Here is a 65,898-nt window from a genome sequence, read left to right on the forward strand (position 1 = left end):
GAACATGCTATTTAAGGGAATCAGAGAAAAAAAATGAAGAGAAAGAGAGATATAGAGAATGAGTTTTAAATAATAAAAATGATAATAACAACAATAACAACCACAATAATATAGGGTATTTGTATAGTGACATATTCCCCTTGTTGGTGCTCAAGGCGCTCCTATTTTTACCCCGGCAAGCCATTAACAATCATTAATTTATTCTTGTCTCCCTTCCATTCAGTCTGCAGGGCTGCCTTCTTTTGCAGCGGAGAGCAATGGAATGGACGCTAACGGTCAGCTAGCATTGGTGGAGGCACCTCAACAGAAACCATGGGAGAAACCGCTGACCATTCCAGAGATCAGGAAGAGTAGCCAGAACTGGTCACTTGCATCAGATGCAGGAGTAAGTAGCTCGCAAGGTTTATTTGTAAACATACATCAGTGTTCTTTTAAGGTTGGTTGCATTGGTCTCTTCTGAAGTTACCAGAAGGTCTTGGGACACATGGAGACCATTTCATAAAAGACTCCAAATTATAGTAAATTTGTTACTTTAAACTACCATGATATGAGGGTTCAGCAGCAAGTCACAATCAACCTAACACGTGATCACATAATGGTCTTGCCCTGCTAAAAAGATCATGATTTCATGCCTTGATAATATTGACAATTACGTTGGATTGCCAGGAACGTAAAATCAGACTTGCAGGCATTTTTCAGGCCAAGATGGACCCTGAATTGGTCCTAGCAGCTCGGCACCCTTGGAAGCCCATTTACATGTAAGGGTAGGATGCAGGATCTTGCCTTGACAATAAACCCTCCCAGGGGAGCATTTCATGAAAGGATTTGTCAGATGTTTTATCTGACAGTTGCCATAGTAACAGTGCCTCGCGACCAATCAGAATCAAAGAAAGTTGCCAGATCTGCCAACTTTTCGAACAAAATGTTGATGAAATGCTCCCCAGGTCTTTGAAAGTACAGGGTCTGAGACAGCTTAAAGTGTTTACAATTACATTTCACCATCGTTAAGCTCAATTACAGTAACCTCTTCCATCGATATACATCATCAAAGTTTAAAACACATGAACAGACAGAAAAAAAGGGCGTTGGTGCTTTTGTTTGAAATTGAATTGCCTGTGATGTGAAGTACATTGTCGCTGACCTAGTTTTCAATACCATGTGTGAAAAAAAAACAATTGTGAAATGGCTTGGCTAATATGTAAAGAAATGATAATCCCAGGCATTAAAGATTACAGGCGTGAGAAGTTTACTCGTAAGGAGGCGGACGTTGTCCTGTCAGCTACAAAGGAAAAATCAAGGATAGTATACCTTCCCCAAATTCACCATCAACATTTGCAAAGTCTGAGCCAATTCTGTTGTCACACTTTCATGACAATGCAGGCTGTCAACAATTCTTGATTTCATTAACCTTGGGAGAATTAATTTCATGAAGCAAATGATCAGTGATTTTCACTGAGTGTTGGTGAAAGCTGTCCTTGCATCTGATTGGCTGATAAGACATTGATAGCAAAAATCAACGAGAAAACTTTTAATGAACGCCCGCCCCCCCCCCTTGGTGAAGACTGACTGATTAACAGGCATTTTCCATCGACCCCATTTGGCATCTTTTCGGACTCCTCTCCTCCTTCGTAATAAATACAGGCCAGCGTCTGGTGTATTCTCGTACTGTTTTATTGTTTATATTCCATGTCACAGTCAAAACAAATGACTTGAAACCCTGACTATGGAAGCCTCTTGAAAGCTGATTTTAGAAGGACCAGTGCAGGATGCTTCCAAACCATAACTTGGCATCCCATGCTCAAGTTCTGCTTTGACATCATGAGTCATTATTGGAAGCAGATGCTGCGAAGTCAAAGACATTGGTTAGGTTCTGAAAGTGTCCTGCTTTGCTTTTCTCCCAAGATGGACCATATTTCTTATATTCTGTGCCAATGTACAATCTTTCTGGTCCTGTATGTGTGCTTTCCTGCGGAAGCAGTTAAATCATGTAGCATTGTACAATAGCAGGAATAGGCACATGATTTGGTACTTGTATGTTATCCTGCATCCTCAGAGATATGATTGAGTATTAATCATAAGTCAGATATAAACTATACATGTACTTCAAAACAAGCAGAAGTTATGCCTGAAATCTGTAGAAGGTATAACAGGCGATGCATGAAATGAAGAACTCCTAACTGCCAGGGTATTCAGAAAAAATGTTAATCCATATTTGTTGATTTCAAGTGCTCAGTCGGAGAGTCTGTTTTGGTGCTTACATGTAGAGTATCAGGGGGTGTGTTGCAAAGAATCGTTTCCGAGAATGACTAAAGAATATTTAACTCAACCCTTAAAGAGATTCGGGTGTAGAATAAACAAAGGTATAGCAATGTTGAAAACCAAATGATGTTTGTCCTTGCAAATTTGGTGTTGTTGCCAGTGTTTCTTTATTTAGACCAAACACCACAACTCAGCATCAAACTTGAAATCACCGAATGGCCAAAAGAAGCGATTGATCCCTGTATTGAATTATAGAATATTTAACACTATTCAAGAATGCAGAAAATAGTCAAAAACATAAAGTTTGTGTTTGGAATATTCATTTTTTGCCTTCAACCACTGAATATTATGAAAAGGTAGGCCTTTCTTAAAAGGTACATTAACATTCCAGCTACGCATTTCTGCACACGTCCAGTAGACAATACAACATCAGAGCTTTTCTTGTCAGGTAAAACCGAAGGAAATGGCTGGCTAGATTGCGCTAAACGAACACATTTTATTGGCATTCCAGAGCCCATCCTGAAAAGTTGAGATAAATTGGCAAATTAATGGCTGCTGCCTGCTTGAAGGTGAATCATTGCCACTTTCTCCTGACATCATGGCATATGACATTACCCATGTGGTCCTATCATCACATGCACATTGTCAAGGCGTGTATCACATGAGGGGTGTGTTTGGGGGTGAATACACCGCACAAGGGGAATTATGCCAGTTCTCAATGGGAGACGTGCTACTATGTTTTCTCGCCAGTATGCTAGTAATAACTATCTAATTAATATCAACTTTACTAGACCTAAACAAAGCAGAGAGTGATGTATCAGACCTCGTGCGATCTCAGCAATGCCTCAGTCCTTCCCTCGCGTCACATGTTTATTTTTTAATCTCAAGTGCATTTATGGTTTTTAACATGAAAAAGTTTTGATGATGTTGACTACAGTAGACAAATGGAACAATTACTTTAATATGTGGAATGTTTGAATAAATCATGTTTAGAAACAGTACAATATTAATTCACATTTTCCTGTAAACCATGTTGAGCTTCTGTAATTGTGGTCTAGCCCTAACCCCTTACTCCCTCTACCATTATATCACATAAAAGAACATTGACGTCTATTGACGGTATTTCCTCCCATTTTGTGTGTTTTCCCTCCCATATTTGTGTGTCATCGAGTTCAGAATCCATGATTCATGAGATTTGACAAAGACCTGAGCTTTGCCAGAATCCCTTTGATACATTGTAGGATCGGCTTGAGGTCCAACTGATTTGAGATTGGGGTTTACATAGATGTAAAAGATCATATCATTGACCTCAGTTATGTAGACTTTTCAAGTGCATGAAGCCTTTTTGCTCTGAACACCCAAGGATTTAACCACATTTTGTGACATCAAATAATTATGTCGTAAACAAACATCCCTGGCGTATAATCTAGATTTTGAAGAAAACGTTACTCTTCAGATTATTTTTTTAATATTATTTGAAGAGATTTTTTTTTAATGCTTGTCATCTCTATAGAACTCTGAATATAAGGAATTCATATAAATATTTCACATTTCTTAATTGATATTTACAATCTCTTCCAATGACAAGTGTGTGGAAATCTTTTTTTAGTTTCAGTGTAATCAGTTTAATTCGTACATGTTGATCAAAACAAACTGAGTCAAAGAGCATTTAGTTCATTGATTTGGATACTTTCTACTACACTGCAGACAATTTTTAGCACTGGTGATTAAGGGAAATTCACAAGATGTCTGACAGAAACTTAAATTTCTACATGTATAACACATCACAGTATCAGTCACATAACACACAAAAGTTACACATCACATATTTATTAATGAGATTATGCATTATTATTATTTATTATATGTGCTGCAATTTTATCAGAATGGACAATGTTATACCTGCATTGGCCCTTAAAGGACAAGTCCACACCAACAAAAAGTTGATTGGAATAAAAGGAGAAAATCCAACGAGGATAACACTGAAAATATCATCAAAATCGGATACAAAATAAGAAAGTTACGACATTTTAAAGTTTCACTTAATTTTACATTATAACAGTTATCTGCCCATCCTACTCTGTATGCAAATGAGGCGACTGATGACGTCATCCACTCACTATTTCTTAAATTGTATTTTATTATATGAAATATGAAATATTCTAATTTTTTCCTCATTGCCAAGTGAAACAACAATTAATTCCACCCTGAACATTTTGAATCAGCATTGTTTAATACTATATGGTTCAGTCAACTTGGTCCTTATTATCAAATCTGTAAAAGATGAAATATTTCAAACAATAAAAAACAAAAGAAATAGAGAGTGAGGAACATCATCGACTCTCTCATTTGCACGTCACTGAGTTGTGCATATCACTGTTTTGTGAAAAATAAGCAAAACTTTAAAATGTCATAACTTTAATACTTATTTTACATTCGATTTTGATGAAATTTTCAGCGTTATGCTAGTTTGATTTTTCTCTATTTATTCAAATTAACATTTTTCTGTGGTAAACTTGACCTTTGAACATGATTTTATTAAAGTCAGCCTTAACTCTCCTATGATTTGTATATCCATAATGACAGAAACACTTTCAAACCTTCTTTCATTCATCCTCTCTCCTATCCAGCTTCTCCTGTACCTGCAGGAGTTCTCCAAGAACATGATGGGAAAGACAAGCGACCTTGAGAAGAGGATGGAAAGCCTGGTCCACGACGCCAAGAGCGCCGATTCCAGGGTGCACAACACCTTCAACGACTTCCTCATGCTTGCCAATACACAGTTCATTGAAAACGTACGTATGCTCTGGATGTTGTTTCGTAAAGCTGTTCTTAAGTTAAGAAAGACTGTACACACGACTGGTGACTCTTTCTTGGGCTAAAATGTATCCAAGTGTGGTTGACTTTTGCACGTAAGAACATGTTTCAGTCGTGCATAAAGGTGTGTATTACTTTAAAGGGGAATGAAACCTTTGGAACAAGTGGGCTTGTGTGGAAATAGAAAAATCAAAGAATAAGATAAAAAATAGTTTGAGAAAAATCGGACAAATAATGAGAAAGTTATAAGCATTAATGTTGCGATCACTAATGCTATAGAGATCCTCCCGTGGGCAATGCAACAAAGATTTGTGATGTCACATGTGAACAACTTTTTTCCTTTGATGGACTATAAAATACCCCGCCCCCCAATTTCTATTTTTGCTCTTATGGTTATACAAACTCTTCATCCATAGAGTATTATTTGAAAATCTACATTACACGCCCTCTTATAGAAAGAATACATACATGTAATCTACTGATAGATGTGATAAAATAGGCAGATTAAGTGAAATATACAGAAGTAATGGGAAAGTTGTTTACATGTGACATCACACATCTTTGTCGCATTGCCAATAGGAGGATCTACATTACTGTAATGATCTAAATTTCAAATGCTCATAACTTTCAACATTTTCTATTTGTTTGTTCTCAAACTTTCGTTAATCTGTTTCTTTGATTTTTCTGTTGTTGTACAAGCTATCTTGTTCCAAAGGTTTATGAAACATCCATCTCAATGGTGTTTGATGAAGCTGTTCATGGGTTAAAGCTGACTTAATGCATGTCTGGTGACCCTTTCTTGAGCTAGATGATATTGTCAGTAATTTTATATTCATATCAGCGTAAATTTATCAAATTTCTTTGGATTGAAATTCTTGTTGACAAGCGTTTAAATGTAAATTTTGTGATTTTTTTCAAGAGCTTATGAGAATCTTGGAACGTTCACTCCCGTTATGTTAAAATGGGATAAATTTGTAGTATCTCGTATAGCACAAGAAAGGGGCACCAGTCGCACGTAGAGCCAGGCATAACTTGTAATAACAGCTTTGTGAAACCGCCCTCAGGACACCCTGTAGTAGGTAAACATTTATAGGGTTGCAACATGAACCTTGGTTGAAGAGATGAATAATAAGACATGCAGTTCTTAAAGCAAGCTCTTGTATAGCGTATATAACATTGTGATGTAATGTCCCTATGTGCTTCCAAGAGACTTGGATATTATTATTACCCCGGCATTAGCCCTGCAGCCTTTTACAGCACACAAGAATTTCGGGGAATCAATCCTGCTAGGTACCCATTTACCTCACCTACATGTAGGATGAGTGCAGCACAATGTGGATCAGTATATTGCTCAAGGAAATTGTGCTACGGCAAAGGCAGTGTCCTGCTAAGACTTCTAATAGATGAACTGCAAAATGATCCACATTCAGGTTGTCACATACTTTCAGAAACATATCACATTACATTGATGAATCACATTCTATTTCCCATCAATTCATGTTTGTGAAGCCTCGTTTATTGTGGGATTAGAATGCTTGATGAGCTAATTGAACTTTCACTTTCGAGGACGGTCAATCAGTTTTATTGAGACAGGTCATGTACAGTATGTTAAAGCCTTACATGTCACTATGGGAGTGGTCGGGGGGAGGCCTCTTCTACCGCCCCCTCCTATTTCTTGGTCACCATCGAAAAAATTGTCAGACATCTTGAACAGGCTGATCCGTGGATTAATCATACATGTACAACTTCGGTAACATTCTGTATACACTGTTTCTGTAATATGGACACTCTGTATTAGCCAGCATGTGCTGCTGTAGCTGGATACCATACATTGTACATACTGATGTACAGTGCATAGGAAGTATGGATTATAATGGAATAGTCAATTAAGTTATCATGGAATAGTCACTGGTATTATCGAGAAATACATGTAGACAGTGGTATTTTTGTGTTGCTGTATATCAGAAACCTCTTATATTATCTGAACTGGGAAGCTGCTATCATGTCACTATTTTTTGTGTGTAAACATTACTGTCTTAAAAAAACAACTCGACAATAGTGAATACTAGAACTTATTCATTAATGTGAAACAAATCGGGGAATACCTGTATGCCCATTGCCCAATATCAATTGAAATGATTACTGTGTAAGTGCAAGAGGTGTCCGGTCTGCATTGAGGATGATAAGCACAGTGGATTTAATGGTGTTTATTATTACCATGTGGATTACCAAAGGAATTGTGTTTCTTTTCCGTTCAAAACTTTGGGTAAATGTAAGTACTTTGACAAGTTTATTTTTGGGGCGTAGACAAAAACAATCTAAATCTAAACTGTAGACCCAAGTGGTGTTAGACATATAGACTAAATGGGTAACTGGAAATTGTGCAAAATGTTTCATGGTCTAAATGGTGATTAGGCATGTTTACGTGACCTCATAAAGCTAGACTCACATAAATGTGAATCATGATTCAAAACACAAACATCACAGTAACTGCAGAATCGGGGTTTAGTCGATTTATGTTTACTTTTGACTAAACGCAACTGCGATTTTGCAGGAATGTCTTTCTAAATGTCTTCCAAATCAGGATTCTAGGGTAAAAAAGTGCCGCATCAACACACCCTTAGACCACGTGAGATAAGACCAAATGGAAGTAGAAGAACCGTGTACCGACCAATCTGCAATTTTGCAGACACAATTGTTCTGATACAAACTTTCCGTGTGATGTGCCGATATCACCAAATCATGTTTCTTCTCCGATGACAGTCACCACACCAATCTTGATTTCGTCTTTCCATTGTTCTGCCTGTTATTGGTGACGATGGTGTTGACAGATGAAAGGTTTCAAGATATGAACCTAGACCCTGTTCTCATTACAATCCAAAAAATAGTTTAGTGGAAACCACGGTTCAGGAAACCAGTTTCGAAGATCACTTTGCTAGCATTCCCATTTGATTGCCAGAAAGCGGTTGTCAAAACCACTTCATGTATTAAAAGCAGTCTTGCTGCTACGGAAACACTCAGTGGAAGTCACATGTTCTTGCACAAACTCTGAAACCGCAGCATAGACATTCTGGACACAGTGTGTGGGGATAGTGCGCTCAACATACTGTGCAAAGATTGCTTCCAGAAGGACAGTTGTGTCCTCACCTATGCTTAAACTAGTTTAACGTGGCGATCTTGAAAACCACATCGCAAGGTGGTTTTCCAAATTTGAGCGTTCCTATTCAAACGTTAAATTAGTTTCCACTAAAATAGTTTTAGAGCTGTAATGAGAACGGGGTCCTAGACTACTGTCACCAATGATACACCTGTCTATCCAGGGTCTTCACCTGTGCGTCATTCATGATGTTTAGTCTGAGACATTAAAGCCTCATTCAGACAAGGTGTGACAAAGGTCTGCTGAAAAGCTCAGTAAGAATGTTTATATAAAGCAATAGTTCTCGGCAACAAAGCTCATTTATTGACATTTGCCTCTTTCCACCCAGGTGTAGTAAATGGGAAGCCGGTAGAAGGAATTCCTTGAATGCTCAAGGGCCTGATCAGGGTAGCCATGTTGAGGCTGGAGTAATAATGTGCAGTGCTTAGTACAATGTTGCATATTGTCTCTTTCTCTCTGTTGAAATGTCGTACATTTTGGCCCGAATTCACAAAGTTGGTTTTAAAAATCCACGGTTGAATCCATGGTTTATGCAGATTTCCTGTATAAATTACGCTTAGTTGAGCGCGTATTGGGCGTGTGTATAAACAATGTCCAATGCTGATGCGCGCTTTTGCCACAGTGCGCCAAATTGATGCCTGTTGCCATGGTTAGATACGCTATTTTATTCATGAGTCCACTGTTTGAAGAGTGGACTCATTATTAATAACAGTGGACTCATGAATAAAATAGCGTGGATAACCATGGCAACAGGCGTCAATTTGGCGCACTGTGACCAAAGCGCACATCAGCATTGGACATTGTTTATACACGCGCTCGATACACGCTCAATTAAGCGTAATTTATACAGGAAATCTGCATAAACCATGGATTCAACTGTGGGTTTTATAAACCACCTTTGTGAATTCGGGCCTTTATGTCTGACCCTCCCTATACATCATGATATAAATGCATTGCATGTTGGTGATTAATACTCTTTCATGCAATGTAGTTTTTTTCCTCTTTCTGACGGTCTTTCAACAATTTGATTTGTAATTCTCATTCTCCTCTGTTCAACAAATCCCCTCTTTTTTTTCTTTTATCTGCTCTTTCTCTTCATGTCTGTCTGCCACATGTATGTGTATGCTGTCCTTTTCTACCCCCCCCCCATAATCTTGTCAAGATACCTTTCACTTTTAGATATTTCCTCATTCTCCCTTTTCTCTGTTATATTTATACTTTACAATTTTTAATAACCTAGATTTATTGATTTTTACATCACATGTTACATTATCTCAAAAATTAAACAATAGTTTTTACTTTTTTTCAGAGAGTGTACGATGATTCAGAAGATGTAGACGGAGGCTCACAATCAGAAAAAGATAAGAAAGAACAGGTTGGTATCTTTATATTGAACTTTTACCATGTATTATGCATAGCATGTGTTTGTTTATCTGGTGTGTCTCATTAGGTCCCATTTTTCAAGGAGTTGCATAAAGTTCAAATCAATTATTTCAATTTCTGATACACAATTTAGCAGGACAGAAGTTATGAATTTTATTAATAAAGATGCAACATCAACAACCAAGAGAGAATTCTTGCTTCACAAATTAATTTCATATCATTATCAAACAGTACTTACATAATTTGTGTAATTTAGCTGTAAAATATTAAGTATTTGTATAAAGATGAATAACAAAAAATGTGCATGGACACTCAATCATCCCTTTAAATTGAATAGATTTTTGAAAAAATTCTTTCTTTCAGTTACACATCTTCCGGCTCATGAAATGATGATTTCTTTCAGTTTACAAAGACTTTGTATCAACCCACTCTCTATTGCGAGAAAATAAATCAATAAGATTATCATGACATATTTCTCCATTTCCCCTCGTCTTTAGAGGAAATGTCATAAGGTCTAGTGTTGAAAGTTTCAATTTGACGCAAATTCCGACTGTTACTTTTCCGTTCGTCATCTGAAGTGCAGGAGTAATTGAGTCAAATATCAGTCTCAGAAGTTCACCCCCAATTTCCCCCAACTTCAGTCATTGTCATTTTAACTTTTCTCTTTGTCTTCTGCTAATTGTTTTCATTTCCATCTAATTTGATGGGTATTTCATAAAGCTGTGTGTAAGTTACTGTACAAATGACTGGTGATCCTTTCTTGTGGTAAATGATAAATACCAAATTGTCATTGATGTCGACTTCATGCCTAAGAAAGGATCACCAGTCGTTCGTAAAGTCGCTTGTAACTTACAGACAGCTTTATGAAACACCCCTCTGGGGTGTACACATAAAGAGATATGATTACCAGTAATACTTACAATTGATGATACAGCTACTTGAAATTGAATGCTGCAGTATGTAGATTGTATCTCTTATGTTGCTAGGTTCTGTCATTCAGTCTGCTATCAGTGGTCTTTTTGTTGATTATTTCTCTCTCTCTTTCTCATTCTGCCTCCCCCTCGCTCTCTATATCTTTCTCTTTCTTTATCTCTTTTGCAATAAATAAATCGATGGATTAATTAAAACAGAATTAATTGTTCATTCATAAGAACACATCTTGGTTTGGTTAAGTATTACAATCAGGTTTATGGAAATGAATGGGGGAAAGGTGGACACTGTTACTGAGTCGCATCATTTGACCTGCAAACAAAAAGATGATTTCAGGTGCAAGGCTAAGATGACATCACCTCCAATGCATTGGATGAAACAGGTGCTCACCACAAAGAGAGAGAACAAAATTAAACTTGGTTAGATTTGACATTAGTTTTGACCTTACCGCCCCAGTCAATCATAACAGTACAACAGGTGTATTATAGAGAGTACAATATACCTTTGAACTTCATTCATCATCATTTGCTTGTTTTGGTTCTTTGCCAACAGCAACTTGAGCAATGCAATAGAACCTAATATAATACTGTATAACAGGTACCTTAAGATTTTCTAGGACTTTGACTGACATTATGCATGAAAATTTAATTTTTGACGTATTACGACTACTACTACTATCCTCATTCGTGCCCTGTGGCACATAAGGCCTCCACGCTTTCTTTCCATTTTTGATGGTCTCTAGCACAACCCCTGGCCTCATTCCAACTCTTCCATCCGTAGGTATTTCTCTCCTTCTCTATAGTTCTCCTCCATGTTGTTTTTGGTCTACCCCTTTTACGTTTTCCTCCTGGATTCCATGTTAGAGCAGTGGAACAATGATGGTCATCTTGGTTTCTGAGGACATGACCTATCCAATTCCAACGTCTTCTTTTGACTTCCTGTTGACGTATTGCTTGCAGAAAATTTTTATTTCCTTGTGATTTTGGAGTAGTTAATTAATGTCCATTTATTTTCATATTTATTCAAAAGTAACAAAAAAAATAATCAATGAAAATAGTGGTATGAAACTGTAGATGTAGATAATGTTTTATCAACCCTAAAGTCCATACTAGATTTGTTGTATGTTCCATGGCGTACTACGATGAAAGAACTATTAACGCACCCATTGGAAATAAATATCACAATTCTTTTCTCATCAAAATTTCCAGCTGTTGTGGAAGGAAATAAACAGGGAAATATATGTGAAGATGAGAAAAGGTGGTTTTTGTCCTGAGGTCATTGATTGTTCCTCTCAACACCAATGCATTCAATGTTTCGTAACTTCATTTTATTCTTTTAATCTCAATGTCATCGTCAGTCCACCAAGTCGAGAGAACAGAGGGAAGCAGAGGTCATTCCGCGTGTCATCAAGGCATTGACGCTAGGTATCAATGTCCTGGACACCGGCTTTGAGCACTTGGACGCTAACGCCGGAAACTCGGATTCCGAAGATGAAGACCCAACCTACAAGGCTGTCGATCCTATACTTGAGGCCAAGGTATTTATCTTTCAATATTTACCGTTAACCCTTTGGAGACTGCAGTCTATGGAAGAAATGTGTTATAGCAAAGGTATTTAGTCTCAAATGGATTAAAATTACAGCTGACAAAATACTAATTTTGCATCATAATCAATTTTAAATCTTTGTACTTTTTAGTGCTTTCATGTTGTGGCCTGAAATCACCCAACACCTTGTCACAGGTTCTAGGTAGCGTTTCGTGAACGGATTTGTCAGTGTGGGACGTTTTATCCCACATGTCCTGTTTGATCCGACAGTCACCGTAGGACCTGTGTTTCTCAGCCATTCAAAATCAAGGAAAGTTGTCAGATCTGGTGCCCATTGCAGAAAGAGTTGCAATCAAACGCAACTCAAAAAATCTTGCGCAACTTGATTTTCAGCCAATGAAGCACCCGTATTCGGGACTTGCGCTTGATATTTTGACTTATGTTAAATGCAACTCTTTCTGCAACGGGCCCCTGACAACTTGTCAGACTAAAAGTGTTGATGAAATGCTCCCCAGGGGGATGAAGGCTACAGTCAATTTTATCATTTTTTTTGTCATTGGGGAAATTAGTGCTGGCTGTTAGGGTGTAATATTGCTGGTCAGAAATCTTAAGAGGCGGTCAGCGATGATCAGCATCGACCACTGTTGTGACAGCACTGGTACTCCTTGTTAATGCCTTTGAATGCTAATGCCAAAAGTGATATCTTGCAGGCTAAAGATGTCATAGATGGCTTGAAGACAACTTCGAGAGAAGATTTAAGAGAATAGGGTTGAGTACGTTGGCTAGATATTTTTGGCACCAACTGGTTCATGATGTACATGTAGCTCTTGGTTGGCGCCAAATGCTACTTGACTCCCGTATTCCCCTGGTTTCCTGTATTCACCAAGTCTGCCTATTGTCTTGGTCAAGATTCTACTTTTGGCCTCATATCAGTTGTTTTTCAAGATTTTCTACTTTGTTTGTGTTGGTCGATCCTTGTTCAAATTGGCATCTCAGATTCAGAAGATGAATGCCCAACTTAAAAGGTCGATGATCCTCTCCTTGACTTGTCCTGTTTAAACAGCTTTCCAATTACCAAAATATATAATGTTGGAGTTTGGAGTGCTAGCGCACTATTAGAACAGGAGAGACAAGTACACTAACTATTTCTAGCAAGAACAAAGCAAAGAGCAAGATTATGAAAACCACTGTATTGTGAGGGCAACCTGAGTATGATGCTGAGCTAAATAAGAAATACACATTGTTTTTGTGCATAAAAGTATTACTGGTTAATAGTGCTATGGAGTGGTTTGATTAAGATGTGAAAGCATTGGCAAATGGAAAATACAGTTGAGAATAGTATTTTTCACATTCATGAGATACAATATAAGAAACACATATGTGCCATGGAAGATTTTCAAAATGATATAATATGCTTTATATGATCCCCTTTGCCTCAAATACTCAGCTGAATGCTATTTCCTGCTATACATTCATACAAGGCCTCCCTTAACACCCACTTCACAACGCTCTATTCATAATTTTCTGTTTGGACAAGAATTGATAGAGATCATAAAAATGTCCAAGTCAGCATAGTGTCTCACGAAGTAGCTTGTCATTGATTTTCGCTGGCAAATCTGCTCTGAGCCAATCAGATGCGAGGATTTCAGTAGCTTATAACAAATGAAAAATTGTTTGAGGAAGTGTTCCCCAGATGCAAATGTCATGCACTGGAGCCTGTTTGTTCCTTTTGATAAAATCTGTGATTTATCAATATGCCCGTACTGAAACCAGCTGGTTCATGAATGTGCTTTGAATAATAGACTAATCATTCAATACAGTTATTTTTGAAATTCAAGCAATTTTCTGTCCCAGATTGCAAAATGGGAAGGGGAGGGGGTACATTTATCCAGTAAGGTTCAGAAAATTATACCAATTCAGGATGTAAGATCTACATTCCAGCACAAACTTGAAAACTGTTCATGTATGGATTTATAATCTATTAGTGTCAACACAACTTCCGTTGGATCTTTGATGATTACATATTTATTGACAATAACTGAATTCTAAGGACATTGCTAATATTGTTAAACACATGATCAAATACCAAAAGTAGGTAATAAAACTCCCAGTAAAATTTTATTCGTAGATAGTTTTTGAAATCATATAGGGGAGGGGGTTAAATATTAGAATCATTTGGTATTTCTCTTGCTGTATTTGGATTTTTTGGAGTAAAATTCTAAAAGATACATTTGAAAAGAGCTTTTTTTACATACTAAAAGTGATGTTTAATAAAAGACTGCATGAAAATTTGTGTCTTGCACTTTAATATCGAAAGCAAATGTTTATAGCTTCATTTTTCCTTATTTTTACTTTGTCTTTTCATTCTCAAGATTGCTTTTGATATAAAAGATAGCAAGTCCCAAAAATTCTGATTATTGCTGTACTCAGCCGTATTTTGAAGAAACATTTGTATGGGCATCTTCTCTTGTTATTGTTCAGTATCTGACTGGAAAGCAGAATAAGTATCTCATTTCCTCATCTCAGCCGAGGAAAAATCTCTACTCCAATATTAATTTCCTCCTAGATTGTTTAGGATAAGATCAGCAGCAGTCACAGCTTTCACTCTTTCTCTCCTTGACCTTAACCCTTTGAACAAAAGTCGATATCACTCTAGTACATATTTCCCATAGACCATTGCCCAGTTATTGTGGGCGTAGGGCTTAATGGGTTAATAAATCTATGTTCAGTTTTGCTTATAAATCTACTAAAAATGGGGAAATGTGTGTCGGGGTGCAGCTGTATACAAAATTCATATTCCTCCACAGTGTCTGGAGTTTCAAGACATGAGGATAGTTATATTTAAGGGAAAAATAGAGAATATTCAATTTCTTCCTCTTCTACCGATGTTCAATCTTCTTTTTGTTCTTTTGATGTCATGAAAGATGAATTACAATCTCAAGTTAGTGCCTGAATTTTCTGTAAATGATATTGTCATGTTACACATATATGTAGCCTATTTGAGCAATCTAAGACTTTATTTTAATAATGATAATGAAGTTATGTGTATATAGTACATTTCAGACCTGCAAGGACTGTCAATGCACTTTACAGAAATTGAAGATCAACTCCACCCCAGTGAGAAGCTAAATGTGAATGAATAAAGAAAAAGAAAAATCCGGCATAATGCTGGAAATTTTAATAATGATCCGACGTAAAATAGGAAATTTAGGACATTTTGAAGTTTCACTTTACGATACCACATAACAGTTACATGTACAGCATGGGTGGTATACAGATTATTGAGCTTCTGATGTCACACACTCAATATTTCCTTTGTATTTTTATTGTTTCAATTTTTACAGACTTAATGATAAGGAAGCTATTTATTGAATTGCAATAGGGCACAACAATGGCACATGTATGCGCACTCCCAGAACTTGTATTAAAAGGACAGTATATAATAATATGCAGTTATTGCATAGGCTCTATCACAATTCACATTTATTTCTATGACTTTCAAGAGCACCTGACAATCAAATGTACGTTGAGATTTTTAAGGAACGTCCGGAGATGATATTTGTTATCAAAACATTTTTTTTATATTAGTATCATTTGTGAATTAATTACCATTTGACTATCATGTTTATTATCATTACATACATGTAGTCATATCCTGATATGCCATTACAGAGCCATGTTCTATTGACACCAGCATTCCCAGACCAATGTTTTTCAAGTCCTTAAAATATGTAGAGTGATATTGATTTTAGATCTTTTCTTTCTCTGGTTGTGATATACTTGTCTTCTTCCTCCTCCAGGGGAGAGTTTTATGAAAAGTTTCATCACTTATTTCCAACAACAAATTTGCTCTCAGCCAATCAGGTGCGAGGATTTCCAGTAGCTTATAACATTTGTCAGTGAAAATCACTGACTCTTTGTTTCATGAAACACTCCCCCGATCCCACCCATTCCTAAATCCACAAGTAGGGTGTCGGGCATAGAGGATGTGTTTGAAAATAAACAGGTTGATAGGAAAGCGATTGCAGCGTTGCCTTCCTCATTCTGATGATCTCAAAGACTAATTCTTGATATACAAGAAGGCAATCTAATTTCCAGTTTCACTGAGATGAATATCATCAACTAACTTCAGAAACCTCTATGATCTTGATCCCTGAGGATAGATGTAATTGGCAGTTATCAAGTACTTGTTGCTTGTATATATATGCGTGGGGCATGGTTAGTGATATTATCATAAACTGTTGTAAGTATGTGAATCAATGTTTATATGATAGCTATTACTGATTTAATAAAGCCTGAATAAATTGTTCTCAATAAATTGAAGCAAACTTTCAGAAGAATTGGATCAGTGGTTGACGGGTCTGAATGTGTGTACAGACTTCCATGTATAGTAGTATAATTTATGTTTTTTCCTTGAATTTGACAGGCTGAAAAGTGCAATTTCTATGGTACATGTAATGTAAACTGTCGGATAAAATTGGACTTGTTGGATCAAACGTCCGACAACTCCTTTCATGAACCGCTCCCCAGTTTTCAGCCTTTGGAAGTATCCGAGTCTGTTATATTCTTTGGAAGAAACCATCTGCTTCAGGAAGGATTTCAGGATCCTGAAGCCAAGGTTTCTTCAGTCTATGTCTGCCAAAGGTCTTTTGTTCATAAGTTGATATTTAGCTTCTGACGATGTGGAAAGCAAATCAACACAAGATGTGAAATTCCTAGGAGAAAGAGATGGAATCTCCTACAGAAAGAAGGCAAGAACAGTGGGTGTCTATAGTCTACATGTATCTTCAGTCTCTATTGTACATGTATTTGAGCTTCCATTGTTACGTATTCTTCTTTGAGAATTGGAGCTCAGACTGAAGACACAGTACAGACACCCATCTGTTCCACTATCAAATGAAGAGAGATACGATATCCAGGGGGCTAGAAACCCCCCAAAAGGTCAGATATTCTTGACGTCACCCCAATTTCCTGTTTGTATCACCTAACTTGAAACTGTAGCTATCCAGCCACGGGAATCGAAGCACTCTCCCCCAGCCGTGTCATGCAACTTGTCATGGTTTTCATTAGGTTTCATTCACTACCCCTTGTCCTTGTAAGAATTCCCGTCCATTGATAGGGACAAATTAGAGACTTTTCCATGCAGGAAATTTGATGCTTCTGATCAGACTGACCAACGGCTGGAAGCTGATGACATTCTGCAAATCTGGGGAGAGATTTACAAAACAGAGTCATAGTCATCACAACTGTTATAAGCTACTGAAATCTTTGCATTTGATTGGCTCAGAACAAAACAATAGTGTAAATCACTGACCTATTGCTTCATGAAACACTGGGACCCAGTTGTTGGGACTCAGACATGATCTGCAGCCTGTCCTTTCCCCTCTGGTCTGGGCCCCGTTATATGAAGCGTAGCGATTGATAATTGGGCTGATTTCTACGATAAGTTGCATTCATTATCATGTATGATCAATCTTATAAATAATTTTCACAATCAATTTCTAAGCTCCAATCATGGGTCCTGGTCATTTTCTTGAGTACAGCACCAAGGTGTGATATCTCAGTCGTTAGAGTAGGGGTTTTGGATTACGGTGACCCGGGTTCAATTCTCACTTGGTGCGCAAGTGCCCTTGGTCGAGCATTTACCCTCATTACCAAGTCCCTTGGAAATGACTTTCAGCCTTAAGTCCTCAAGTTGCTTCCTTTACAAAATTCATTCTTTCTAGCAATCAAAAAATAGATGATCATCTTGAGAATGATTTGTTGTCATACTGATTGGTTAGAAGAAAAAGTGTTGGTAGATTCACATCAGTGATTCCTCCTCTTCATTTTTTCATTTCCAATCACCATGACTTGTTTGAAGAGTTCAAGTTCTCTTGACTGAAATCCTCTGAGGCTCTCGATGATAATTAAACTCAACTTGAGGAATACACCTACACTTCCTCGGAACGAATCTCTTACCACTCCTGATATCCGCCTTGATCCTCAATCTCATCCTTCTTGCTAGATAAGATCAAGGGAGTGTTTCATGACGAGTCTTGTTGGTGATTTTCTCTGACTTATGTACCCTCAGCCAATCACGTGCGAGGATTTGCAGTAGCTTATAACAATAGTTGATGAAAATCACTGACTGTTTGTTTTGTGAAATGCTTGACTACATATATTACACCCTTCACCTTCAGTTAAGAATCTCCTTTTTCATCTTGATCGTTATCTTCTTTAATTCATGATAGGAGTCTAAGGAATGCAGATATGATGAGGACGCTGTTCAGAGCAAGGTTATTTAACCCAGATTCTTACTAGATCTTACACTAAGAATGTTATGTTACTAAGTCAGTAGAATTCTATATGCATACTGCGTACACCCACAAGGTTGTGCCATGCTGCAAGGATGCATTCACATAACACACTAAAGGTATCCAAGAACAGTATCCATCATCAATTCATTAAGCGCATCAATTAGCGGATGATCATACAAAACTTGACTCTTTTCATTTCTGTGCCATTAATGTCTCCATTGAGAGCGATACGAGCGGGTGATGAGAGGGAGCCTTGGCAACTCTACAGATGCCCCCCTTCCTGCTTCGGTTTCCTCTCGCGTCACGTGATGACATTTCTGGACTATTTAGGGATGTTATTTCACTGGAAAAACCTCAAATGTTGTTAACTGGGTGTACATCATCACTCTCTTGCAGTGCTAGTTTTGTTATTTTCCAATTATAGAGTGTTAAAGAGGTTAAAAGGATCCATGCCTTTTAAAAATTTTCATTTTTACCATTAAATGCCTGTTAACACAATGGATTTTAAGGAGTTGAAAAGGACTTGTTCCTTGTCAATTTTTGTGGAATATACCACAAATCTATTTTCATGTTGGATTACAGGATGTATTTGCGGGCTTTCAACCTGTAATCCATATTACACCTCAAAATCTCCTTCTTGATAAGTTGGGTTTCTTGGCATTAGATTCCCCTATCTCTCTTTCCCTTTGACACTTATTAGCTTTGGTTGCTCCTTGTCGTCATATCCTTGTGTAACTTTTTGGATTCCCAGTTCCTTGAGCCAGGAATCACTAGTAAATCTCAAGATTTTAGTCATGTATTATGCTTAACAATCACTCTCATGGTATCTTTATTTCTTCTTCTCCTCCTCCTTCTCCTTCTACCCCTCATTCTCTTCCTTTTACTTCTCTACCATCTCTTTCTCCTCCTTCAACCCTCCCCCTCCTCCATCTTCTTGCTTTTGTTTGAATGTATCTTTGGACAATGATTAAAATGTATTTATTTATGAATTTATTACTTTTTGATATTGATATACTTATTTGTTTGTTTATTTTTGTTGTTGTAGTTGTCATCATCATTATATTTGTTTTGGGGTGGAGGGGTCGCACCTGCAATTGTCATATCGCCATGGGGTTAAAAAAAAAATTTGGCAGAGAAGCAAAACTGCCCATTCACCTGTACTTCCTGTCCTCTGACTTGGCATGATCATCATAACATTGTAGTCCTTTTTTAGAAGGTGAAGATGGATGTTTGTGATCGGAATCTTATCTTCGTTGCTTGACCTTGAAATCTTCCTCCGGGTTTCCAACTTTGTCGAACCTGCACAAAGGAATTCTTGCTTGTAATGCTGAGTAAGGATACAGTGTCAGAAGCACTGGACTACTGCATGAACACCTTGAGAAAGAAACCCTGGGAATTAGTAAGCTTGTGTGAAGACAGAAAATTCAAAGAAACAAATCAATGAAAGAAAGAATAAGAAATTTATGAGCATTGACATCACTGAATGTTGACATCACTATTGATATGGACATCCTCCCACTGGCAATGCTGCCAATATTTGTGATGTCACAACTCCTCAATAAAAAAAAATACTTAAATTGCCACTTTTTTCGAGTATATCCACAGATCAGCTGTTTTTTTTCTTCATAAAATGTGTCATGGACAAAGTTTGTACTGTCATAAGAATTAGCAAAAATAGATGTTTTAATATCATCTTTGATATTTCTGTCTTCATAAAAACTGACTTGATCAAAGGTTTTCATTCTTCTTTAACTGGATACGACTATTCTGGGCCCTATTGCGTGAAATCTACTTTTATGGTAACTTTGTCGTTCAACGGTAACTACCATGTTAATGATGCTCAACAACCAATCAAAATGAAAGATTCAATGCATGGATCGCAAAGTTACCTTGGTGGTGACTTTTATGCAGTGGGGGCCCAAGGGGAGTCATAGTGAGAGGGGAAATTGTTTTAGGGCTTATGTTTAAAAAAAAAATCTTTCCTTTAACTGCCCCCCCCCTCATCTCATTTGCCATCAGACATAGACTTAATAGATTTATTAAATCATGCGAACCACTGCTATTAAATCAACTCATCATCCAGGCATTGATGAAATTGTTGGCACTGAAACAACATTTTTGTATTGAAGATGCTTTTCCGTATCCGTAGATCTTTCATAGTGGAGAAGATGATTAAGAGGAAATATGTGTCAAGGTTATTCAAGGAGTCAAGGTTTTGATATCCTTTTTTGTTTATGTGTCAGACGTAGCAATATAAAGATTGCCTGTGCAGTCATTGCTTGAGAACTCAGGCTTTATTAAGGAAGAACCCATAATTTTGATAATTGTATGACTCAACGGAAATTAAGAGATGAATTACTTGGTTATATTGAGCTCAAAATGTTTCCGTTAAAGAAAAATCAAAATATAATTGAGTGTGCACATTGAGAAATAATTATTAAACCACTTTTCTACTAAGTTCCCATATATTATGGTCTTATAATTACTGCCAAGTTGTACATCGTCCATGTATATGACTGGAAAAATGCACACTCAGAACAACTTGAAGAAATGTACTAAATTTTCATGAAAACAGTTTTATTCAAAATAGATATTTTCTTCATTATGAAAAAAATAATTTGTTTCTCAAGATGAAGGGAAAAATATCGGTAAAGAAAATAGTTTTCATGCTAAAAGAAACTGAATTTTTTTAAAATAAATATTTAAAAAACTGCTACTCTCATCTGTATTTCTCTTCGTTGTGTATGTGAACGATATGCTATAAATGTACATGTAGCTCGTATTATCAGATAATACTGAATGCATTAAGCTCTTTCCGTAGAACATTTGCTTTCACTTCAACATCCTTTGGAAATATAAGGACATGTATTTATCATCACTTATAAAATTTAGTTTTTGGGGTATTATTGAAGTACTATTTTAAGAAGATTTGGCCGTTTAAAAAAAAAATCAAATATCTATTGTTCACCTTAATGTTTTGGCAAAGACCAGAGAGAATGAAAGATTGAGTGAAGTATTTATTACTTTGTGAGGAATGTAGAATTTGCTGTACATTAATGCCACATAAATTAATCTTCAATTAAAGCGATGCACCCTCCCCCTTTCCTCCTGAAATAATAACCCAACCATGATTGATTTACCGGACTCATCTGAAACTTTGAGAATACAAAGGATGTTCATGTGTGATGAATGTTGATAGTATGTTATCCTCCTCTGAGGATAAAGATCTTCATGTTACTGATGGATGTAAACTACATGTAGACCTGGGCCCCGTCTTACAAAGAGTTGCGATTGATCCGATCGATCGCAACTATGGACGGCCAGCAACATCAAAATCTATTATGCATGTTTGTTCAAAATATTTTCTAGCTATGATGTATATTCATGCATTCATTGTTGTCTTGAAAATTCACTGTGCTTCTCTTTGTTTACAAAGGACATTGTGACCATTTCCTGTAGAAAACATTGACACTGATGGCTTTCCATAGAGTTACGATTGATTGGATCAATCGTAACTCTTTGTAAGAAGGGGCCCTGGGCCCTGTTTTACAAAGATTTTGCAATTGATCTAAGCTTAACTTTAACTTTATGTCTTTACCTTTACTATTTGAGTTCGATTTTAATATATCACAACTCATAGTAAGACGGGGCTCAGGGACACCACTTTAAGAATGAGTATGTCTGTTCAAATTGTTTGTAAATATGATGTATCAGTGTTTTAAGCAACGGGTGTGTGCTCCTCTTGCTCCAAATGTACATTGTGTTCATATTCTTGAAGAAGAATTATGCCAACAATCGATTTCCAAAGTTGAGATGGATCAGATCAATCACAACTCTGTGTGACACTGGTTCTATGGATTCATCTCCGGTGTACACAGATCGATTGGGATCTTACCGATGGATCATTGTGTGTTTAAGGTCTAGTCATAATAGTCTGGAAGTCAAGCAGAAAGGAAGTCTGTCATTGTCCTTGATGTTGTTAGGATGTGGTCTGAAGATCTCGGACAATCTTAAGACGAGGATGTCGTCTTGTGACCTGTTTATTTTACAGTTGATCCCCTTCTGTCTCGTTAAAGGTCATTAAGTTCAATCTTGCAATAGAGTACATGGGGTCCAGGACAAATAAGTATAATTCTGGCTAGACCTCATATCAATAGGTGGTTTCAAACCGCCTCGATCATAAGAATCCCCGTTAAATTACGAGAACTTTGTAAGGCTAAAAATACTCATTAATTATTCATGCATTCACACCGCCCCAACACATATCCTTCGGGATAAGTTCCTGAAGTTACAAGCATGCGCAGTATGGTCTGATAAGCAGGCAAGGCGCGAGATTGAAAATCACTAGCGCTAGCTCAGCAGCCACCCACGGCGCCCGCGCACAACTACACGCTGGGCTAAAAGTTCCCGTAAATTGCTTTCACATTGCCAAAATACCTACGACCTTGGAAAAATCCCCGCGAAAGTTCTCGTAATTTTGACAAGTACCTACTATTTAGTGGGTATTTTCTTTCGGGGAGATTACGCGTAATTAGCTTTCACATTGCCAATATTACCTGGTATTTTCAGGGTAAATTTCCCGATCAGAAAATACCTGGAACTGACGAACTTCAAGGCAGTCTGAAACCACCTAATGGGTTAATGCTCCCTTTCCTTGATCATGATGATGTTCTCAGAGCTTTATAATGATTATTGTTTATAATTTGCTGTTATATAATACTTTGTTTTACTTTATGGAAAAAATATCATATATTGTACTTAACTCAATTTATACTGTTTGTATAAAAGTTTCATTTGCAAATGTCATTGTAATTATGTTCTGTTGAAAATGAAATAAAACAATGTTAATCTGAATAATTAAAATGATGATAAAGATGATGATTGCATTCTAATTGAATGCAAAATAACGAGGATGACAGCGCTACTCTGAAGTTTAATGTGAAGTTCTTATTATCATCATGCCATTGAAATTTCTGAAATATACATGTGTGTGAAGATTAGTAAATTACAGCAAGCCAAACCAAACTTATTCCAAGGCTGTAGAACAGAATGATCCACAACATGATAATAACATTATCATGTTAAGCAGGGCCCACTGGGAGAAGAGTTTTCGGAACTGAAGTGGCTACCCTGGGTAAAATATGATGTTATTAATATTATTATTATATTGCACTTTCTTTTTAATATAACAGTGATGGAACAGTGTTTATTTTCAATTTGCTCTTGTTTTCCATGTGTTCCATACTTACAGGACATGTATGGCCATAGATCACTTCCGTACATCATTGGAACCCCAGCCTTCATGCAAGACGATGATGTCGGGCTGATGGACTTAAGTGAAGAAGGTAGATATCTTGAAAATTATTTTCTAAAAAGTACTTTAAAAATCTACAAAAAGCTATGTTTCATACGAAATAATAATTATCAATATTTCTTTTTTTTCACAGAAACTGAATTTACATTTTAGATGATTTTTATTGACAAATAGTAGTGGTGTAGTATTATAGATATCAGTGCATGATATGTGTATGTAACACTGCATTTATTCCTTTTGTCTTGGGGAATAGTCTCCCTTCCTCAATAAGAAATGCTTTATCTATTACCTTCCTCAAAACTAAACTAAAAACCTACCTTTTTCAAGAGAATATTTAAATGAGTCACTTTTTGCTGTATAATTTGTAGAGATAGTAGGCTTCCCATTTCCAGTAATTAGAACTTAATCGTACTTTCGTGTATTTATTTTGTTAACTTTTTACTATTGTAATGCGCAGTTGAGTATATACATGTACAAATAGAAATTGCGCAATATAAATTTACAATTTTTTTTTTTTCAAAATGGCAAGTTTTGAATTATCTTGGTTTCCAGAAAGAATATTCCCATTTGGCAGAAATAGAGAAATTCTAATCCATCCATCATGTTCAAGAAAATGTCAAATTTGCTACAAAATAGAGAAAATATTCTCCATTCATGGCTAATCAATGAGATTAAGGTGTGGATTAAGCTACCATCTGAATGGCTTAGTAATGTCACAAAGCTTGTTTCTTCCATAGTTGCTAATCTCATTCCTTATGGCTCAATGAGTTGTTGATAGTGTTGGCATGGATGAGTAAATAATGATTTTGATCAAGTATTTGGTTTATGCAATGCTTTCCATTAATAATTGTTACATGTATTTGCCAATAAAAATTCTGTGTAATGAATGTTTCCATCAAACAATTGTTGATGATTTTATTTTTTGCCAGAATAAAACGTAGGCCTTGATTAAAAAAAAAGACATTTTACGGTTTACCAGATGAATTTACTAACTTGTACGCTACAGGTATTGAATGTGATTTTCAACAACATTTAATAGTTGCTTGCATGTATGCAAATACAGAAAGCTTTCCTGGGTATACAAAAATAGCCCTTGTAGCCATGTTTAAACTCTTAATAGTGATCTCTATCGGGACATTTTAATAGACTTACAAACAATTGCAAATCGATCAGGGCCCCGTCTTACAAAGAGTTACGATTGATCCAATCAATCACAACTATGGATGGCCAGCAACATCAACATCTAAAATGCAAATTTGTTCAAAATTTTTAGATATGATAAATATTCATCATTCTCTTGAAGATTGAGTGTAATTCTCTTTGTTTACTATAAAGAGGATTGTGCAAATTGCTTGTAGAAAAGATTATGGTATTGATGGATTTCCATACTGTTGAGATTGATTGGATCAATCGTAACTCTTTGTAAGACAGGGCCCTGGTGTCCCTAAATTAATCATATATTCTTGCAAGTAATTGAAAAGTTGCAATCGATTGCTGGTCTGCTTGGAGCTACATGGAAGTGTAAACTGATTAGCTACAGCTATAATAGATCTATCAATTGTAAAATTGCAAGAGATATTTGCAATTGATTGCAAATATTTTCTTGCAACATTCCCTTTAATGCACAGGCTAATGCTTTTCAAGATGTAATCATCCTCCCCCTAAATAAGCTTGTTTTACCATCTAATAGAAACACTAATAGAAACAACTTGGATTTTGAGCTATATGTTTGTTTCCTCTCTTATTATGTTTAGGTTGGTAACCAATCTTTGAAGTGAAGTTCTTATCTTGTTTTCTTTTTTCTCTTATCTTTTCTAGAAGTAGAAGATGATGACTCAAGTGTGGAAACTCTCAGTGACTCAGAGAAGTCGGAACTGTCAGATTCTGAGGTATGAAAGTATTGTGATTGCTCTTCTTTGTGATTGTATTCTTGTTAACAGAGGGGAGACCTTTGAAAGACTGTTTTGAAGTGTTTCAAAAAGTTTTTGGACTCACGAAGACCACTGAAAGATCCATCAGAAATCGTGAAAGACCTTGGAGATCTTTGAAAGTTGTTTGAAAGACCGTTTGAAAAATCAAGCAAGTTTCATGGTCTTACAGCGGTCTTTCAGAGGTCTTGCTCTCTGTGGAATGGGGGTTTAAGGCTCCCGCATAATTAAAACATGGAACCAATAGTCTGGAACATAGCAGTAATGATTTATACACGCTGAAATAAGAATCAAACTCACCCTGAACATTTGATAAGTTTTGGATATGAAGAGGGTAATATTTTTCATTATGACCTCTTATTCAATGCTTGTTTATAAAAAATATATGGTAAATAAAGGGCATTTGTTGCCATGGCAACCAGCTATACTTTTCTGAAAATTTGACAAGTTTCTTATAATGAAAAAGATAATAGCTGAAATCATTATTTCCTCTTATTCTAATGTTACCTTACTTTAAAGTACTAGTATAGGTCATATGTTGCCATGACAACCCACTATGTCATCTTCTTGGTCAATGGGTTCCTTTTCGAGGAAATAGTCCATTTTCTCATTGGGTCAAATGCTTAATTACAAGCGACAGTCTTAATTGAAGTTTTCCCCCCTCCTGCAGAGCATGGGAGAGGGATGTTGTGTCCGCATGGTTCGTTTCCAATTAAAGTGGAAATTAGAGCCATGCCCATTGTCATTAGAACCCTTTGCTGTCTCCCCCATGGATCCCACTAATTGATTAATTCTGTAGGGTACCCCAGCTGTCTTTCATATGAATTTATCATTCATGTGACTATATGATGAATTATCTTGGGTATACCCCGTGGGAGGCGGAGACTGTGAAGTCTATGTTCATGGGTTCATCATAAACTTCATCAGTTCAGCGATAGTGACATCATGTTCATGTTTGTTTTTGTACCGTAATTTGAAATAAAATCCCTCCTTTTGTGGGTGTTGATATTTTAATTCCAAAGACTTGTATCTTAATCATTAATATGATTCATATTTGAATTCTAGAAAATAAAAGCATCGTTGAACACCATAAGACAACTGTCATGTTTAAAAAAGACTTGTTATGATAATAAATGCACAATTTCTATGATAAGGTTAATTATCAGGCAATCAGATGAAATGATTTTTGTAGTTTTAAACTGTTAAATGGAAATTCTATATTATATAATAATTTTTATGAAACATTGCTAAACATATTTCTTACTTCATATTCCCCCGTATCAAGCAGTATGTAACTCATTATGATACATGTAGAAATTTTGCAAGGAGTCACTAAACTTAGTCTTTTTATGTTAATGATTTTCATAATATTTATTGACAAACATGAAAATCACGTTCTAGGGACTTATATAAAGTGTGGATTGATAAGTTTCAAATGTCATTAATTATTTTTTTTTAAAATTCTATTTTAGTATACTGACACAGAGACGGAGTCTGAGTTCACCGGGGGAAGGCAGAAGATGACGGCTGATACAACCGCAACATCTACCAATAGGGTAAAATAGCATGACCGATTACTTAAATTAAATATTCAGGTTTTACACAAGTGATTACAAATTATTCAGAGGAAAGGGGTTTGTACTTTTTTCTGTTGAGTAGAGAAATACGACTACATTTATTGACCGACAAAAATGGGTGAAAATGGGAGCAATTCTTTAAAATAATCCTTCTTTAGCATATCAATTTATTGCACAATCGATTTAGGAACAACTGGGTGAACGAATATATAATTATAACATGGTAATTTCATATAGTGCTAGTAATTCTCATAGTGTTTTACTGGCCATTATCACCCTCACAATTTAAATTGTGCTAGATTGTTCGGCAAATTCTTAAGTGATGTAATTTAATTTGGAAAAAAAAAGTCAAGCACAGACTCTATAGTAATGATTCAAACATTAAATTATTAATGTCAGTTTTATTTCATAATGATTTTTTTTTTTGGGGGGTGCCATTTTTTCCATTGTTTCCCATGGAATCTTCCACACAGTGAATTGGTGGGATCTGAATTAGCATGTTGAACACCCATGTCTTCACAGTATGCATTGTCTATAGAGGTCCCCCCTCCTCCCCCCCCCCCCCCCCCCCCCGCCCAAAACACCTTTGATTAATGTCCCTGGTAGAGGTTACTCAATATACTGGGGAGCATTTCATGGAGATTTTAATCATTGATTCTCATCAACGGATGTTTTAAGCTACTGCAAATCCTTGCACCTGATTGGTTAAGAGCAAATTAGTCAGAGAAAACTCACTGATACAAATTTTAATGAAACGTTCCCAAAGTCTCAAAATGAGGGAACTATCTTGAAAACGATGCTAGCTATAGTAATTACCATTTCAAACTATAGAGGGCAGCGTTACGATTTACCAGGAACACTTTACCAAAAGTTCATTTACCTCTTGTTTTCATACCAGAAGGAGACAGGGTTTTTAACAAGTCTGATTGGAATAATGCGATCCTAATCAACACTTGACCTATTATAATTATGCAATTACTGAAATCTCCAAGGCTCGCCCTCTCTCCTCCATGGTCTAGTACAGTAATTACAGCATTTTTGAAGAGTGATTTTTATCATCGAGTCCACCCGACAAGCAATAGACGGGGGTTGGAATTGAATTATCCTTATTCAATATTGAAATCATTCATCATTTGATGAGCAGTGATTATAAGATCCCCCATTTGCATAAGAGTTGAGTAGATACATGTACACATTTGATGAGGCAACAAGTTATTGCATTTTATATATTATTAAAGGACAAGTCCACCCCATCAAAATCGGATGTAAAATAAGAAAGTTACTACAAAACAGTTATATGCACATCCTGATCGGTATGCAAATGAGGAGACCGATGAAGTCATCCACTCACTATATCTTTTGTATTTGATTATATGAAATATGAAATATTCTAATTTTCTCCTTATTGTCAAGTGACACAACAATTAATTCCTGCCTGAACATGTGGAATTAGCATTGTTTAATACTACATGTACATGTATATGGTACGGTCAAGTTGGTCCTTATTGTCAAATCTGAAAAAAATGAAATATTGTATAATTCAAACAATAAAAACGAAAGAAATAGTGAGTGAGGGACATCTTCGTCTGTCTCATTTGCATGTCACTGAGTTGTGCATATCACCGTTTTGTGAAAAATAAGCAAAACTTTTAAATGTCATAACTTCCTTATTTTAAATCCGATTTCATGCTAGTTTTATGCTAGTTTGATTTTTCTCTATTTATTCAAATCATCATTTTTCTTTGTTGGACTTGACCTTTGATAAAGTTTATAGAATTTTGATACATTAAGAGTACCACCCTGCCATAAACACAAAACCATCGAACAGTAGAGATACAGTTCATATTCCTGATTACATGCAGTTGTAATCATATTATCGATATTATTTGCACAACATTGAAATCAGAGCCCCTTATTTTACATTTACCTGACAGGAATGTTCCAAAGAATGCTAAATACTGCAGTATAATTCAGTCATACATGTACATGCAGATGCAGGTTATGTGTTATGTGCAAGTTTTCCCGCACGAAGGTCGGCAAGGATTGCGTTGCCTCGTTTTCTATGTCATTTTGTCGGCATAGCGCCGTGAAAATGCAGAATACAGAGAAGCATCTGTGCCGAGTGCATGGACGGGGAATCGATTTTGACAGTTGCAGTATTCGGCATTCTCAGTATTAACAGGCGGGAGTTTCATGAAGCTGTTCGGAAGTTACGAGCGACTTTGCGAACGACTGGTGACCTTTTCTTGTGGTGAATCATTTTAATTGGCGTGGATTTAGCTCGTAAGCAAAGATCACCAATCGAAAGTAAAGTCGCTCGTAGCTTACCAACAACTTTATGAAACATTCACCAGACCTGTCATGTAACGTACAGCCCTGTTATATGTTTTGGGAGGGTGTCGAAAAGGTGTTGGGACGAATGAGGCACCCTCATGTTGTTATGTGCTGCATGCTGTTATTAACCTGACCTTAACCTGACCCCCGTTTTGACTAACAGAGCGATTCTGAGGAGTCCGATACCGGGCTGTTTGATGACGACGAACCGTCGGACCAGGAGGCTGCAGCACAGGTATGATACAATGGTCGATTTCGATTTCGGTGTTGACCTTTCGGTGTTGGTGTTGACCGTATGATGTTGGTGTTTGGTTAGTTTTGTACCTCTGCACAGCACCCAACACCAAAATCAAGCTGGTTCTGGGACGAATCTTATCAGGTGTTGAGCTAGCTACACATATCAGTAATATGCTTTGGATCGTCTTTGGAAACACACATGAGTTGTTGAACCTCAGGACAAGAATCTGAATAATTCTCAATGGGCACTGGGAGGGAAGGAATTCCTTGAATGCTCGAATGCCAGATCAGAGTAATAGTATGTAGGGTTTAGAAACATTGGTATATAAATATTGCGTGTTATTGTTACTCCTAACACCAACACCAACAGTGACATCGAGCACCAACACTGAACATGAAAGCATCTTTAGATTATCCATCTATGTATGTAGATACCCTTCTGTTTTTACTGCATTAGTCCTTGCATGATGTAGTATAGTCGTAGTCAGTAGAAGTAGTAGTAGTAGTAGTAGTAGTAGTAGTAAAATTGTATATATTCAACAACCAACACATGGCAGCCCAAAGGCTGGATTCCATGGAGAATATATTGACAATGATTCAAATTTCAATAAAATGCAATTTTATTACACATTTACATTTGTATTGGATACAGTTCAATGATATATTCATGAGAACGATATAATGAAAATGATATGTGAAATGTACCAGTATCCTTGTTATTTCAGTCATTTATGTCATATCCTTGTTTTATTATGATATATGTTCAAGTACATACATTCATCTGTTGATGTTTAGTGGGATGGGAGGTAGGTATTTGTACATGTAGTTGTCTCATCATGGTTTAGCTCGGGTTTCACCAACTACGGAAATCGGGTGGCTCTTGTATTATGCCTACGGGAGTTATTAGAAGTCAGTAGCCAATGGGTTAAGTTGAGTGATATTGGTGAAACATGTGTTTGATTAGTTTGCAAGCAATTGGAAAATTTATGAATGATTTTAATTATGTGAACATCACCAAGGATCAATTTTATTACCCTGTGCTAGTGATATGGTATGCTTACAGACTTACATGAATCTTTCCCCCTCTCTGTTTACTGTTCAGCCGATGAACTTCCAAGATGAGTTGTCCACCAAGCTTGGAGGTGGTATGCAAAGGGGTGCACCCAGCCAGGAACCGGGGGAGATGACGGGTGAGTGACCATGCCCTTACTGACCACGCCCTTTTTCTTCCAGACCCTCTCCTCCGAAGGCATGGAGTTACTGTTGATGATATCTGAACAGAAAAAAATTTGAATGTTTCACACACGAAGTAGTATTTCGATACATGGGGAGCATGTGTGCGTAATTGAGTTCTACAGGAGCGTCGTGACCCAGTGGATTAGTCTCCGGACTTTGAAACAGAGGGTCGTGGGTTCAAATCCCAGCCATGGCGTAGTTTCCTTGAGCAAGGAATTCATCCACAGTGTGCTGCACTCGACCCAGGTGAGGTAAATGGGTACCGGCAGGAAGTAATCCCTCAAAAAGCTGTGTGCACCTGAATAGGTAGCCTAGCTTAGCCGGGGTAATAATAATAGCAGGGCCCGCTGGGAGAACAGTTTTCGGAAATGAAGTGGGTACCCTTGGTAAATATACCGTTATTATCATTATTATTACAGGAGTATATCAATGAGATATCATTATTTACGTCTGAGAAGGACCATTGATGTCACCATCCCCCCCCAAAAAAAAGTTACCCGGGCCCTACCCTCCAACCTCTGCATCAATTTCTAACTTACAACTTGCAAGCTTGGATTACAGGTGAAAACCATGACAAGGTCTCACAGTTGGGGCAAGTGGGCATGACCTTGTCACCAGTATTCTGAACTCATTTTTATTCAAACTCTACTCTTAAGTTGTGGTTTAATAATATAAGATTTGTATAGCGCACGTATCCACCTTGCTAAGTGCTCAAGGCACTCCTATATACTTCTTGCTGGTACCCATTTACCTCACCTGGGTTGAGTGTAGTACAATGTAGGTAAATTTCTTGCTGAAGGAAAATCGGCATGGTTGGGACTCAAACCCACGTCCCTCTGATTGTAAGACGAGAGTCGTAGCCACTAGACAACGATGCCCCCACAGACAATACTGATGCCCCCTTTATATTTTCTTTCTCTGTAGATGAATCTAACAGGAATCGATCCATCTCAGAAGATAGCAAAGCATCATCTCAGGAAAGCTCCAAGAAAGGAACGAGAAGAAAGAAACTTCCACTGGATAGAGAGAAGAAGAGCAAAAAGAAGAGATCGACATCTAAGACTGAAGGTATGTAGTAAATGATATCAACTCTCTATTTCACTAGAGATAACCCATGATTGCAGTCAACAGACTTATGAATGTTTAGATAGGTTTTAGATGTTATTTTATACCATGATCAGACTGAAGAGGGGTGGAGTTTTTCCAGGGGATTTATCTAAAAAGCACTGAACAGTTGCTACCTGTGTTTCTTTTTAAACCAATTTCGCAATCTCCATGTTTGCAGCTCCAGATTTCTACAAAATACAGCGACCAACTAAAAATGTAATATGTCTTCCCCCAACTTGATAGAGTTGATTTAATTTTATGTTTGTGATTGCCAATGTGTACCCAACAATTGTAAAAAAAAAAAAAAAAACATAAAAAAAAACCCCCATAACTCTAAAACCTTAAGAAATATTTTTACTTTGAGGGATCAAAATTAACTAAATTTGTAGACCATCCTGCAGAATGGAAAGAAATTACAAAGTTTGAGCGTGGACTAATACAGAAAAAAACCACTGAATTTTATCTGCTGTGTTTTGAACTGTAGAGGGAGCTTTACAAAGTTCTTCTTAATCTGTGATTGAGTTATCAGGAGTCACATCTGTGGTTTAGTTGGTAGCAGTTATTGAATTAGTGAGGGACGCCAGCTGCAGGTGAAGCCTGGTATAAGAGAAAAAAAATTACAAGTTAGATATACATGTAACACTTAAAGGTTAGGATCTGTCTATCAAACTATATAAAAAAAAACACAAAAAATGCTTTTGATGACTTATTTTGGGCTTTGAGGTGGGCAGTCACAAATGGAGAATAATTGGGTTCAAACCTATACATTTAGTAACAAAAATAAGCTTATCATTCTCTAGAACTCCAAGCATCATTAAACAAAAATAATGCTTTCAAATCCCAAGTGGGTATTAGCCAAAATGATTATTGTTTTTTTAATGGGTGTTAGACCCAATTGATGTAGACTAAATGATATTTTCGTAGTGGTATTATACAATGCAGAGTTTTAATCAGCGTTCCAGCAGGCATGACTGCTGAAACACAATGTTTATAATCAGTTGTGATGGACTGTAAGGGCAGAAATTATACCTGTAACCAGTTAAAGGAGAATGAAACCGTTGGAACAAGATAGCTTGTGTGAAAACAGAAAAATCAAAGAAACAGATCAACGAAAGTTTGAGAAAAATCTGACAAATAATGAGAAATTATGAGCATTCGAATATTGCGATCACTAATGCTATGGAGATCCTCACATACATCATGGATAAAGAGTTTGTATCACCATAAAAAAAGCAAAAAGAGACATTTTGGGGATATTTTATAGTCCATCAAAGGGAAAGTTGTTCACATGTGACATCACACATCCTTGTCGCATTACCGATAGGAGGATCTCCATGGCATTAGTGATTGCAATATTCAAATGCACATAACTTTCTCATTATTTGTCCGATTCTTCTCAAACTTTATTTGGACTTATTCTTTGATTTTTCTGTTTTGACACAAGCCTACTTGTTCCAAAGGTTTCATTCCCCTTTAAAGGTAAAAGACAGTAGTTGCAGCAAACAATTATTTCACGAGGAGGTCTTTTAAATCAAGGTTAATTGTCAAAATATTATCATACATCTAGATCTGGTACATAAATGTAAACTTATCTTTGTAAATTATGAAATCTTAGCTCAAAATAAATAATTCTGATGATCACTAACACAGTAAAGCATAGGTGGGACACTATTAATATTGCTTCGGAAAAAACCTGACATTTGATGGAATTCCATGCTTATTTTGCTAATTTTGCTCATTTCTCAGCAATCATGCATTTTCTTCCAGAACTTTTTGGCACATATTTTTTATTCATTCATGCAAACACTTTGGTGGTAATTTCATTGGATTCTGTTTGAACTCATTTTGAGATCATTACAACAACTGGTATTTATCTTTAAATGACAATGAGGATAATTTTCACATAAATTGATTATTAAAGATCTATTGGAATATGTCGCTTATTGTTGATAATGCTGGTGTAATTTCAAGCAGCGATCTTACTGTTCAAAGGGAATGAACTACCATGTCATCCTTCCCAATCGAATAGTGTGACGTCATGTATTGAAATACTTATGCCTGTCGTTGATGAAGTTGGATTTTTTTGCCTCGTTTGTTCTTTAATTGTGTATTTGTACATTATATGAATGTGAATTTGGGGAAGACGACGCCCCCTCCTCCCATTCTTCCCCCTGTTGATGGGGGAAGTTAGGGGAGGGTTTGACTGATCTGATCTGTTGTAAATAGGGTTCCATGACAATTGCTCCAGCGACAATTGCTCCGATGAAAAATCTGCATGTTATTAAAGCCAAACATAAAGCCTAATCTCCAAAACTAAATAAATCCTAATTCTTATCTTCACATTATTCTAAATCAAAAACTGTATTACAATCCTAGCTCTAACCCTTTGCACTCTGAGATATTAAAACCAGAGCAAATGTCGCAGGAGCAAATGTCGTGTCACTGTAAGTGGACACAATTATACAAATGTCAAATTCAAGTTTGATGAGAAGAGTTTTGCTTTGACGAACAGTTGGATTATCATATTTTCTATTTATTGGCTTGCCAATCTAGTTTCAAAGTTGTCAACAGAAATAAAGATGCTACAACTTCAATTTAACACGTCATGTACTTACACTATTAAGCACTAAAGTATAAGATTCACCTTATTTTTCCTTTCAAACAATAGTGCTGTATTTGCCTGCAATTATTAACCTTTGATCAAGATAAGAAATGGCTGCAGTACCCCTGTACTCTGACAATCCAAACCTCTTAATCTCAGTTGGGATTAATCCAGAAATATCAATATGGATTAAGGGGGATTAATGAAGGAAAAAGCAGGAGCAGTAACCTGCTAGTTTGAGATAAAGGCTGGAACGAATCTATTAAAGCAACGCTTAATTGACAGTTATATTTGTTGTGTGAGTAACAACATTTTGTGGGCGTGGCCATTGAAAGGGGATTTAGAGGGGAGCGGTTCAGTCCCCCTCAGCTGGAGGAAGCTATCTATTTGTTAGTGTGTCATGCTATCTGACCCCATGGGATTAAGCTGGATTAAGCTTGGAGAGTGTAGAGTTGGGATTATGATGTTGAGGGAAATGTGTATATTTCTGAAAAAAGCAGTGGTGTACATGTATATGTTGATATTGAAATACAGGAATATGAAAATTTCATTTCAATTAAATATCAACATTTATAGATAAGTTTCAAATATACACATAATTTGAAAAATAATATACATTTTAATTTTTATTTTAGTATTTGTAGTGACTGAACTTTTCCTTACTTAAGGACGTTCCACAGTTAAAGTGAAATCCATGTCATTTTCACCAAACTTTGCACATAGATAGTTTAGAACCTTAATATTCGAAATATGCAAAAATTAACATAGGTCCATGTGCTTGATTTTTTGCTATAGAGCTTCAAAGTTCACCAAAATTGATGTTCATAAGAAATGCGCATTCAAAAGAATTTGGCATTTTTAGACCTCGCAAGAATACTAGCATGAATTTAAACCTCTATTACTCAGTCAAAATACACGAAAAAGTCATCAAATTTCGCAAGAGAGTTAATAATTGTATCGTTAGAATGGAGAATCTATTTATAGTGCTATTTGTTTGCAACTTTAAATCTAACAGCACAGTAAATTCTTAAAAATGGCGTAAAAGATAACAAAAACCGAATCTCAAAAATGTGAAATTTCAATAACAAACTACAAAAGTGCAATAAATGCTGCACTTTATTCAAAATCCATGTCATTTTCACCAAAATTTGCAAAGTTGTAGAGGAAGCTATACCTAAAAGGTACAAACATTAAAAAATAGGGGTTCATGTGCTTGTTTTCGAACTATCAGCATTTTTATTAGAGCAAATGTGGTTTTTTTAACACCAAAAATGCGCCAAATGCTTTGTATCTATGTGAAGAAAAAAATCAAAACCACTCTACCATTTATTCAAACTCGGGGGTCATATTCGTGATTCTTGGCAGTACTGCAGAGTAAAGTATTTTGAAATTGTAGAGATATTTTTTAAAATGGTCCATGGAATAATTCCAGTTTTTAGCTTCATAAAATAACGCATCGGATCTGCAGTTAGAGTGCAGATGATGAGAAAAATCAGCTCCTACCCACAGCTAATCAATCGCCTGTTCATCCATTGTGACGTCAGCGCGCAGAGTGTAAAATATGCGCAGATCATAATGCGCACAAACATAACTGTGGAACGTCCTTAAAAGGTCCTTGTAAACGTAAAGGTTTTATTCTGTATGATTTACAATATGTAATGTATAATTTGAAGTTTTTGCATTCTTAATCATGAATGCAGTTGTTTTAAGATATTTGGTTGCCATTTCATTTATTGTTTTATAATGAAAAGATAACCAATACATGTACATGCTTTTAAGGTCAACATTCTTGATGGAAAAATGGAAAACATCGCGAGACAAGAAGAAACATTATGGAGATTGAGATAAACACATTATCTTCACTAATCCTCTTAAATGAGAATAATTTGATTTTTTTTTCAATTCTTCAGATGATAATCTATTTGGTGAGCAGCCTGGCCAAGATGGCGAAGCAGAGGATTCTCCGTTTGGAAGAAAAGGACTTTTCAGTAGTTCAGGAGGAGGACTCTTTGACGATGACAAAGAAGATGATGTAAGAGATATCTTAAATTTGGTTATAACTTTAATCCCTTCTATTTCTTCTATTTCTGGGTGCGTCGTGACCTAGTGGTTAAGACTCTTGTCTTTTAATCCGAGGGACGTGGGTTCAATTCCCAACCATGGCATTTTCCTTGAGTAAGAAATTTACCCACATGTTGCTGCACTCAACCCAGGTGAGGTAAATGGGTACTGGTAAGAATTCGTCAAAGAGCTGTGAGCACCGGAATCGGTATACTAACTTAGCCGGGTTAATATAGGAGCGCCTGGAGCACCTAACAAGGTGAATACTAATTACTTGTGCAATACTAATCGTATATTATATTTTTTTCCAATGAAAATATGGATGGAAAGCAAAATAAAAGTGTTGCTTTCTCTTCTCATTTTCCTCATCCTTCTTCTCCTCTTCCTTTTCTCCTCTTCCTCCTCCTCTCCTCTCTCTTTCTCTCTCCCCCCCCCCCCCACCCCCTTGGTGTGACATGTGAAGCCGTCTGGTAAATTCAACTCTTCAAAACGATCCAAAACACCAAACAAAATGTGGACATAGGTTTCATGAATATTATTAGTGCCGGATGAATGCCAAAAGCTTAATTTACCAGAACAAGTACATGTAGGAAACTGCCAATACCAATGAAGGTTCTACCCTTCTCTCATTATGATAAGTACAATCCAGTCTGACACTCTTATAATCTCATCTTCCACTTTCACCTTGTGTGGTCTCAATGAAACAAAGGCTTGGTTCACACGAAAGTCTGACAACTTTAACCTAGTGAGCTTACAGATGTAAAATGAGGTTATCTGGTAATAATAATTTATAATAATTATACTTGCTTATGTAGCGCTTAACACTTACTTTATCAGAAGTCTCTAAAGCACTCTACAGTAACGCAGCATAATTACCTTGGCTTTAGCAGTACAGCTGTTATGCGCGGTGGCATTTCAAAGAGAAAATTCCTGCCAGGTACCCATTTACCTCACCTGGGTTGAGTGCAGCACACTGCGGATCAATTTCTTGCTGAAGGAAACTACGCCATGGCTGGGATTTGAACCCACGACCGTCTGTTTCAAAGTCCGGAGACTTATCTCCTGGGCCACAACACTCCACAAGCGTAGTCAGGGATCATGGAACACCACCATGGTGACTGTAACTTAAAATTTTCTTGAAGTTTGAACATCAAGCACTTTGCTGAATAAAGTTTCATCAACATACATGTATGTCACCTGACAAGTTATCAGATCTAACAAATTTCCCTCATTTTCATTTATTATTATTATCATTATTTATTCGGCAAATAATACAAAAATACTTTTCAGTGTAAACAATACAAAATAAGAAATATCAACCATTGGAATGCCAGGGACAGAAAAAGTTAACTGAATTACTGTGGCATGAAGCCTCCTGTCCCAATTCCAATAGTTGATTTACAATATAATATTTGCTGTTGTCGTTAAGAGTACAACGATGATCTACCCTCAATACAGAGGAGGACGGACTAAACCTCAGGGCCCTGTTTCATAAAACTTGTTAAAATAACAAATTAGCGATAACACTTAAAAGCTACTGAAATATTTCAATCTGATTGGCTGATATTGAATTTTTAAAGAAAATTTGCATTTGTTATAACAAGTCTTTATGAAACAGGATCCTGATTCGATTCGTGCGCAGATGGTTAAATTACTAATTTCATTGCTGTAGAAGCAGCTGTCATCAAAAATTGACGTTCCTTTATTGCTGGTGGGTTATTGTTTTAGACTGGAGGCTTCATAAGTTAATTTCAAAATATACGTCATTTCCATAGGAACAAAACACTTGAATGACAAGATCAGAAAGCAACGTCATGGCGTGATGGAAGCACCCTTATTATTGCCCTTCTATGAATTCTGTATTGAGATGTTGTTTAGTAAGCATGAGTAATCTTTTGTTTACGATCGGGATGATATCATTTCAAGATTTGATTACCATGTTGACATTTCACTTGATGGATGTTTGTTAAGATTTGACATTTACTTTGTGATCTATAAAAAGTGCACTAGTAATTTGGAACAATTTGGGTGTAATGGGCACCGCATTTGCCACCTTGATCTGATAGAAAAATTCAGAAATTTCTTTGAAAAATGCATTGGCGTCTGTCCCAAATTTGTATTGTTTAAAATTGTAGTGAATCATTTAGAAGGTTAATTATTTTCTAGGTGAAATTTATTATTCAATGTGGTATGCTTTACCGCACTTATATTAAGACTGCACTTTCTTAACAAGTCCAATACTTTATGTTTTATTACTGTTTGTCTGTCTCTTTGTTTCTGTGTTTCGCTGTGTGTTAGTCTTTCTCTGTCAATCTCTATTCTGTTTCTGTCTGTCTGTCAGTTTCTCTCACGCTCTGATTATTTACATACCCTTCATTTGCAGATTCTGCTGTTTCAGTCTTTACTCCTCTATTTTTCTCCCATCTTCCCCTGTTCAATATTTCACAGTTTTTTTTTTTCCATAATAGATCATTCCATATCCTGTATGCTTACTTACAAGTAAATAGCTTTGGTAGTGTTTCTTTAACACATTGTCTTCGTACCATACAAAGACACCTTGACTTTTTTTTAAGAGTTACCTGATGAAAAAAAGTTATTATTTATTTGGAGAAAGATGTTTAATTTTCCCCAGATTATTACATTTATAATTGACTCTATTGCATTTTCTGTATGATTTATAAAGATTTTCCTTATTTATCAATACATAAGTCATTCTCCATAAAAGATGAATATCAAAGTTGTTTGATTTGCAATATCAAATACATTTTAATTTACTTCGCTATTTTGTGGACTATCAAGTCTCAATGCATACACCAATAAGAAAATGAAATATACCGACCAGGCTGAACCATACCCAACAAAATATAAACAAATCGTGAAATAACCTGAGCTATGACTGAATCCATTGGTAATGCGGTTAAGACATAACTTCCCTCCCTCCCATCTATACTGTACATATTCTTCTATGTATAGCATTCACTGTAGTCCCATTCAGAGTGATTCATGTTGCTGATTCAACTCAATTAGGCACGAAGAGACAAGTAAAATTATCGACTTTGCAAAATAAGTTGTAGAGGGGCTTGTCTATGATTGTTTCTTGGTTGTATCTGGTGGTATCGTGTCGCTTGGGTAGCACAGGAGCTACCAAGGTCTGTTCACACTGGAAGAAAATAACGTACATGAAAGCATGTTATTGGGTGGGTAGCACAGGGAGTCTGAAGAGGGTCACATTGTAGTGTCGAGTAAAGATTCCACTTTGCTCTTTATTGTAAATTCATCTGAGTGCTTGAGCCTCCCCCCCCCCCCCCCCATCATCCCACTCAGATGGTCATCTATTCTGTTCCATATGCACATTCCTATTTTTTGGATTGAATTGTCTTTGAGGGACTTGGTTTTGAATAAAAAAATTCTTGAAAAATCATTGAAAAGGAGGTCTTCGTGAAATATTTGTGCTGAGGAATATTTTAGAAATGTTCACGGAGCAATCCTGAAATTTAAGGGTTGATTTTTGCTAGGTTTCCTTCCAAACAACTGCGATAGGGAAAAAAAAAACCTAACCCATTTTCATCCTTAAGGGGGGGGGTGGGGTATCTCTTAGAATCCTAAGCAAGCTTGTGTTTGTGGTGTAACCTAAGAGGGGCCGGGGGGGGGGCAGGGCTGGAAGTCATGCCATTCCTTGAGTGTGTTACATGAACCTTTCTTCAGTGTAATCGAGGGAACTTACAATAGAAATGCATCTTTCTGCAGGTCATCCAAAAAATTGACAGTTCTCGGTAAGAATGAACCTAGAATTATTATATGGAAATTTGTGTTTAATCCAGGAAAATTATGTCTTTTCCATTCGGGTTTAATTTGTACGTGTATACTGTGTGTACAATAAAAAATAGTTCACACGTCAGAAAAAAAGTGCACACTTTCAAAATGAGACAGTAGTAGGAATAATCTTCTCCAGGGCCACGTTTCATAAAGACTTGTTATAGTAACAAATGCACAACATCTATAACAAATTTACCATCAGCCAATCAGATTGCAGGATTTCAGTAGCTTTTAACTTTTATTGCAAAGTTGTTAGTATAACAAGTTTATGAAACGAGCCCCAGTAGTGTAAGCTTGTTGTTGATAGGGATTAGAGGATGTAAGTTCTTAGTTTGAATGAAAGAAGAGAACTTTGTCTACTGGGGTGCCACGCTTATTAGTCTCAGGTTATCAGACTCGTTAAACAATAGTTGTGATAGTTTTATTGAGGGTTACTGCATATAGTTTATCTCGGTTCCCACCAAGGTCACCGACTTCTTGATTATAGCGCACAGATTGATTACTCAAGTGACTGAAGCATGGCAAGGATTGAATGGGAACTTTCCTTTTTTTCTGTTTTATGGCTTTATTCCACCATTGCCCCAGCAAGTTAAAGGAGAAGAAATATGTTTTGACCACCAAGCAGATGTGACTAACCCTTCAGAGTTCTTCATGTTGCGATGAAGACCCTTAAACCCCTACAGATTTGTCAATAATGGTTTTGCAACCTACTATAGGGTCTGAAATATGAGACTACCCAATGCATCTTCAGAGGTGTTGAGAGAGACAATATACCAGGTTTCCAAGATGATCGCAAGAAGCTTTGTGCGACTCCACGAAGATTCAAACATGGCTCCAACAGACGTCTCTTTTGTCGTGGCATGCCATTCTTGCCCCCGTCCATCGTCAAAACCACGGAGCAGCTCTGGAGTGGAGACATCAGCATGGGTGCTAACATCTAGGTGTGGCCATTTCTTTTACCTCTCTTACACCCCTTGGGCGGTACCCTGAAGAATTTCTTGGTGAAGGGTTTTCACCTTTATGGGGATATGGCAATAGCCTTCCCCCCTGATGCCAGTAAGGATGACATTTTTGTGTGCTTGGCCACGTATGGTGACAGTCGCGCCATCATGAGGCTGGACCAAGGAAATTTCTCACTGACGGTCGAAGGGTACAAGAATGTCTCGCCTATCCGCAAGTGGTTGTCCAAGTCTTACAGGAGTGTGCCTGGTGCCATCAAACGCCTGAAGGGCACTCGCGTTTCGGTCAGTTCTTAACAAGAAAATTATCTTGAAGATGTAATCATTATAAGTGGGAAGAAGTGAGTTAGGTCTATGTGGAATGGTCTTTCAAACTTTTCAAATCCACGTAAGGCTGTATCATTGATCATGATTCATTGAATTTGACAATGTACAGGGTTTACATGTTATGATCTTGTGAACCGGTATGACTTGATGCAGTATCAGTGGTTTCAAACTGCTTTTAATAGGGCCTAGTTCAGCTGTGATGTGGTGCATGTTGTCGTTATAAAGTGATGTATCACCTGTGTGCACAAGTGGAGTCGTGACAAAACGATTGTTTGATGGATGACGCATAGTGCCTTCCAGGGTATCAACAGGAGATCAGCTACCTGAAGGGCGTCAAGACCTTGACGGTGTCGTCAACCGTTGCCACCGTCATCATCAAGATGATTAACCTAATGTGATCATGAATGTTCCCTTGGAAAGTCCTTCCCCTTAGAAACATCCTTCAAAGGTATCACATCACTGTCACATGAAATCTTAGTCCTAACTGCTCTGCCAAGATATGCATTTTCCTGCAACCTCTCGGGTTTCGCAGGTTTGGAAGAACAGTATTCATGCGAAGAAATGTATGTGATCTTGACACGAGTTGGATATCTGCCATGCATTCAGGTCATTGTATTTCTGTTTCTTATTTTCAAATCCAGGGAGGTTTGTTTGATGAGAAGCCGTCAGCTGTCAGGAGGGACGTTGCAACAGACCATGTTTATGAGGACATAGTCGGTAAGTCAACCTTTAAGTTTGATTTATCCATAAATAAAAATGCAACAGTAACAATTATCCATGATTTGCAAAATTTTGCACATGTAAAGGCAAATATGATATTAAAAAATAAGTCCAAGACTTTGTTGGTTAATATGCTTTCTAATTATCTTCACCTCTGTTAGTCTTATGTTGTCCCCTTTTCTCTATATGAGAAATGTTGTCATGCAGGCCAACTGAAAATTACAATATTACCTTATACTAATATGATTCAGTCAGCAAGTTGGAAGGCTTTTATTCATCCTCCTTGTGGATTCCATTGTTCCCCATTCATCTTTCTACTCCATCCCTTTTTACTCATTTCCACTCTCTACCAAAATTTGGTGTGTTATTTGATAAGACGTAAGGGTGCCTGGTAAATATCTAACCATGGATGTGAAATTAAATCAATAATCCAACTTTAGATATTCATAAATTTAATGTATTTAAGGTTTAAGAATCATGTATAAAAAACTCTTTCATCATATGTCATTAATTTGAATTCCTTATCATTTGAGTTGACAGGGAAATTATTTAGATTCCAACCTAATTAGTTTGAATATGAATTAAATAAGTTGGATTATTGGAATCCTAGCCACAGCGTGTTTTCCTTCAGCAAGAAATTTATCCTCACTGTGCTGCACTCGACCCAGGTGAGGTAAATGGGTACCGGCAGGAAGTAATTCCTCAAAAAGCTGTGCGCACCAGAATCGGTAGACTAGCTTAGCCAGGGTAATATAGGAGCGCCTTGAGCACCTAGCAAGGTGGATACTTGTGCTATACAAATCCTATATTATCATTTATTATTTCAATTGATAGAATTTCCAAATTACTCATATTTGCATACTAATGACCTTATGCAATAATTAATATTCATATGTAAATAGGAAATGAAATCCTGGATATTAGGCCAGTTCGAGATAAATCCCATCAAAAGGATAAAGTCATTTCCTTCCTGTATTGCGCACTACAAGTAGGAAGTTCAGGGGAGAAAGTATCGCCTTTCCTGCGCTACAAACCAACGCCATGCGACTCAGGAGAATTCAATAGATCTGTTAGAAAAAATACAGAAACAATGAAAGATATAAATATTGTGCATCAGTGACAAGATATCGGGTAGCAAGTTGGAAGTAATCTCTGTAGAGGTCTTGTTTCATGACAAACTTCCGGAAGGAGCTGAGCTCAAATTTCCTGCTGTATCCCATATTGCATCTTTCTCTCTTTATCTCCTTTCCTTTCTTCTGTACATGCGGGTGCAGAAATGCCCCCCCTTGGTGTTATCCCTTTCCTTTGATTTATCTTCTGAGTGTGCTCCTGGTTTCTATGGTAGAGTGATTGTATTTCTTTAAGAGCAAACTTCCACGATATGAATCACACCCAATCATAAATTCATATCCTGCAGGGATTAAGATTTCTTTCATCTTCTTTCCAGTCATTATTTATTTTTATGGTGGGTGACAGAGCTGTGTTCTTGTTGATGAAATAGCTTTTAGCAGAAAAGGGTCTTTCTTTCCTTATGAAGGCAGCAAGGGAATTCCTTGATGACAAACGTGCTTCAAAGATCCAGGTCCTTGTGCATAAAGACTTGTTATAATTATAATAAATGCAAAATTTTACTCTCAGCCAATACGATTGAAGGATTTCAGTAGCTTTTAACTCTTATTGCTAATTTGTTATTATAACAAGTTATATTAAATGCCCCCCCCCCCTGGTCCAGTTGCATAAAAGTTGCTCTTATGATACTTCACCCATCCAATATTGCATGTAACTTGCCTGAAATCCTTGATTCTGATTGGATGTTGAGCATTGTTACCATGGTAATAACCATTGGATGGCAAAGTTACCATTATGGTATCTTTTATGCAACAGGCCCCAGTATTTTTTTATGCAATATTAATACACTGTCCCATATATGCTTTTCTGTGTTAGTGATCATCAGAATTATCGATTTTACAAAGATAAGTTTACATTAACATACCAGATCTAGATGTATGATAAAATCTTGACAATTAACCTTGATTTAAAAGACTTTTTCATGAAATAATTGTTTGCTGCAACTACTGTCTTTTACCTTTAAGACATGATGTGTCATAAAAGCAATCATTGTAGAATTAATTATTCACCACAAAAACCTCCAGATGATCTTAAATCTATTCAATTCCCATTAACCTTTCCCAACAAGATTTATTATTTATAGAATACATTTATTTATTTTTTTTTTTTTTTTGGGGGGGAGGGGATGTCCAATCATACTGGCAAAGAACATAGGTAATCCCTTCATCGTTACATGTACATTGGTAACTTATATCTCTCTGCTATTGCAGAATTCGAAATTTGAATGAATTACCCCTTTTCATTAAAAATATTGTTTCAAACTTGTTTAAGCATTGCCAATTTAGGGATCAGTAGTGTCAAATTCCTCTTCATGAAATGATGACATCAATGATTTTTGGCTACCTTTCCTTCCCAATGTGTAGGTGAATGTGCTCCATATAATACACAATGACCCTGACAGACTACTTGCTAGGGTGTGCCAAGGTTTCTTCAGCGCCCACAGATATTACTATATGTGGGACTGAAGTAAAGGAGGTTGGATTTTTAAGAACAGCCAGAAATAGCTTATGATTCATGTGCCATGAATAGTTGTCCTTAGTAGAACAGGGACACTATTAGGAAGGAAATGTGGAAAGGTGTTTGAAGAAAGATAATTTCCTCTTAAAAGAAAAATGTAGATTTACTGTCGTTTAGACACATTATTCAAACTTTTCTTGTGCAGTCAGAAACACAGGTACTATAGTTTGGCAGGTCTTTAGTTATCTTTCGTAAGTGGTTAGAATGACAAAATTTTAGACTACCGTGTTGTCAATGAGCAAGATGCATGTTGGCTAATGCCAAGATGTAGCATTGACTTAGAACCATTTGTATAACGCGCTGTATACTCAAATTCATCAAATGGTATGTTTATTGAATGTTTTCTGGCCTCAATGAATTAATTGTTCATTTGGGCAAGGTTTTTCACTACCTTCATCTAAGAGAACAAAATCTTTGCCTTCAAGGAATCTGATTTTTTGCTCTAAATCTCTCCACTTTAAAATTATTCTTCATATAAAATGTGGAACCTTTGATCTTCATCCAGGGAATTTGATTCATAAGTAAATATGAGCAGAATTATTAAGTTTGAAAGTCAGAATTGGATTATAATAATCTGTTTATTTGTTTATACTAAAAAAAACTTTCTCATTCAAAACATTTTATACTTCTTGAAGATTATGATGATGATTGTGGTAACAGCGATGATGATGTCGACTACAATCACAATAGATAATGGTGATGATGATGATGGTGATGATGGTGATGATGGTGATGATGATGATGGTGATGATGATAATGCTGACAATGCCAATGATGATGATGATGATGGTGATGGTGATGATGATGATGATGATGCCAATAATAATGATGACAATGATGATGATGGTGATGATGATGATGATGATGATGCCAATAATAATGATGATGATGATGATAACGCTAATGATTTTGATGTTATGATTATGGAGATAATGATAATCATGATGGTCATGAAGGTGATAGAGATATACATAGACTGCACACATGAATGTAATGAACATTGAGAGCATGATTATCAGGAAATTGTTTTATTGAGTGCTTCCTGATTGAGTTTGAAAGTCAGTATTTGTGTGACATTATGAGTGGTCATTAGATATAACTATGTTCACATTGTGATGGTGCTCTTATTTTGAGAACAGTGCAAAAGGGAATTATCTGTAGGTTCATCTTAATCTCTTAATGCTACTTGAGAACTTGATTGATCTCTAACAGACTTTGTCAGACATTGATATAAATGCCTAGTTCTCATTCATTATACATTGATTTATGTTTGATTTTGATAGAGGTTTGGATGTGTAGAGGTGTTGTGGATAATTCTCCGGACAAAAAATTCATCATATTTATTAATATTTTTGTTCATTTGCCCTAATGTAAAGACGTGTATTTCAATTTTTTCTCATTTTATTTCTGCCCTACTTCCTCAGAGCCTTAACAGTTTTTCTTTCTCTCCTTTTCTCCCAGTAATTCTGTCGTTTTCTGTCTTGCCTGTCTCTCTCTCACTCTCTCCTTCTCTCTCCCTCTTTCCCACTGTGTGTCTACTTTACATGTATGTGTCTGTCTTTCTGAGTGTATACAATGTACATGTTTGTTTTTCTGTCTGTCTGTCTGTCTCTCTCTCTGCCTGTCTGTCTGTCTATCTGCCTGTCTGTCTGTCTATCTGCCTGTCTGTATGTCTGTCTGTCTCATCCCCATTGGTACAATTACTGATTACCCCCCCTCTTACATCATGTATGAGTCAGTGTCCTCATCCTCCTCTTCCCCATCACAAACCTACCATCATTGTCAATTGACGACTTCCCCGGGAGAAGCACCAACCTTGATGTTGAACTGCCCTTGTCAGGAGGTTCTCAGGTCTCGCACAGGAAACTCCTCTCTTTACCCCCATTTCCCATCTAATTCCCTCTCTCATAAACCCATCCTGTCAGAGAAACAAAAACAGGAGATTCTGGATGCTCAAAGGCTGCTTGCTCTATTTAAAAGCTCAAAGATGTATTTTGTTAAATGCATACTTGTAATTACTGTTGTGAATGGTCCTTCTTCTCCTCCGCCTCCTTAACCTCCAAGGATTAACAGTTGGTTGTCTTTTCAGTTAAAAAGTTGCATTACCCGTTAGGATTATATAACAATTGCAACGGTTTGAGCGAGTGGGGCAATAATTTTTACTATTGCCCTGCTCAAATTATTATTGATATAAAACAAATATTGACTGCTCTTTATTCAGGTTGTAGTAAAACTGTCACCCTTCAAGAATCTTTAGACTATTGGCCGACTATTTTGCCCTGCTCAAATTATTATTGATATAAAATAAATATTGACTGCTCTTTTATTCAGGTTGTAGTAAAACTGTCACCCTTCAAGAATCTTTAGACTATAGGCCGACTATTTTCCCCCAACCTTTGGTCTTAGGAAAATAGTAGGCCTTTTGTATCAAGATCACTTTAGGTTATTTTTTTGTTACTAATGCTCTCATGAGCAATATTTATATACTATTTTTCTTCTCATTACTTCATGCAACTATTATTACTACTTACATGTAGTTACATGTAAGTGCCTCGACTTAAATTTTGAAGGTGAAAAGTGAACTTATTAATGAATAACATCAGTTTTGAAAGTACCCTTCATTCAAATATAAAGTTTCAAAGCTTTAGTTTCATTAAAATCAATGGATTTAAAATAATAAAGATGATACATTTTATTTTCATAGATCATAGAGATTCTCTAAATGCTTTACATCAGATGAATTCAGTAAATAAACTTTTAAAAGTGAGCTTGCAACTGCTTTGATATGAGAGTAAGAGAGATAAGAATTGGCAAGCCAGCAAAAAATGATTAACATTTTATCCCTCATAATGGTGATCACTAGATCACTTTCTGTAGTATAGCACATTGGCATCTCTTGGCATTCAACCAAATGTGGACTCGATACAAGGACTTCGTCAAAGTATTAACCAATGTTTGAGATCAAATTAATTGCAAGCCTTTTTATATTAACAAGTAAACCATAGATGACTATTATGTCACATGTCTACATCACACTGATATGAATCATGTCACTATATAATGCAAACTTTTATGACAAACAAAGAAACAACAAACTTTATCTGAAATAGGTTAAATAGGTTGCTGGTATTAATATTCCTTGCTCTTTTATGAGTTGAATTTTGTTTTACTAGCATCTTTTTATTCTGTACATTGTGTAGGTCTTGGTCACTAAATAAGAAATGCAAACTTTTATTACAAAATACAAACAAAGAAACAACAATCTTTATCTGAAATAAGTCAGTGTTGCCGGTATTAATATTCCCTTCTCTTTTATGAGTTGAATTTTTTTAAACTTGCATTTGTTTATTCTGTACATTGTGAAGATCTCGGTGATGTTTATGATAACATTGATGATTTCACTAATGATGATCGTGATGGTGACGATGACAATTATGGTGATGATGGTGGTGACATAGATGATAATGATAATTATATTATATTGGATGGCTCAGAATGGAATACCAGAAATATTCCAAGAGTTTGGGCAAATATTGGCCCTAACGAGTGGAATATTTATGGTATTCCATGAAACAAAGCCATCCAATATAATTATTATCATCTATCCCACCCCTCCTCCCCCCCCCCCAAAAAAAAATTTGATTGAACAAGTCATATTCCTTATCACATTATGGCATCATCACTTCATTAAGATCAATTATGTTGTTGACATGCCACTTGCGTGTAGTTCATAAATGACGTCAGTGTCATTGTGCTCTATGCGCATCGCATTGCTTTCATTGTTGTACGCGTTGCGTATTTCACGTATTCGCGCATGCGCATTTAACTATTAAATACGGTCTCATATTCAATGGCAAATTCTGTAAAGGAGCCAATGGGATATTGGTCGGATTTCGGTCCTTTTTAGGGATATGCTCTGATACTGCACGGGCAATTGATGAAGACCAAAATATGTGATTTTAATGCATTGCTAAAACAGTCTAGATGATAATGATGATCATTGTGCAGTAGATGGAGATGCACTCCTACACATCACCAAAGGAACATACATATGAGATATGGGAACCAAACGTCTCTGCCCTTGCCTGTTACTTTATACAGTGTGTCCCAGAAAAAAGGAAACCGGGATTCCCCACATCTTTTTTCTTCAAAGCCAAATTAATTACGATATTTCATTCAAATCATCATACAATTCAATTATTCCCCTACATTTTGACACCTAATATGTAATGAACACTTCATCCAGTAATGAGCAAGACGAGTTTGAAATTTTAATGTCAGTATCGGGTTGCGCTGCAAAATTGGACAAGATTGGTTCGTGATACGACAACCGTGCTTATTCGACCATTGGCTCATAAGCATTTCTTTAGTATTCGTAAAGGGGAATGAAACCTTTGGAACAAGTAGGCGTGTGTCGAAACAGAAAAATCAAAGAATAAGAACAAAGAAAGGTTGAGAAAAATCGGACAAATAATGAGAAAGTTATGAGCATTTGAATATTGCAATCACTAATGCTATGGAGATCCTCCTATTGGCAATGTGACAAGGATGTGTGATGTCACATGTGAACAACTTTCCCTTTGATAGACTATAAAATACCCTCAAAATGTATCTTTTTGCTTTTTCTTATTGTGATACAAACTGTTTATCCATGATGTATCCTTTAAAAATCTGTATTACATGCCCTCCTCTAGAAAGAACACATGATCTACTGATAGATGTGATAAAAGAGGCAATTTAAGTGAAATATATACTAAAGTAATGGGGAGAGTTGTTCACAAGTGACATCACACATCTTTGTCGCATTGTCAATTTGAGGATCTCCATAGCATTAGTGATCGCAATATTCAAATTCTCATAACTTTCTCATTATTTGTCCGATTTTTCTCACACTTTCGTTGATCTGTTTCTTTGATTTTTCTGATTTACATCAATAACTGGGATATACTCATTTGATTTGCTAGTTCATTACGATTAACTTGCACGCCGAATAAAAGAACACAATTTTTCCTGCGCGCGCGCAGCATCTCCCTACGCACGCACTATCCCAAGATCATCACGCAAAAAGGCGTCCATTTCCTCTTTTACTTTCGCCTGCCGCCGTGAGCAGACGTTAGCTAAGTACACTCCCACTTTTCTATAAAAAGTGTCCGTTGTTTACATATTTATCTATGTATTTACAGCCTATTTCAATCCTTTGCCTTTCGGCTATAGATTGATTTCATTTATATCATAGTGCATGGAGCATTCGTGTTATTATTCACGTTTTTCTTTAAATAAACTTGTGAGTTCCGAACGTCAGTTTCGTTTTCTCACAGACGGGTTGCTTCCGCTTCCCTTACCCGTAGCTCCGCACACTATTCCTGCGTGCCGCAGGCATTGATACGACGCCAAATCTTTTTAATTCTTTATTATTCTTGACTTGCACCTTTGCCTCGTCTTGAATTGAATTGATTTTATTTCCTCCCCACAGCTTAGGCTATGGGACAGATAGGAGCGTCATCCTTGTTTGTTCTCAAACTTGTTTTCAACTTGTTCCTTTGTGAGTTGGTTGATTGTCTCAATCAATCTTTTGTTTTTTGTTTGATTAATTGATTGATTGATTAATTAATTAATTGTTAATTAACCAATCGGTTAATTGTTTAATTATTAATTAATTTTAATAATTATTTTTGTATTGAAATTTTTTTCTTTTTTAGACTTATTGTCTTAAAAAAAATTTTCTCTTAAAATTTTTTGGGAAGCCCCCCTGTTTTCTATTAGCGTCCTTTAAAAAAGTTTTCGCTAATGAGTTTTTGGCTTTCCAGTTTAAGGGAAGTAAGTTTTTACTTCTTCCTTTCAGATCAGCTCCTTTACTTATTTCTTTTGACCCTTGTCAAAAAAAAAAAAAAAAAAAAAAAAAAAAAAAAAAAAAAAAAAAAAAAAAAAAAAAAAAAAAAAAAAAAAAAAAAAAAAAACTTGTGTTTTTTTTCCTTAGCTGATCCTGCTCTTCGTCCTTGGACTTAGACGTTTCTGTTTTTAATTAATTAACGTCATGTTTACGTGTAATTGATTTAAAAAAAAAAAAAAAAAAAAAAAAAAAAAAAAAAAAAAAAACTTCAGTTTTTTTTTCTCACTTCAGCTTCTTAACTTTGTTTGATCTCATGTTTAAGAAGTCGATCCTGTTCTTCCGAAGTTATTAATTTTATTATTAATATTTCTGATAAGGATCTTGCTTTGTCACCTTTCTTGTCCACCCACCCCTCCGCCCCCTCTCTGTTTTCGACCCTCCTTTTGTTCTTTCAGCTAAGAACTTACCAGGTAGATGAGCTCTTTTGACTCATCTCCTGATGACTCCAAACCTGCCGCTGGGAGAGAACCAGACATGGTATTATTGTTCCCGTGATCAGCGGCGGTGAGTATGAGGGCAAGAGAGTGAGACCCTTTGCGATGGGCTCTATAAAGGGTGGAACCGTGGAGTTGCGTCCACGTGCCTTGGAAAAAGGAGGGTGGAACCGTGGAGTTGCGTCCACGTGCTCAAGAGGGTGGAACCGTGGAACCGCGCCCACGTACCCGAGCGTTTTAGGGTGGAACCGTGGCGCAGTGGCCACGTGCCTGAAAGGTGATAGCCAAGGCTCCCTCGACGGGACCTGAACCTATTTTGGGGAGTGTGGTACTAGTATAGAAAACTTCACTCCTCCAGGGCTGCTTTACCCACCGGCTATCGGGTCCATCAAGTCCGGGTTAAGAGCATGGGACTCTTTTCCCGGCACAGACTAGGCTCGATGCTTTGTCAGTCTCCTTCAGGGAGCATTAGCAAAGGGCTACCAGCCCCTAGTCGCTAGAGACACGTGAGCTCGACTCCGTCATTCTCAAGATTATCTGATCAGGGTGGAATTGTGGAATCGCGTCCACGTGCCCTTAAAGGTGGAACTGTGGAATTAGCGTTCATGTGCCTAAACGGCTTGATCAGATTTGGGTGATTTTTCTCATGCGAGATATCACGTCCCCCCTGTCTCTTGTGCCCTATAGAAGAGGAAGAAGAAGAAATTCTAGGTTGCTAACCCCGCTTCGCGGGCAGACCCTTTCTTTCTAATTCTTGTGCCGATGGTCAGGCGTCGTAACTTCATGTTACAACAGAACGCCCTCGAGCATCACAGATTTTTATCCTCATGCTCTCTGTCAGCTAAAACCGCCGTGTCAAACACCAGGCAGGTCAAGCAGACATTCGCCATCTCACACCTCGGAGAGTCACCGGCAATTTCATGATTCGCCGGCGCACGCACCTGCAAGGGAAATTCCCGCTAATACACAGGTGTTATCGACATACGGGCATCGCCCCCCATTATGTCACCAGACTCCCGATAATTGTGGGTCACGCGTCGCAACTCTCATGTTGCTTCACACGCCCACGAGCAGTGCGGGTAAATTCCCCCACGCTTCATGTCAGCTTCAGCCGCCGTGTCAAGCACCGGGCAGGCCAAGCAGACATTCGTCATCTCATACTTCGGAGAGTCACCGGCAATTTCATGATTCGCCGGCTCACGCACCTGCAAGGGAAATTCCCGCTAATACACAGGTGTTATCGACATACGGGCATCGTCCCCATTATGTCACCAGACTCCCGCTTCATGTCAGCTTTAGCCGCTGTGCTAAGCACCGTGCGGTTCAAGCAGTCACCTGCCCTCTCACGCCGGGCTTTTATTGAAACGCTGTTCACCTACACGGTGACCCCGTTTCCATGCAGGTGCTTCCAACATACGGCTTTCAAGCCAACATGTCGGCAAGCTCTCGATGACCGACGGCTGGACGTTGCATCCTTACAGGTTGCATCAACACGTCCCGAGCATTACGGGTTCTTACCCTCGTGTTCTCCGTCATTACAGACCGCCGCTACGCGACGGCTGGGCTTATCAACAGCCTCGCACCAGCCACCGGCCCTTTTCTTTGAAATTGCCGGCCCCTTTTCACCCGCACGGGTGTTTTCATGATATGCACAGGTGCTGCTGACGTATGGGTCTCACCCAGCAAGTCGGCAAGCCCTCGTATGTCGCTGGTTGGTCGCTGCAGCCGCTTGACTGTTTTCTGTCGGTCTTATTGCCGGTGACGGGCATTGAGCGGATTGAGTTTCTCCCGCCAGCCCGCACTCCGGGGAGCCGTCGGCGAGTTCACCTGCATGGGTATCCCCCATTAATATGCAGGTACTCCCGAATTCGCCCTCTACGTCAAGCCTCACAGTTTGACCGGGCATCGCTTTCGGCAACGGCTCTTTCAGCGGTAACTCTCTCCACTCTACCCCCTAGGCGGGCCTGTAGATTGGAGGTAAGATTTTCTAACAAACCGCATGCCTTCCTTCTCTCATGAGAATGTTTGGCTGTTTTCGGACCGTCCGCCCAGGCGACGGAACCGTCAGCTTTTGGCCTGAACCTCACTTTCTATACGAAAGTAAGGGTGCCCTGTCTTTACTTTTAACTCCTTCTCTTCCTTGCAAGGTTAGAGTCAGGGCTAGTACAGACACCCGTCCTCCAGCGATCGCCGCTGTAGTGAGGGCGACTCCGATATTAGCACCATCACCGCTCAGCGGTATGTCTCACTATCTCGTAGCTCTGCCGAGCTTATGAGCATAAATATCGGATCTGAATGTCACGGCGATTAATAGTTCTCCTATACTTAATAATCGCTATGCCTTCACCACCCGGTGCATTATGGTTATTTTGTAACCTATTTGTCTCGTTTTCGGGCGGCTCGTGCGAGCCCTGCCCGAGCTGCCATCATCGGTCGTCCCCCCGGACCCCGCCGGCAGCACCCGCACCGAACGCCCGGAGGGAATCGGCTATTTATACGCCAGATACCCCTCCTGTTGACATTCACAACTTGTTCCCTGAGTCTTTCCCGGTCGGGTAAGCATCATCTCGGTGGAAAGAAACAGCCATATATCTCTTTAGATTGTCGGCTGTGTGCGTGCGTTCAGGCTTGTTTCAAGCCCCAGGTTTTTTCTGTCGGCATTTCTATGCCTACTTCCTGGACGCACCCACCGTGCCGGGTCGGCGAGTTCACACCAAACTGTCCGCCACCAGGCCATCGGTCGAGCTCAAACAGTCTATCCGATAGACTGCCCTCTATGTGGGTCAAGCTTGCGGGCGTCTCCGCCGCTTCCTCGTGTGGAGTGGGCTACGGTCGATGCATTTACCGTGCCCGTGTGTCGAGTTGTCTTCTTTTTAGAAGCTTTTTCAATCGGCACACTTGAGTCGCCTCGCAGGCTGCTTTCATCCTCCTTCCATGCTATGTATGTGACCATGGTCACTGCGTGACCGAGGATGATGTAATCGTGGTGGATATACATTTATGTATAAAATGTATACGTGTGTGTATGCATACTTATGCCTGTCTAACCACGATCACCACGACCCGCTTTCTCTCGGGCCGACTGTGGATGAGTCCCTCCATGAAAGTAATTTACTTCACTGGAGTTCTTCTTTTTAGAAGCATAGATTCTCATCCCCCGCTGCTTAGGGCGTCATTTTTGCCGCCCCCCGCAGTTTCTCGGAACTCCTTATCTTACCGATATCGGACTGTTCCATGCTGTTGCAACCGGCGCCGGCGGTGCTTGCCCTTGCGATCACCAGAGAAACCAGGCCTTGTGGCTGTTTTCGTAAACAACTGGTTCTCATCGCAGACTGAGGGAAATATTGGTGATTATTTTCCTCAAGTCGCCTTTCTCCTCCGCTTGTTTCGTCAAGCGAGGACTTAGACACTCTTAGCCAGTTTCCGTCCCTAACCTTGATAGGACAGGGCCGTTGTTACCTCACTCGATTCCGTCGGGAACGTAACTGTTGAGGTATCATGTCTGGCGTTGTCTGTTGGTTCAGAACATCTTGACCGACATCTCTTGATCATCGTTTACACGTAAGATCATGACAGAGACATTGTTCGCCAGCTCATCTCTGGCGTACTCTTGCTGCGACTAGGGATTACTCCGCTCAGCGGACATCCATCGTAGCCTAGTCTTACGGACCCTCTCGGCGATGGTGGCTTCAGCCAAACCACCGCCCACCTCTCCCGCCGCGGGCACTGCACCCTCGGGCGGGTGTTTTATTTAGTACGGGACAAAAGGGATCCGCTGTCTATCACACTTATTATGTCGTGATGCGTGCCGCGTTTTTTCTCCGACACGCCCGTTTGAGCTGCTTTGACCAGACTGTTCTATTCTACATAGACAGCAGGTCCGTGGCATTTTCTTTTAACAGAATGGCACTCAGTCGCCTTTCTCGACACATTGACTGCCTTACGAGTGGTTTACTTCAACCTTACTCTCTGTCGTTCCATGTCCTTTTCGGACCGCTGGAAACGTCCTGCCACAGCTCTCTATCAGATTCTGCAGATGTCCTGCCCTCACGCATTTGAGACAGATATCGAATTCTGGGCGCCTTCTCCCACGCGGGGGCTTCTGAGTTATCTCGCATTCCTTACGTTTGCATGGTTGCGGCTTGGCTTAAATTATTAAGCCGGTGACTTGACCGTGGCTTTTATTAGCCCCGCTGTCGCCTTCTCAGATTGATTGATGGATCACTTACTGAACCGTACAAGTTTCAGTCTTCCGATCACGATTCTTGTCGAAATTTTCAACAAAATCGGATCGTTTTTTGATCATCGGCAATTATCATCCCTCCGGTTACGGATGATTAATACCTTCAATCCGAATCTTACAACCTCTTAAGTTTTTCTCAAACGTTGAGCTTGTATGGCTTAGTCCGTCATGGCACCTGTCGGTCGTTCTTGACGCTTGACTAACTCCCTCTTGGGTCGGTTTTCAGGGTATCTTTTGTCTGTCTATCAGTCGAGATCCCTCCTGTATCTGTTTATATATAACCATTTACAGTACAAAGCTTTGCATACTTATGCATTGCTCCCGGACCGTTGCCGGGATAGGCTTAGATTAGGTGTTACTTCTAACCCTCGTCTTTGTTTGCCATTCTTCAGACAATTCCCAACTCTGTGCAGTTGGTTGTTTTGTCGCGCGAGCCGTTTGCGGCAGCTTCTCGAGACATCTTCTCACGCTGGATTGTTGAAACGATCAAGTCAGTTGGTGATGATGTTCTCCTTCTGACACTAGGCCGAGGGCCCATGATATTATAGTATCATTCTTCTTGGGCTCTTTCTATGGAATCGTCGTATACGACATCTTGAGTACCGCCTTTTTGGCGCTCTTCTAATTCCTTGTCCTTAAGGACCTTTCTTCACATGAGGCCTTATTTACCTCCTCTGTCCTCAAGGCAGCGGCCTTTCGTGTCTTCATCTCCCTATTTTTGTACGCACTTTCTTAGTCTAGACATGCCTCCCTTCACGTTGAATCCGTGTTGGTCTAGCAAATCAAATGAGTATATCCCAGTTATTGATGTAAATTATGAAAATACTTACCATGATTTTCTTATTTACGAGATAACTGGATATACTCATTTGAACCCTCCCACCGACCCCTCGCCTTACGTGGCAACATGTCTTGCGTTCAGGCTCATGAGAGGAAATGGACGCCTTTTTGCGTGATGATCTTGGGATAGTGCGTGCATAGGGAGATGCTGCGCGCGCGCAGGAAAAATTGTGTACTTTTATTCGGCGTGCAAGTTAATCGTAATGAACTAGCAAATCAAATGAGTATATCCAGTTATCTCGTAAATAAGAAAATCATGGTAAGTATTTTCATATTTTCCCACAAGCTATCTTGTTCCAAAGGTTTCATTCTCCTTTAAGTTTCTCTCACCGATTTTTGATATAAGACTAGATTCAGATTAACATGGAGTTTTTGCGCAAATCGTTTCTGATAGGCCTCAGTATTTATTGTTTGTAATCTGCCATGCGTGAATGATTTGCTTGGCTGGTGGTCTCAAATTAAATTCGAGATTCCACTCTTACCATAAGTATCAAATTCATAGCAAATCATGTATAATAATTGTGAAATCTATCTCTAAAAACAGGTTTTTATTTTTTTTGTAGGACACACTGTACAGTATCCGAGAACAAAACAATGGACAACTCAATTTACTCCATACATTGTCACGCAAACAAAAAAATATTAAATTTATACATTCTGTCTGCAGCTTTCACAGGATCAGAGGCGAGAAGGGTGAGAGGTTGTGGAATGTTTCAATGAGTGTTTAGGGTACACAGTCACACCAACGAAGCTGGTTCCAAAACGGACCAATGGTCTGTCATTGCTGATAGTGTATTAGACCCTGTTCTCATTACGATTTTTAAAACCAGTTTACTGGAAACCGATTCAAGTAACCAGTTTGGAAGATCGCTTTGCTAGCGTTCCCATTTGATCTCCCGAAAGTGGTTTTCAAAATCACTTCACGTAAAGCGATCTTGTTGCTATGGGAACGCTGTCAGTGGGGTGACACTTTTCGCACGAAATTCGGAACCGTAGCGTTGGCATTCTACAAAATGAGTGTGTGGAGTAGCGTGCTCAAAATGTGTGAAGATCGCTTCCCGAAGAACGGTTGTGTCCTCACTTACGCTAAAACCGGTTTAACGAGGCAAAGCGATCTAGAAAGCTACATCGCGAGGTGGTTTTATGAACCGGTTTGGAAGATCGCTTCCAAGACAGCTTTGACCGTTCTCATTACACGTTAAACTAGTTTTCACTAAACTAGTTTTAGGAAGGTAGTGAGAATGGTGTCTTAGTTTTTGTCAATCTGGAGTTGGTTTTACCAGTGTGGCTGCAGCGTTAAGGTGTGAATGTAGTCATGAAAAACATTGCCCATGGAAATTAATAGGGTGAGTCAGCCGGGAAGGGGGTAAAGGCATAACAGATGGAGGGGACAAAGGGGGTTTAGGAATGGGGAGAGGGAGAGGGAGAGAAGATGAAGTAAATGAGAGAGAGGGAGAGAGACCAAAAAAGAAAGAAAGAGGGAGATTGAGAGGGAGAGAGATTGAACATTATCAAGATGAAATTAAGGGGTAATTAAAATCATGAAATCATTCAAAGGTATAAACTAAATAGAATGTGATATTAACTAGAGTTTTCTTGTTGGAACAATCAGATGAATATATTAAGAGGATTAAGGTTTTTGCCAGGTACCTGGGAAAATGAGAAAAACTTTATAGGATTTTTTTTAATGAGATAAGTTACTGAAACAATATAGTATAATGTTTTCAACTTTAAAACAATAGTGTGGAAGATATATGGACATATGTGTACAATAAAAGTTATACCATTAAACTGGGAGGAAGACAATATTTACTCTTGTAAGACTTGAGAATTCAAAAATATTGCCTGCAAAAATGAGGAGAGGAAATTGATTAAGAGTTAAGGAAAAGGAAGAAAAGAGTTAGAGAGAAAGGGAGGAAGCTTTGGGCAAGTCAGATTGAGAGAAGAGGAGAGAGAGAGAGGGGGGGATATAGAGAGGTGAAACTTTGCTCCGATGACAGAGCCGGCATTTGTGGTCTTGGCAACCTGTCCATGGCATTGCTCTGGTTTATCATTCGGAGGGGGATCTATTTGGGGGTGAGGTTCTTCGTGGCTGTGGCGGAGGATTACAAGCGTTCCAAAGCCAGTTTCAAAGCCAGGGCAAGGCCCGTCAAAGACCTGTCAGGGGCGTCTCACTCCAAACTCGATCTTCCCTCGCAGATGTTCATGGTTTTACCGTTGGAAGATATCTTTCCGTTTTTGTTCAAGTACTATCTGGCTTGTAATTAGAGGAATATTTCATACATTCATATTTCCTGGGTGTTCAAGGTATAGATATACATTCGCTTTTTAGGTGAGCATGATTCGTATGTTGATATTATCTTTCAATAGAGACTTAACATTAAACAAATATATCAGGCTTTGAGAAAGTATAGTGGAATTATTTATCCGAGGTTGGTCTGGCAATTACTATTTTTCCCCAAGGGGCGAAGCCCCGAGGGAAATATAGTAGTTTTGCCAGTCCAACCGAGGATTAATAATTCCCACTATGCTTTCGAATGAAACGCCTGGTATATTTGTTTTATGTCCTACTTTTGATAATTTAAAACCAAAATCTATGTGTTGAGCTTGCAAAGTCCGGTTACTTGAGTTGAATTACCTACTTTTCTCCGAGCCACCGCGCTCAGCGGAACGCAGATTAGTGCCTGCGCCAACGCATCGCGGGACTTGCCCGGGAGAGAGAGCGCGCTGGCCGGTGCGCCCGAGAGTTTTGCTAGATATCCAGTTTTGCAAAATAATGACGTCAGACCTCGATATATCCAAAAATATATCGAGGTCTGACGTCACGCAACATCATAGTTGAAATATATTCGGTCACATGATGCTACTTGAACCAATCACTATACAGGATTTACTCTATGTAGGATATAATAATATTTATCTCATTTTTCATATGACTGTCATGTATTCTGATAACCATACATGTAATTTCAGTTTTGATTTTGAGCTTTATATTTATGTTTTCTTAGTCTAATGTTTAACTGGATGCATCTTTGAGCTAATTGTCATTTATAGCTGACAGGGATGAAGTTCAAAATGGGCTTTAAAGTTTTTATGGTGCTTGTATCATAAAGCTTAACTAGTAATTGCACTTAATGAGTACCGGTAATGAAATGTAATGTCAGTCTTAATACCCAGTCAATAGTTTTTGTTATACTGCCCAGTAGCAGTTTCCATCTTGCACTTGACCTATCAGATGCCTAGTAGTCCATCTTAAGCTTTGGTCAATAATATGAATTATCACCCATTTCAGACATCTGAGCTGGTCATTTATAAAACTATTTTGCCCTAGATTTTCTGAATATCGGGAAGGGATTTTGCTCGGTCTCTATCAGCGTATTGACTTTGCCTGCAGAGACAACGCAAAATGTACATTTGTATTTTCCCTTGTCTCACATTCGGGCATTTGATGTTGCATGTAAAGAGATACGCTTCTTAATGATCCGGCCACCAACAATATACGTCATAATAAAGACAACGCTGGATCCGGGCGCTTACAAGTACATCATGATGGTAAAGTGCTGAGCCTAGACCCTATTAAACATGACACAATAGAAATCTACTCTTAAAAGAAATATCTCAATATTCATGATTTTTGCTCTAAGTATCTGATTTGGATGATAATAAAAATATTGAAGGGCTCTTTCGGGGAACATCAAATATATTGCCCTTAAAAGACTCAGGCCAATATGATTCTTTTGCTGGCAATATATTTTGATGTTACCCTAAAGGCCAGTCAATATCATATAATTATACTCTAGTATCATTTACATTGTACCAAAGTGAAGTGGCTGTTGAATATTTTTTTTCAGCTCTTTATTCTTTGTGAAAATCTCAGTGCTTGGTTTGTAAATTATCACTTGATGGTCACAGAAACATGTCCATATTAAAGACAATTATAGCAAACTAATGCATTGTTTCTTAAATTGCAAAGTTGTATTGATTTTAAGTATTAGTCCCATGCAAAAGAAATCCTTCATTATAATCTCAGCCCTGTAATATAAAATATACAAACAATTATGCAATTAAGCCTAATTGTGTAAAAACACAATCAATTGTCACAATTTAGCACAACTTAACATTAATGGAAAACAGTATGTAAAGATTTACTGCAAGATATACATTTACTTGTAATATCAATCATATCCCTTTATTATGTTAAATCCCCATGATCGTTTATCATAGTTTTTAACTTCTGTATGGGATAAAGCCCTGTCTTTGAGCTGATATCCTGTAGCGAAGCCAGTGTTTTGAAAGATTTTTTGAGGTTGAAAGAGATATCCCCTTGGAGGATATGAATTGAAGATCCTGTGTCTGCAGGGGGCTCTTCCCCTTCCCAGCATGCCCTAGTTCAACTCGCATTTATATTTAGGAACAATATTTCAAGATGTCATATTCTTATTATTTCATTGATTGACAGGGATATGTGGAGAGGATGTGAAATTAGACAACATTTATCTGTAGGGGTTTAGTACCCCCTTTTTATCCAGATTTAATTGTATGTCCCCCAAAAACGTCAATTCATGTCAAAAGAATCGCTGCAATTTCTCAAATTGTGCTGCACTCGACCCAGATGAAGTGAATGGATACCCTTCAGGATTGATCTTTGAATGCTTTGGTGCCTATGCTGCTCAACTACAGTGATTTATAGTGTCTTACCGCCCTTTCACACGGTGAAAAAATCATAATTTGAATGATGATTCCAGTGAAAAATAAGGCTAATCAATGATGAATATTTAGCACATGTGAAACAAAACTAGAACATGATTAGAACCACGAACGCTAATCACAGTCACGATAACAATGGCAATCATCATTACAATGATGATTGAAGATTCACGTGTGAAAAGGCCCTAAGTCATTTTATCAATTGACTAAGGAATGTGAAGGAAAAAAAATGATTATGTGATATTATTAGGGATTGACCCTCTCTCATTTTAATGTTACTTTATTATTCAGACCAGAATTTTGCTCAAATAGAAATGGGCTACACAACATTGTAGAGTCTTGTGTCTGGCTTGTTTCATGCACTCTAACAATGATATGACTTAAACTTTAGAATCGATACCAGGGGATTGTTTCATAAAAGGACTGACTACTATGTTTACTGTAACTTTGCTGTAATTTGTAACCACCAGTCAGAGTAGTAGGGCTTTACAGCTATCCACAAAATCAAGTTTTTTTTTTGCATTCGTAGTTGTGCAGTTTGGATTGAGCACCATGATAAGTGACAATTCAATTAATTATCACTTACTTTACCACAGGTCCCTATAAAGCTCTCTACAATAATGCCGTATAATTACCGTGGCTTTAGGAGAGCAGCTGCTGTTTGCTCCTGTAAAATGACATTACCCAGTAGTTGGCTGCTGAGTCAACAATAATGACATTTTAAAAATATGATGAAAAATGTTATTCTCTGTCTTTGCAATCATGTTTTTTTTTAAAGAATTGTTTGTGATTTTTTAAGGAGATGTACTGTACGTAAAGGATGTGAGTTATGTATCCTGTGCATGCGGGGGGCTATTCCCCATACTGCCACGATGCAGTGGGCTCCGGCACAATGACACAACCGCATCAACTCATTGACTCAAATCAGTGAAGCAGACTGATGTTTCATATCTGCAAAGCTTTTCTTTAGTTCGATGAGATACATGTACGTAAAGGATATGATTTAGATGCCCTGTATCTGTAGGGGGGCTTTCCTTTCTTTCCCAATTTAAGCTAATATTCAGTGCACAAACTTGGTTTGTTATAGTCCGTAGTGTATATATTGCCAAACTTTTTGAGACGGGGATCATATTACGAGTCATTTCTGATGATGACCTTACAAATACTGATGATATTGGCCAAGGTTGAGTGTACTCTTGTATATCATCTCTTATCAGAGAAAAAGAACAAAATATAATATGCTTTTGATGACTCCAAACTAAATCATTTATATCTCACATGAGACAATGTCAATTAAGAGACCTAAGGAATTTTGTGTAAGTTGTTACCTTGAACATATAGATTAATATATGTGTCAAGTCAATTAATTTGCTTATCATGTGATCTCACATCAAGCAAATCTCCTTCACTGATGGTGAGATCGATGAGATCAAGAAAAGAAGGAGGACCTGGGAGGCCCTTCACACAACGTGAGATGCTAGTCCATGTCCGTCAGTGGCACGTGCAGAGCGTGGTCCCACGTGAAGGCTTTGGCGTCTTCCTATGGAAGGCTGATTCAAAGCCCTTGGCTCACCTGTGGGAGTAGTGTGCGAGGGTACTTGCGGGGACTTGGCTCAGATTTCCCAGGGAGCAACAGGAATTAGGATAATCGATGCAGCCTCTTGAAAGCTCCAGTCGTTCTTGTTGAAGTACATGTATTGGATCATTCAAGGAAAAGTGCACTTTCCTCCTTCTAAGACAATGCCTAGATTCTCCCTCTTGTTTAAAACTTTTGCTTTAACGTTAATGTAGCTCTTTAAAGTGTAAAACATTCTTATTACTTGTTAGCGTGGAATCATATTGATGCCCCATGTGTATTGTTTAATTGGACAATGTTTGACTCATTTGAATGACACCTGCTACAATAAAACAACACACTGTTGAGTGCAGTTCTATGAAACATGGCAATCACCCCTAAAGCCCCTTTCACAATTGGTGGTGCGACTGCTGACAACCATTGCGATTCTGTACAACATATATTGTGACCCAATGATCGCAAACGATCTCACGAGCAATTGTGAAAGCCCCTTAACTCATAGATTTTTGGATATTTTGAATGTTGAAAATAAGGTGAATCATTGTCAGTAATTGATGCTGATATTCTATTTTTAATTTTCCTCAAAATACAAAATCATAAAACAATAAGTATAACAGCACATATAAGGTCATTAATTAATGCATAAATGTGGTGTAGAGGTTCTGACTCTTGCCTTGCTATATCAGAGGGTCGTGTGTTCGAATTCCACCACAGCCTAACGTCCTTTAGCAAGGCGTCAATCCACACTTTGCCACTCTCCACCCAGGTGTTAAATGGGTACCAGGTAGGATGCAAAAGCCTATGCAGTATGCCTGGCAATTGAGTCTTTGAACTCTTGTTGGAATGCTCCCCAGGGAGTGGAGAAAGTGCATACATGTACATTGTGTGCGGGCAAGTCAGGATCCGATGACCGGGGTGATAATAATTGCAATGTAAAGCGCTTAGAAACAAAGTGTAATAAGCGCTATATTAATGTAACTATTATATTTCCATTTTAAATATGACTTTGCCTGCCAATTATTTGTCAAACCATTGTTCTCGAAATGGTGTTCTTTTTTTTGGGGGGGGGTTCTTATGTTGGGTAGCTAATCTCAGCAGTGCATTCCTCTATGAACAATCACGTCCAATTCAATTAGTGTAAACCCTTTGCTGCTCCTCTAAACCTGTTGCAAGATCCCAACAGTTCTTGCCCTAATTCCCCTCAGTCTTTTACCCCAGATATCGATCAGTCTCCCCTCTCACACCATAGCGTGCGAGGTTCGATGCAAGCTATGGAGGTGAGTTTGTCAGCAGCCAGCTGGCATACCCCTTCACTCATTTCCTTTATTAGTCATTGCTTGTATTCACAAACTCCAAAATTTTTCATATTTTCTTTAATATATATCTCATTTTCTTTGTTACATTTCTCGCATTCTGTTTTACATTTCTCATTTTCTTTCTCATATTTCTCATTTTCTTTCGTAAATTTGTATATAAAAAGTATTCCTGCACAATTTATGTAAGTTAAGTAATTCAAAATTATTATAAAGATTTGGTGTTATAAAGGTTATCATTTCCTTTCTAATATTTCTTAGGAAAATGTAGAGAAAAGGTGTATATTGGTATATAGGTACCAGTCAATGTAATTCAAAATTTTCAAAAAATATTTGGTAATGGTGTCAAAAAAGTGATTATTACTTCTTTCTTTTTATTTCTAAGGAGAAAATATAGAAGAGGGCGTAAATTGGTGTATCCCTGTTCCATTAGTACCAGTTTAAGTAATTTAAGATTATCAAGCGTATCTAGGATACTTTCGTCAAATGGGTTTAGGAAAATTAAGGACAACTCTGTAGTTGGCAGATAGGTTATGACTGCCCTGTCATTAATTTTCAGAAATAAGCCCTTTGTCTTTAAGATTTAAGATTTTTCCCCCTTTTTTTTTGTTTCAAATTATTTAAAAAAGTGAATATTGAGGAACCTTGGAGTAAATCACACTTTGAGATCAACATTCAGTTAAGGAGATGGGGTTAGAGTGCATGACTGCAATTGTATGTGAATTGAATGGACTGATTTAGCTTTTTCCTTTAAAAAGAAATGTATTTTTTTTTTCAAACAGTCATTTCATATTACTAGCAAAAGATATGTTCTTACTTATGCATTCATTTTTTTTATTCAAAGAATTAACATTCTTCTTAAATTCAGTAAAGTACAGAAAAATCATAACCATTAATTAGTCTTATTGCATGGTTTTGATTGTAGGAATTAGGAGGAAGGGGGAATTTTATAACCACTTCTTAAAAGCAAGTGAATGCTGAATTTAAGTAATCTAGATTAAAGGAATAACGCTTTGCAAATCTTACCAATCTCATTTGATGATATGTGAGATAACTTGTCTAATTCTGGTTGATATCCTAGCTGTTAAAGGCATCCAAATGAGAACTCACAAAACAGCCCTGTCTTGAAATCTTGATGACCATAGTTTCTTTAGAGCAAGTGGAATACTTTTAGACTGAGTAATGTCAAACTTTCTTGCCAAGATATAAATATGACCCATTGATGTTACCAGAAGCTACTTGTGCATGGATCCCTGGAGAATCAGCTGACGTTTGGACAATCAAACCTGACATTTCGAATGACTCATAATTGCTGAAGATCATGTATAACTCCTAAGAATAGGATACCAAATTGAGTAGCCATGTACCCTAATCCCTGAACAACCCCCCTCTGAAATACTCACTGAAGAAGGCCTGTGAACCTATGTTTTCCAACCAGTGGCCTTTAAGGTTCATGAATAGTGGGGGAGACCGTTAAAGAGAGCATAAGCGAAATTGTGGGAGGGTCGTTGATTGATAGACGAGATATGAGAAGCGACGAAATCTGGGATTAGTTTTGTCGTAATGTCCCTTGATGAAACCCTGCACCGTGAACTCTTTCATGCCGAACACATCGGTGTCTCAAATTCAATCATATGCATG

The 65,898-nt window shown here is 37.7% G+C and overlaps 2 protein-coding genes across 2 annotated transcripts; both read left to right on the forward strand.

The window, feature by feature from the left end:
* Positions 1-225: 225 nt before the first annotated feature.
* LOC129269764 (WASH complex subunit 2-like) lies at positions 226-15,223 on the forward strand. The gene is made up of 4 exons (XM_054907261.2): positions 226-385; positions 4,890-5,054; positions 9,543-9,608; positions 11,904-15,223. Exons 1-4 carry the CDS (start codon positions 263-265, stop codon positions 12,162-12,164), a joined length of 615 nt encoding a protein of 204 aa, XP_054763236.2. The 5' UTR covers positions 226-262; the 3' UTR covers positions 12,165-15,223.
* An 8,421-nt stretch (positions 15,224-23,644) lies between these two features.
* Positions 23,645-45,202, forward strand: LOC135155753 (WASH complex subunit 2-like). The gene is made up of 9 exons (XM_064105883.1): positions 23,645-23,735; positions 25,523-25,593; positions 27,105-27,188; positions 29,707-29,778; positions 30,883-30,970; positions 31,941-32,084; positions 36,636-36,757; positions 42,530-42,652; positions 45,101-45,202. Exons 1-9 carry the CDS (start codon positions 23,645-23,647, stop codon positions 45,200-45,202), a joined length of 897 nt encoding a protein of 298 aa, XP_063961953.1.
* The last annotated feature ends 20,696 nt before the right edge of the window (positions 45,203-65,898 follow it).

The sequence above is a fragment of the Lytechinus pictus genome, chromosome 10, assembly GCF_037042905.1.
Source record: "Lytechinus pictus isolate F3 Inbred chromosome 10, Lp3.0, whole genome shotgun sequence".
NCBI lineage: Eukaryota > Metazoa > Echinodermata > Echinoidea > Temnopleuroida > Toxopneustidae > Lytechinus > Lytechinus pictus.

What these genes read in the sequence shown, in the direction of transcription:
- LOC129269764 (XM_054907261.2), top strand. Translation starts at nt 263, where the DNA reads ATGGACGCTAACGGTCAGCTAGCATTGGTGGAGGCACCTCAACAGAAA. An exon ending in CACTTGCATCAGATGCAGGA is followed by an intron (nt 386 to 4,889) that starts GTAAGTAGCTCG and finishes TCTCCTATCCAG; the next exon opens with CTTCTCCTGTACCTGCAGGA. An exon ending in ATACACAGTTCATTGAAAAC is followed by an intron (nt 5,055 to 9,542) that starts GTACGTATGCTC and finishes ACTTTTTTTCAG; the next exon opens with AGAGTGTACGATGATTCAGA.
- LOC135155753 (XM_064105883.1), top strand. Translation starts at nt 23,645, where the DNA reads ATGTATGGCCATAGATCACTTCCGTACATCATTGGAACCCCAGCCTTC. An exon ending in CGGAACTGTCAGATTCTGAG is followed by an intron (nt 25,594 to 27,104) that starts GTATGAAAGTAT and finishes ATTCTATTTTAG; the next exon opens with TATACTGACACAGAGACGGA. An exon ending in ATCGACATCTAAGACTGAAG is followed by an intron (nt 32,085 to 36,635) that starts GTATGTAGTAAA and finishes TCAATTCTTCAG; the next exon opens with ATGATAATCTATTTGGTGAG.